General features: G+C 48.7%; 2 protein-coding genes across 4 annotated transcripts; one reads left to right on the top strand and one right to left on the bottom strand.

The window, feature by feature from the left end:
- The first annotated feature begins 22,536 nt into the window (after nucleotides 1-22,536).
- Nucleotides 22,537-40,352, top strand: ZNF488 (zinc finger protein 488). 3 transcript variants are annotated; one of them, XM_010383756.2, is made up of 3 exons: nucleotides 22,537-22,605; nucleotides 27,215-27,333; nucleotides 36,911-40,352. In XM_010383756.2, the coding sequence occupies exons 1-3, from the start codon at nucleotides 22,537-22,539 to the stop codon at nucleotides 38,040-38,042; spliced, it is 1,320 nt and encodes a 439-aa protein (XP_010382058.2). In that variant the 3' UTR covers nucleotides 38,043-40,352. The 3 variants fall into 3 exon arrangements, with proteins under 3 accessions (XP_010382058.2, XP_010382061.2, XP_010382059.2); XM_010383759.2 differs by lacking the exon at nucleotides 27,215-27,333 and adding an exon at nucleotides 22,994-23,095; XM_010383757.2 differs by lacking the exon at nucleotides 27,215-27,333.
- A 6,966-nt stretch (nucleotides 40,353-47,318) lies between these two features.
- On the bottom strand, nucleotides 47,319-56,889 carry RBP3 (retinol binding protein 3). The gene is made up of 4 exons (XM_030941098.1): nucleotides 53,721-56,889; nucleotides 51,713-51,903; nucleotides 49,244-49,386; nucleotides 47,319-47,674 (listed from the first exon to the last, which is right to left on the bottom strand). Exons 1-4 carry the CDS (start codon nucleotides 56,772-56,774, stop codon nucleotides 47,319-47,321), a joined length of 3,744 nt encoding a protein of 1,247 aa, XP_030796958.1. The 5' UTR covers nucleotides 56,775-56,889.
- Between the last annotated feature and the right edge of the window lie 240 nt (nucleotides 56,890-57,129).

The following is a 57,129-nucleotide window of genomic DNA, read 5'->3' as shown; positions in this document are numbered from 1 at the left end:
TTTAATAATGAAAGATTAGAAGAAAGACAAAGAACTAAATAAGAAAATTATACTTGGACATAGACAACCAGAAGTCATGGTACATCCTGGATGACAAGTGACTGACGAGAGGGACAGACCAAGCCCTTGGGCTGCAGGGAGTCAGAGGGGCTGGCCATCAGGGAAGACTTCCAGGACAAGGTGTCCTTCAAGCAGGACTGCCAAGGGCAGGTGGGCTCGGCCCTTCAAGTTGAGGCAGGGCTTGCAGAGTGCCTATGCCCCACCTGGTCCCACCTCTGCACAGGGCGCCCGGAGCAGGGAGTGGACCCTGGAGAGCCTCACTGCTCCAGGCTGGTCCTGAGCCCAGCAGAGGCCTCTGCCAGGTTGGATATGAGGCCCAGGGCTAAACGGGGGAGTCTGGGCTGCTTCCTGGCCTCCTTCCTGGGCTTCCTGGAGCCCTCATGGCTTCTTGGTGGCAGCCTGCTGAGAGGTCTCACTGTGTTGCATTTGGGTTCCAGGCTCCTGCCTTGGTCTTTCCCTGCTGTGACTGTCACCCTCCATGTGGGGTGGCTTTGTACAAGTCGGCCAACAGCTGACAGGTCAGGGCTGTGACTGCCAGGTCACGTGGGCAGAGGCAGCGGGCCAAACTGGTGGGCAGAGGGCACCTGTCATCTCAACTCAGCTGCCTCCAGCTGAAGAGTGACGACTCACATCCTCACCTGGGGTTGACAGGGCTGCTCAGACGCCACAGCCTGTGCATGTCCAGGGGACATCATCAGAGGAGCACAGCTGTCACAACTGCTGCACGGCTGAGCGGCTTTAAACCAGGAGCAGCAGAAAGAGACCCCGAGGGGGAGGGGAGCTCTCTACTCCACCCCCTCCCTCAGCTCTGCGTGATGGAGAGGCGTGGTGGGAGACCAGAGCCCAGGACCAATCATGGAAGTGTCAGCGTAGTTCTTGCTTTGGGGTCCTACCAGCTCCCAGCCTTGTGCCGGGCCCAGCACAGCCTAGTGCCTTGGGACTCACAACAGGCCTGACAGCGTCCTTTCTGTTCATGGGAGGCACCTCTGGAGCTTGCTGGAATTGGACTATTTGCTCCTGGTTGTGTGCCCATGGAGAGCAGAGCTCAGATATGGACCATATGTCTGTCCCCACAGCATATTGCCAGGGTGCTCTGTAGTGAGGAACAGGGAGGCCAGAGTGCAACCGCTGGAGGTCCTGGTGGTCTTGCTAAGGGCCTCGTGCTGTTCCCCTGGAGGGAGTACGCCCAGGGCTCTCTTCCTCTGCAGCAGCTGCAGTTGTACAAATGTCAGCCATGCCCAGCCCCAGCTCATGCAGACAGAGCTCAGGACAGACAGGGGTCATCACAGAGGCCCTCACAGGGCTGTCACCACCCATGCTGGGACCCTGGCTGGCAAGAGGACATTCTCTCCACATCCCAGACAGCACGGATGGGTGCTGGGATTTATCCTTTGGGGCCGAGGAGAACCAAGGGTGTTTGTGTGGACGACTTTTTCAGGCTATGGAGGTTTCCTTGTGCTCCCAGGGTGCTGTGGGATGTTGACATCCCCACTTCTTGTTCCTCATCCCCTATTACCTGGTTCCTCTTTCCCGTTTTGTTTATGTGGTAAATTACACAGATATTTCAGCTCCCACACCCACCGGACATTCCTGAGATGAATCCTGGCTGCTCCTGGTCTATGGGCCAGGTTAGCTGTTGTGCATACCCACACCACATACACACAGATAAAACACCCACACCACAAACACACTATACCGCATACAACCAGCACACATATACCACAGACACAACATAAATATACTGTACCAGAAACATGCATGATCTACACACCATATACATACCATACACACCACATACCATACATGATGTGCAACACACACTCATACAGCACATACACACACACAAACCCCACATGCATCCAAACACAACTTCTACAGCACACACCACACCACACCACGCACACTCACACACCATATACTATGGCCAACACACACACACACACCACAAAACACACCACACATGCCATATACCCACTATAGCCAACACACACACATCACAAAACACACCACACACATCACATACCGCACATGCAGCACACACCCTTCTTACTACAGCGGGGCCTCCTCAGCTCTCACCTCCTGCACACACAACGGAGGGCTCCATACAGACTTCACCTCAAGAAACCTGTGTTCTGATCTGGAAGAGAGAGTAGGGTACAAAGGGGCAGGGAGTGTGAGCCTCAGGGCATGGGAGCCAGGCCCCCACCACCTCTCAAATCCACCCCACTCACTCTGTCCACTAGGTCATGCTGTTCAGAAACTCCATGGCCCACTGCAAACACGCGGTCCGGGCTGTGTGCAATTACTGTTATCAAGTGCTGGGGGTGGTTTGGACCCCCGCCCAGGAGGTGAGGATGCAGCAGGTCACAGGCCCAGGGGCCAGTGTCTTGCCCCCATGCTTTTGGGGCAGCAGAATATCAGGCTCTGAGGGCCACAACCTTCTGTAGCCTGCAGCCGACTATCAGGGAGTGGGGAACTCTTCCACCCTCCCGTTTGATGTGGTGGGATTTATACAACACACTGTCAATCACTTTTGCAGTGGCCATGGGTTGGCCCAAATCACTTGGGGCAAGTTAGATGACTGTCCTCTGGGTGGCCCTGGGAAAGCCACCTGGGACGCCTTTCCCCACTCAGCTCCAGAGTGGTGCCTGGTTACCAGTTGAGAATGACCTGGTCTATCTTATAATCAGCCACACCCGGGGTGTAAATGGTGGCCCCCAGGCTCCAAGCCTTTCAGCCTAAGGCAAAGAGGCATTGAGTATTAGTCATCAAAATAGATGGAGCAAAATGCTGGTAACCGTGAACCCAGCTGGCTTCTTTGAGAGTCTCCTGAAACGCCTTTGAAGGCATTAAGTATTAGTCATCAAAATAGGTGGAGCAAAATGCTGGTAACTGTGAACCTGACTGGCTTCTTTGAGAATCCTGAAATGTATTTAGCACCAGTGCTCCATCCGTCATAGCAATAATCATGCTTGTTGTCTGCAGAAGAAGCAAGGAGTGATCTGCTCAGCAAAGGCACCAGGAGTGACCTCTACAAGCTCCGGGACCCCTACAGTTGGCTGGGCCCGCAGCACAGCTCATTCCAAGGCATGACCAGGTACCCCCACTTCATCCTCCAGGGCAGAGGCTACCAAGACCAAAGCACCTGCCACCCAGAGACCCCTAGAGTGATGGGGGGCCTCGGCCTGGTACCCGTTTTATAGAGGAGGGATGGAGAGGGGTAGGGTCCTTCCCATCACTCCGCCTGAACCCTCACCCAATAGCAGCCTGCACCACCTCTGCCTGAGGGCAGCTCCAGCCAGGACTCCACAAGCTCAGGCCTGTCCCACAGGCAGGGGGAGGAGCAGCAGGGCTGTCCTGTGGGCAGAGCCTGCTGGCAGCCCTGCTGGCATCTCTGGGCCCAGGAGTTCAGGACTCCAGGTCAGTGGCACCTGGGCAGGGAACCCCAAGGCCACCTCAATGCTTTCCCCATGAGCCCCGCCTTTTCCTGACCAGAGCTGCAGCCCTGCAGTGGGGAGGGGAGTCGGGGACTGTGGGCAGTCTTCTGTACCATCTGAGATACTGTCAGGGGATGAAAGTCACTTGGAGGGGAGATGAGGAAGAGAGGAGGAAGACTAAGGTGCGTGCAAGGGGGCAAACCCCTTGGCTCTTCTCTTTTCCTTTTCACACAGCCCAGCTGGAGGTTATGAGCACCTCAAGCACCTCAGGGTTATGAGCACCAGGGGTGCACACGCAGGACCCCACACAGTTCTCAGTACTCCATGGGGCGGGGGCTTACTATGCTCATTACACTGGGGAGGGACCTGGAGTTCAGAGCAGGTTGAGCAACTTGCTGCAAGAAGCAGGGCAGGAATCTGCACACAGAGCTCTCTGAGGCCCACGCCCAGCTCTGTTCCCCCTATGGGGCAAACATGGGGAGAGCAGCAGCGCTTACCTCTGCAGTTGACACATCGAATCTGCTAATTTGCTTGTAAGGAAATGAAGACGTTTTAAGAACGCACAGTGAGGCGACCCCAGTAATACTCTAAGAGCCTGAGGAACCAGAATACATTCTGTGAGCTCTAGTGGTCTGTATCATTTTACCTCCTTCCTGCATGACTGTGTGCCCGTGAGACTCAAGCTCCTCTATTAAGGTAAGATGTTCATGGATTGTTTTTCTGAGAAAAATTTAAAAAGGGGATTGAGGTGGACAGGGATGGAATGTTACAAAATAGCTCCCGAGCTCTATGAAGCCACTGTCTACTGTGAAGACCTCCCTGAATGGAGGAGGGTGCCAGGCACATACAGTGTTGTGCTCATTCATTGCTGTGACTTTGAATAGAGATATTTTTGTTTTCTCTGTCTCTGATCTGGTAAGCATAGTGGGAGGGAGGGTGTGGGGTTAGGAGCTGCTTAGCTGGTACTCTGGGTATGGCCAGGCTTTCCCTGAGCTCATGCCTGTCTCAGGGCACTTAGGCTTTGGAGAGCTCATAAAGTTCCAGCATGACCCTTCCATGAGGGAGCATCCCATAGATGTGCAACTACAAATCAGGCCTTTCCAATGGGACCAACTTTCTTAACCCAAACCCTAACCCTAACCCCTAACCCTAACCCTAACCCCTAACCCTAACCCAAGGGCATGCAACTGAGATTCAGGGACGGGCAATGGGACTGGCATTCCTAATCTTAACTCTAATCCTAATCCTAAACCTAACCCTATGGGCTTCCCTTGTGTTGGACACTGTATCCTTCAATATGCAGGGCTGAGTTTGGAAAAAGTCATCCTGCTAAGCCCCTAGCCCTGCACCCAGCACCCACAGCTCCAGATCCCTGACCCTGACTCAATCTTCCCCACTCTCTTTATCCTACCAAAGTAGCAAATCTGCTTAATAAGAGTGCTACGGCTCCTTGACTTCCTGTGCTCCTGAAAAAAAAAGACCAAAGGCTGAGAGAAGCGGCCCCGAAGGGTGTGCAGGCAGCTGAGCACTGCAGGCTGGCTCGGGGATTTGGCCTGTCAGCCTCTGTTAAAGGAGACAGGACTGGTTGGGCCAGGCAGAGCTGGCTCTGGTGGCAGAGCCAGCTCTGGTGGCAGGACTGGGACAGGCTAATCCAATGTGATGGGCTGAGCCAGCACAGCAAGGTTGGGCCGAGCATGGACCCCAAAGGCTGACTTCACCCTGCGGGCGAAGAGTCACTGCCATGTGTGGGAGCTCTAAGAGCCCTGGCTCAGGAGGGAAGGTGGCCAGGCCCTGCCCAGCCCCTGCCCAGCCCCTGCTGCCCCTCTCGGCCAACACCCAGAGTCCTTCCTCGTGAACTTGCTTTCTTCGCCCTCGTGCCCACCTAGGTTACCCTCTCCCAAACCTACAGCACACGATGCACAAACTCAAGCCTCCCCCAGCTCAGGGAGCAGCTCTTCATCAAAGCTGCAAGTGGGGCCCCAGACTCCCATCCAGTCCTCAGGATCCTTACCTCTCTTCTGCGCTTCACCCTCTCGGTGCCCAGTTCCAGGCATTTGCTTCGGAAGTGTTCTTACCTCCCACCAATCAGGAGCTGTGCAGTGCCTCCTGCTGGGCCTGGACGCCCCTCTAGGCCAACTCCAGCTGCCTGAGCTTTCTCCTCCTGCTTCCCTCCAGCTCCCCAGCCTGGCCTGGGGCTCAGGACCCCACCCATGGGCTCCCCTGTCTGAGACCCACCTGGGGACCAAGCTCTTCTGCACTAAACTCTTCAGCACTCCCCCTGACCCTGACCCTGCCTCCCTCCCATAGAGAGGGCCAGAACAGAGAGGGGCACACAGACAGCAGCGGCCAGCACAGGCAGATGTTTACAGGACACACACACCTGCCCACGGGCCCCTACACTCCGGGAAGGAGGCAGGGCAGAGGAAGGGCAGGGGACAGAGAAGGTCCAGGAGGCCAAGAAAGTCGGGAGCACAGGGAATACAGGCAACAGTGCAACCAGGGGTCAGAGGGTTCAGGGGAACAGGCATTGGGGTCAGGGTGGGTACTGTGAGATGGCCTGACCAGCCTGCCCTGTGTGCTGTCAGGCTCCCAACCAAGGTCTCAGGGACCCCCTCAGCTCCCTGGAGCTCCCTCTGACCCAACCTTTCAGGCCTCCCTTGGGGGCTCAAAGCAGCACTCCCCTGCCTGGGATGAATGTGAGCTGTGGGACGATGCTGCCCTGTGTAGAGTAGTCAATGAAGGACAGCTACATTCTCAGGCTGGGGAGGAAGCATGTGGCCCTGAGAAGCCAGAGGCACCTGCTGAACAGGACCCAAGCACAGCCAGGGCTGTGAGGTGCACTCCCCACCTCCCACCCCAACTCTTCTGTCCTGGGGCGCCTTGCTGGACACAGTGAGGTGAGATAAATGCAGTGAAGGACTCTGAGGCCTGTGGAGATGAGGGATCCACAAAAGAAAGTCAGGATGGCAACTTGCTGCATCCTCACAATCCTAACACTCACCAAAGAAACTCGAACTCACACACATGCACTCACACACACACCCCACATACGCATACAGACACGTGCATGTACACATATGCGCACGCATGCATGCATACCACACACACACACAGTTACACATGCACACACACACACACACACCCTATGCTGAACAAGTGGGGAGATGCACACACAGCCCTCCCAGCTGGCCTCCTTTCTACTAGAAAATTCTTCCCCATTCCCTCCTCCCCCTCCTCTCCCGCATCCCTCCTTCATCTCAGAGAAGTGACTCTTCCTACTGGCAGCCTTGCACATGGCCTCCCTTTCCTCTCCCTGACCCTCCTTCCTGCTGGCTGACCCTCAGTGGCCCTCAGTGACAGTGCTACCATACATCCCCAACGGAGCTCCCCATGACTCCTGCCCTTGTTGCCCATTCATTTTACCCACAGTCATCAGACTTTTCTTCTTTAAGTGCCACCTTGATCATGCCACTCCCCTGCTCAAGAGCCTTCTCTGGCTCTCCGTGGCTCACAGCAGGAAATCTCAGCTCCTTGGTCTGGCATAATGAGCCCCTATGGCTTTGTCCTCAAGCTGACCTGCCTAGTCCTCTCCCAGCCCTCCCTGAGCTAACCTCATTCCCAGCCAAGCAAGACCACTCACTCCACCACAGGTCCCCTGTGGTGGGAAATATTTCAGGTTTTGCAGGGAAAATGTGAAGCTTGTGAATTAAGTGTTTTGTGTTTTCCATCCTGCAAGACCCAGTTCAAAGACCCATGTCCCTGGAAGCCACCCTTGACTTTGTCTTTAGGAGCTCCTGCTTTTTCCTTTAACCTTCCATGTGAGTTCTTTGTCCCTTTCCTTGAGCCCTCAGCACTGTGTAACCCGGGGTTCTGAGACTGAGTCAGTGATTTACCTGCCTAATGTCCCTTCCCAGCGTGTGATGTCCCCAAGGGCAAACTGCAATATTCCTGGGGCTCACAGGCAGGAGCCAGCCAAGGCTGCAGAGACCCAATGGAACCAGTGAGCGCTGGCCTCATTCCTGCTTCAGAATGCCACCTTGTGCTCTGTGTTCCCCATCGAGGGATTCCCACGCCCAGCACATCTGACAGGATGTGCTTTCTGCCTGCCAGAGGAAAAGCTTCCTTCAGTGCAGGGGAGGCTGCAGCCTTACTTTACATATTTCTCTGCCGTCTCTTCTGTATTGCAGAGCCATAAAGGTCAAGGCAGGAATTCAGGCTGCTGGGCCCGAAAACAAAGGAGACATGTGTCAAGGAGTTGAGGCACATCTGTCCGGTGGGCAGGAGTCTGCCCACTCCAGCCTCCTAGCAGTCTCTTAACAAGCTCCTCTGACCACAGCACAGCTTTGGCTGGGGTACACCCCCAGCAACCATAGTGGATCATCTGGATGGTGACTTTCATTAGGGTGACCACCCAGACCTGTCTGTCTGGGACCAACAGGCTTTCAAGGATGAGGTGCATTTTTTGGCTAATAGTTGACTATTACCCTAGTCAGCTGACTAGGAGGATAGTTGACTGATTACCCCAGCTGGGGGCCGTGTAGATAAGAACTGTGGGAGGATGTCCCAGCTGAAAAGCCCTGAGCAATTCTGATATGCTGGCTCTCCTTATTCCCACTTATCCGGGGGTTTATCCATCCCCAACTGTCTGTGGTTGGATGGGGCAGAGCTCTTGGGAATCACCGTCCATCAGAAGCCCCTTGAGAACAACAGACCCAGACCTGGTCTGTCATTCCTCTGTTGGACTCTTGGATTCTTGGGCATCAGACCTGCCTCTTGGGTTGGGGATCCTCTGGCAGCCTGTGTGTGACCTGCTAACCCTATTCATGACACCTCCAGATCCTGCTCACTGCCCCACATTTCCCAGCACCCACAGAAGCAGGTAGTGATGTTCCCTGTGGGAGCCTGGGACTCAGGCAAGGGAGGATGTGCACTTTAGGCCATTTTGCTTCCCAGATTTCTTATGAGTCTGCAAAGCCAAGCCACTCTGGGCATAGAGAGCCTTCTCCAGCAGACATCACTGGAGAGGGAAGAAGCACACCTGGCCACTGCTGTCCCGGCGTCATCATTTCCCCAGCAGCAGGGAGAGCCACATGCCCTTATTGTCCTGACTTTCAGATCTTACTGCTAATATTCTCCCACTTAGTCCCCAGACAGAGAGAAAGGAGCCTGAAGGAGGCTGGAGCCTTGTGAGACTTCCATCTAGGTGGGGTTCAATCACATCTGCCCTAGCCGCCCAAGATGCAAAGGTCTTTGCAATCCCACAGCTCCTTCGGTATGTACAGCTTTGCAGAAATGGGAAATATTTCAAGTTTTGTAGGGAAAATGTGAGGCCTGTGAATTAAGTGTTTTGTCCAAGGTCTTGGAGATGGCATCAGTTAAAACTAAGGCTGGTGCCCTCATCTGAGTCCTTTCTCTGTATCTGCGATGCTTTATGGTCTTTTGTGTATTATGTGCTCAGGGGAGCCTACCAGGAGGCTCTTCACCCCTCCAGCAAAGACCATGTCTATAAATGTTTACCTCCTGAACATCATGCTTATATGTGGTGGTTCTAATGCATCCAAGAGCAGCCTTCTCCCCTCCACTGTTCTACTGCTTCCTCTAGCCTGCATCTAAATCCACATACTGTATTTTCATTTTACTGATGAAAAACTTGAGGCTCTGACCGGTCAAGCAATTTGTCACAATTTCCGTAGCTGTGAGGCGCGTCTGTCTGCTAGGCAGATGTCTGTTCTTCCTCACCTACTCCACTGGGAAGGGGATCAGGGTAGGCACTGACTCCATCATGGAGCATCTAGGCAGGGCCTTTCATAAGCTCTCCAAAGCCTGAGTGCCCTGAGACAGGCATGAACTCAGAGAAAGCCTGGCCATACCCAGAGTACCAGCCAAGCAGTCCCTAGCCCCACACCTTCCCTCCCTCCCACTGTGCTCACCAAATGTGGGATCTGCACACGCAGCTTGCTGAGGCCCACACCCAGAGGCAGATGCACCAACAGAGGCAGGTAGTGACATTCCCTTGTGGGAGCCTGGTCCTCCCTTGCCTGAGGATCTAGCTCCACAGGGAATGTCACTGCTTGCCTCCACTGGGGCAAAAGTAACTACGGTTTCAGACTGAATTTTAAATCATTATAACTAGGCTCAAAGACATCTTTATTATTTAAAATGGAAACCATTACAATCAACACATTTTTGCCAATGAGAAATAAGTTTGTTTATTCCTGCAGTGTAAAAATCCATGCTTTGCGATTGGACAAACTCTTGAAAAGCATTTTCTGCATCCTGCTGGTTGTGAAATCATTTTCCCTGCAAAAAGTTATTGAGATGCTTGAATAAGTGGTAGTCAGAGGTCAGGTGAATATGGCGGATGAGGCAAAATTCTGCAGCCCAATTCCTTCAACTTTTGAAGAGCTGGTTGTGCGATGTGCAGTCCAGCATTGTCATGGAGAATTGGGCCCTTTCTGTTGATCAATGCCGGCTGCAGGCATTGCAGTTTTTGGTGCATCACAACCATGAGCTGAGCATACTTCTTAGATGTAGTGGTTTTGCCAGAATTCAGAAAGCTATAGTGTATCAGATCAGCAGCAGACCACCAAACAATGACCATGACTTTTTTTGGCTGCAAGTTTGGCTTTGGAAGTGCTTTGGAGCTTTTTCTTGGTCCAGCCACTGAGGTAGTCATCGCTGGTTGTCATACAAATTCCACTTTTTGTCACATGTCACAAGCAGATTGAGAAATGATTCATTATTGTGTAGAATGAGAGAAGATGACACTTCAAAACGACCATTTTTAAAATTTTTGCTCAGCTCATGAGGCACCCAGTTATCCAGCTTTTTCACTATTCCAATTTGCGTCAAATGCCGAATGACAGCAGAAGAGTTGACGCTGAATTCTTTGGCAACCTCTCGCGTCATTGTAAGATCAGCTTTGATGACTGCTCTTAGTTGGTTGTTGTCTACTTCCAATGGCCAGCCTCTATGCTCCTCATCTTCAAGGCTCTTGTCTCCTTTGCAAAATTACTTGGACCACCACTACTCTGTACATTCCTTAGCAGTCCCTGGGCCGAATACATTGCTGATGTTGCAAGTTGTCTTGGCTGCTTTATGACCCATTTTGAACTCAAATAAGAAAATCACCCGAATTTGCTTTTTGTCTAACATCAGTTTCACAGTCTAAAATAAATATAAAATAAACAGCAAGTAATAAGTCATTAGCAAAAAACATAATGTGAGAAATGCACATTAAAATGATGTATAACATAACCACATTTATTTAAGAATGTATTCCAACATCAAACAGCAAATTTTAAAATGCAAAAATCAGAATTACTTTTGCACCAACCTAATAGCATGGATCTGAACCCAGGTCTAGCTGCAAAACCATACTTTACTCACTGCACTTAGGGTGTCTAGGTGACACTGTAGTATCTAACAACACTGGAAAACAAAGCACTGGACTCTCAAGACTCATCCACAACACAGACTTTGCCCTTGGCAGCTCCCACACTAACATGCAAGACAATCCCTTTTCCTGACTAATGATAACAGTTTCCAATTTCCTTCTCTTTACACTCTCCTCTCTTTTTCCTTCAGCAAAAAGGATTTTCCAATGAAGGTTTATGGGGAGTGAGAATCTTCATCCCATTCACCTTCTCTGGTAAAATTTCCAGTTTGAGATGATTTTGAAGAAGGGTCTACATTTTAGAACACAGAGGAAGCCAGTGCTCTTGGGTGGTGAAGGGCCACATGAACTGACAGGTCCCTAGAAGGAGGTGACATGGGCTTCTGGCACACAGAACTCTACTTATGGTTAAGTGCCCCAGTCTTTCATGAGAACAGAGAGGCTGGGATCACCAAACATTTGAGAACACCTCTACCATTACAATGTGATACCAAAACATCATAGTGATATAACCACACTGCAGAAATGGAAGTGGGTAGGATTGAATGCTGTAGGAAAACTCAGCTATGAGAAAGGTAAATACTCTTAGCCCATAGGAAGAAGTCAGTAGAGAATACATAAGCTGCCAGCAGCAAGAAACAGCAGTCAGTACAAGCATATTTTTAAAAACAAGGATGTAAAATCAGAAGTAAAATCTAAAATACTTGCAAGTGGCTGCTTCTGGGGAGTGGGATCAGAAGTAGGAAAGAGTAGAATCAAGTAGGAGCCTTGGGTTTTTTTTTTTTTTTTTTTTTCTGAGCCTTCATAGAGTATTTGATATTTACATTTATCTTCAAGCTTTTCCTTAATTAATGTAAAAATGAAATTACAAGCAAGAACTAGCAGCATGGAATGATGTCAGCAAAATGGTGGCTTGAATGCTCCAAGCCCTTGCTCCCCCATAGAAACATTGAAAGAAAAAAATCAGAATCTGTGTTTGCCAACTTTTCAGGGACTCAGGAAACCACTAATCAAAGATTTACTGCAATATACCAGATGCCCAACTGAGAAAAAGCTACCTTCAAAATCACAGGAAAGTTTTGTGGTGTTTTTGTTGGGGAAAGGAAGAGAGATCAGACTGTTACTGTACCCTAGAACTTAAAGTATATATGTATAAAAAAGAATAACAATAAAACAGAAACAGAAACAGAAAAAAAAAAAAGGAAAAGGAAGACATAAGAAACTCTATTTTGATCCGTACTAAGAAAAATTGTTCTGCTTTGAGATGCTGTTAATCTGTAACCTTAGCCCCAACCCTGTGCTCACAGAAACATGTGCTGTATTGAATCAAGATTTAATGGATTTAGGGCTGTGCAGGATGTGCCTTGTTAACAATTTGTTTGCAGGCAGTATGCTTGGTAAAAGTCATCACCATTCTCCATTCTCAATTAACCAGGGATACAATGCACTGCGGAAAGCCTCAGGGACCTCTGCCCAAGAAAGCCTGGGTATTGTCCAGGTTTCCTCCCACCGAGACAGCCCGAGATATGGCCTTGTGGGAAGGGAAAGATCCAGCCCAACACCGTAAAGGGTCTGTGTTGAGGAGGATTAGTGAAAGAGAAAGACCTCTTTACAGTTGAGATAAAAGGAAAGTATCTGTCTCTTGCTCATCCCTGGGAATGGAATGTCTCGGTGTAAAACCCGACCATACAATCTACTTACTGAGATAGGAGAAAACCTCCCTATGGCTGGAGGTGAGACATGCTGGCAGCAATACTGCTCTGCTACTCTTTACTGCACTGAGATATTTGTGTAAAGTTAAACATATATCTGGCCTACATGCACATCTAGGCACAGTACATTTCCTTAAACTTATTTATGACACAGATTCCTTTGCTCACATGTTTTCCTGCTGACCCTCTCCCTACCATTACCCTATAGTCCTGCCACATCCCCCTCACTGAGATAGTAAAGACAGTGATCAATAAATACTGAGGAAACTCAGAGACCAGTGCTGGTGCAGGTCCTCACTTGCTTAGTGCCGGTCCCCTGGACCCACTTTTCTTCCTCTGTACTTTGTTTCTGTGCCTTATTTCTTTTCTCAGTCTCTCATCTCCACTTTGTGAGAAATACCCTCAGGTGTGTAGGGGCACCCCCTTCAGTTTTCACATATCCTTTCCGCAACACTTTCACAGCATATTGGCAGTTTTGGTCTTGAGTAGTGACCCAGTTCCAAGTGGTTGTCTATGAACTAGAGGGAGCAGTGTAGCTCTTACTTACACATTTCTGTGTATATCTGTTCTAACCTGGCTGGAGGACACGGAAAAGCCTAGCTCCTTCTACTCTATCTCATATAGCTCAGTGAGAACACAACTAGAAAACATGGTAGGCACTTCTTGTAAAAGTGATGACAAATCTACAGGGACAAAATATCCCATAGAAGCCTGAGGAAAGAGAGTTTGGGTGAATACACAATAGAGCATCGAAGTCCCCCAGGAGAAGCTAGGTGTGACTCTTTGGGAACTAGGATGTTTAGGATAAGTTGTGTACACAGGGGAATTTAGAAAGTCATGGACATGCCCAGGCAAGATGTGTGCTCAGAGAAATCCACACTTGAAGCTTTCCATAGACTTAGAGCAAATCTAGTTAAGTTGTGAAGGAGTGCCCAGAACAAAACCAATCTGCAAAGACAGGGAAACATGGCTGTTCTTTCTGTTAAATTTTTTAGTGGTTTTCCTTTTGTCTTAGCTCCTGGCATTCAAATAAACCTGTCAAAACATCACCTGAACATGAACTACGGAAGAAAAAATTTCAGTGATCCTACACAACCAGGAATGGTCTTTGTAAAAATAGTTTGAAAAATTTTCAAAATAAACAAACTACTACAGGATTCTACAATTAAAAAGCAAAAAATAAAAACAAAAACAATCCATTAACTTATGGGGAAGTGGGAGGGATATAATTTTTAGAGTTACTACTTTATAATACTCAAACACCCAACTTTCAACAACAACAAAAACAAAATAAGAAACACAAGACTTAAAAAGAAACAGGAAAACATAGCTCATTCAAAGGAACTAAATAAATGGACAAAAACTGCCCCCAAAGAAGCCAATACTTTAGACATACTGGACAAAGACTTAAAACATCTATCTTAGATATGCTCAAAGAGGTGAGGAAAACCAAGAAGAAAGAAAGAAAGAGGCTAGGCATGGTGGCTCACACCTATAATCCTAGCACTTTGGAAGATCAAGATGGGGAAATTGTTAATTGCAGGAGTTTGAGATCTGCCTGGGCGACATAGTGAGACCCCATCTCTAATTAAAAAAAAAAATAACTGGGTTTGGTGGTGCATCCCTCTAGCCCCAGCCACTTGGGAGGCTTAGGAGGGAGGATCGCTTGAGCCTGGGATGTTGAGGCTGCAGTGAACCATGATCATGCTACTGCACTTCAGCCTGGGAGACAGAATGAGACTTTCTCTGAACAAACAAACAAACAAAAAAGAAAGAAAAGATAAATAAAGGAAATCAGGAATTATTGATTTGTTTAAAGAACTGAGATAAAAAAGCTATTAATAAAGAATTCCATGCTCTGCAATACTGTCTTCTAAAAATAAGGAATACATTTGAGACATTAACAAATAAAAGCTGAGGGACTTCGTTACCACTTGTCTTATAAGAAATGCTAAAGGGAATCTTTTAGGTGAAAATTCAAGGGCACTAGACAATAGCTTGAAGCCATATGAACATAGGTTTCTGGTAAGAATAAATACATGAGAAAATATAAAAGTCAGAAATATTATAATCTTGGCTTGTAACTCTATTATTTTTCCATAGAATTTAAAAGGCAAATGCACAAAAATCATTATAAATCAGTTATTGGGCACATAAAGCATTGATAAAGAGGGGCACAAAGCTATACTCAAGTCTGCTGTTTACAATTAAAGTTAAGTTGAAGTTAGTAGCAACTCAAATTAGATAGTTATAACTTTAGGATGTTACATGTAATCACATGTAATAAAAAAGGAAATATCTATAATATGATATAATACAATATACACAAAAGGAAATAAGCAAGGTATCAAAATGTGTCATTGCAAAAAATTACCTAAACACAACTGAAGACAGAAATGGAGAAAATGAGGAATAGAAAATCTAGGAGATATACAGAGAACAAATATAAAATGACAGAAGTAAGTTCTTCCCTAGCAGTAACTCATGCTCTAACTACATGCTGTCCAGAGACTCATTTCAGATCTAAAAGCACAAATATGTTGAAAATTAAAGGATGGAAAAAGACATTACATTCAAATGAAGACCAAAAGAGAGTAAGGATGGTCACACTAATATTAGACAAAATGGCATTTAAGTTAAAAAAAAACTGGTATAAGAGACAAAGAAGGACTTATATTAATAAAAGGTCAATTCACTAAGAAGATAAAACATATATAAACAGATATGTAGCAAAAATCAGAGCTCTGAAATTTATTAAACAAACATTGACAGAATTAAAGGAAGAAATAGAAAGACTTACGTTAATAATTGGAGACTTCTGTACCCTACTTTAATCAGGTATAGAATCAGACAGAATGTAAGAAAATATAGAAGTAAGAAAATATAGAAACATGAAAATAGAGGACTTGAACATCTCTTTTAACTAAGTGTACATAACACACATATACAAAACACTCTGCTCAAAGATAGCAGAACACATGCTTTTCTCAAGTGCACATAGGATATTCTCCCAGATCACATGTACAAGTCTTTAAAAATCTAGAAAGTTTTAAATCATATGGAACATCTTTTCCAATCACAATGGAATAAACTAGAAATCAATACCAGAGGGACAACTAAAAAATTCATCAATATGTAGAAATTAAACAAAATACTCTCAAATAAACAATAGGACAAAGAAGAAATCACAAAGAATATTAGAAAATACAAATGCTTCTTGGCGTACAATGGGGGTATATCCCATTAAACCCACTGCTAAGTAGAAAAGTCATTATTGGAACAATCATAAGTCAGGGACGGTCTGTGCATTGAGATTAATGACTATGAAAACACAACATACTAAAACTTATGAGACGCAAGGAAAGCGGTGCTAAGAGGGCAATTTATAGCTCTAAATGAATAAATTAGGAAAGCTCTTCAATCAATAAACTGACTTTACATCTTATGTAACTAGAAAACCAAAAGAAAATTATATCCAAAGATAGCAAAGGAAAAAAAATATTATCGCAGAGATAAATAAAAAAGAGAACAGAAAAATAGAGAATATCAATGAAATCAAAAGTTTGTGTGTGTTTTTTTGGAAAGGTCAACAAAATTGACAAACTTCTATCTTGGATAACTTAGAATACAAGAAGGATTACTCAAATTACTAAAATCAGAAAATGAGAGTGGGACTATAACCACCAATTTAACAGACGTAAAAAAGATTATAAGCACATATAATAAACATCTGTACACCAACAAATGGAATTAAATAGATAAAATTTTTTTATGAATTTGGGTGTTCTTTTGAATCTGGGTGCTCATAAAGAACATGACTCAATTTTGATAGACTGTGTGTTTCTAGGAATTATCCCATTTCATCTATTTAATTCTATTTGTTGGTGTACAGATGTTCATAGCATGTCGTTATAATCTTTTTTATTACTGTTAAATTGGTAGTCATTTTCCCACTCTCATTTTCAGAAATAAGACTGCACACCTACAACCATCTGATCTTCGACAAAACTGTCAAAAACAAGCAAAGGGGAATAAATTCCCTATTTAATAAATGATACTGGGATAGCTGGCTAACCATATGCAGAAAATTGAAACTGGACCCCTTTCTTACACCTTATACGAATATTAATTCAAGATGGACTAAATACTTAAATGTAAAACCCAAAACTCTAGAAGAAAATCTAGGCGATACCATTTGGACATAGGCACGGGCAAATATTTCATGATGAAAACACCAAAAATAATTGCAACAGAAGAAAAACTTGACAAAAGAAACTATCATCAGAGTAAACAGACAACCTGCAGAATGGGAGAAAATTTTTGCAACCTATCCATCTGACAAAGGTTAAATATCCAGAGTCTACAGGGAACTTAAACAAATTCACAAGAAAAAAATAACCCTATTAAAAAGTGGGCAAAGGACATGAACAGACACTTCTCAGGAGAAGATATTCATGCAACCAACAAACATATGAAAAAAAGCTCAACATCACTGATCATTAGAGAAATGCAAATCAAAACCACAATGAGATACCATCTCATACCAGTCAGAATGGTGATTATTTAAAAGTCAAAAAACAATAGATGCTGGCGAGGTTGCAGAGAAAAAGAAATGTTTTTACACTGTCCATGGGAGTGTAAATTAGTTCAACCATTGTGGAAGACAGTGTGGTGATTCCTCAAAGACCTAGAGGCAGAAATACCATTTGACCCAGCTGGTATTCCATTACCGGCTGTATGCCCAAAGGTATATACATCATTCTACTTTAAAGTGTCTACTTTAAATGTGTCTACTTTAAAGACACATGCATGTGTATGTTCATTGCAGCACTATTCACAATAACAAAGACATGAAATCAACCTAAATGCTTATCAACGATAGACTGGAAAAAGAAAATGTGGTACATATACACTATGGAATAATATATTGCCATAAAAACAAATGAGATCATGTCCTTTGCAGGGACATGGTTGGAGCTGGAAACTATTATCCTTAGCAAACTAATGCAGGAACAGAAAATCAAACACCACATGTTCTCACTTACAAGTGGGAGCTGAATGATAAGAACATATGGACACATGAGGGTGAACAACACACGCTGGGGCCTGTCGGTGGGGTGAGGGAGGGAGAGGATCAGGAAGAACAGCTCATGGATGCTGGGGTTACTACCTAGGTGATGGGATGATCTGTGCAGCAAACTACCACGGCACACATTTACCTATGTAATAAACCTGCACATCCTGCACGTGTACCCCAGAACTTAAAATAAAAGTTGATGAAAAATGAAAAATAAAAAATTTAAAAAAATTGTGAAGAAATAGAAAATCAGAACAGACCTATAATAGTAAGGAGATTGAATTAGTAATTAAAATCTCTCAACAAAAAAAGTCCAGGACCAGATGACTTCACTGGTAAATTCAGCCAAATACGTAGAGAAAAATCCTTTGCAAACTCTTTCAAAAATCTGTAGGTGATGGAACACTTCTAAACAAAATCTATAAAGGCCAGCACTGCACTGATACAAAAGCCAGACACTGTACGAAAACTATACACCCAAATCCCTTATCAATATTAGTGCAAAAATCCTCAACAAAATACTGCAAACTGAATTCCATAGTTTATTAAAAGATTTGTATATCTCCAACAATGAGATTTATTTCCATAATTTTAAAATGATTCAACATTAAAAATAAGTATTATATACTTCATTAGTAGAATGAAGAAAACTACATGATCTCCATTGATAAAGAAAAATATTTGATACAATTCAATACCTGTTTTGATTAAGACACTCAAATTAAGGGTATAGAAAAGTTCTTCAACATGAAAAAGGCCATATATGAAAACACACAGCTAAAATACTCAAGGGTGAAAGATAAAAAATGTTTCCCTAAGATCAAGAGCAATACAAGGATGTCCATTTGCATTGTATTCATTCAACATAGTATGGAAATTCAAGCCAGAGCAATTAGGCAGGAAATAAAAATAAAGGCATCCAAAGTGTAAAGAAGAGACAAAATTGTCCCTGTTTACGAATGATATGATCTTACATGTAAAAACCCTAAAGATTCCACAAAAAATTGTTAGAGTCAGTAAATAAATTTAGTAAAGTAGCAAGATACAAAATTGGCATGCAAAACCTAGTTGCATTTCTATAGACTAAAAATAAAAAATAAAGTGAAATTAAGATAATAATTCTATTTACAATAGCACCACACAAATAAAATACTTAGGAATAAATTCAGTGAAGAAGTCAAAAATAAGTATATTGAGAACTATGAAACATTGTTAAAAGAATTTAAAGATAGAAATAAATTGAAAGACATTTTATGTTTAAAAATCTTTAAAAGAAGATTTTTAAAATCTTAAAAGAAGACTTAATGTTGTTACACTGACAATAATAGCCAAAGACATCTACAGATTCAGTGTAATCTTTACCAAAATCCCAACAGTATTTTTGTTGCAGAAATAGAAAAATCCACATAAAATTCACATGGAATCTCAAGAGATTACAAATACTACCCCTTAGCCCCCCAAAAAATCTTTAAAAGGAGAAAGTAGAGTAATTGTATTTTCTGGTTTCAGTATTTATTACAAAGCTACAGCAATCAAAACAGTGTGGTACTGGTCTAAAGACAGACATATAGACCAATGAACAGTATAGAAAGCATAGAAATAAATCTTTGTGTATATGGTTGATTGATTCTTTAAAAATGTTGCCAAGACTATCTAATCTGGAAAAGCACAGTAGTTTCAACAAATGTTGCTGTGAAAACTGCATGTCCACATGTAAAATAATGAAATTGGGCCCTTACTATATACCATTACAGAGATTAGAGAGATGATTTAGGATATCTGGTGGAAGAAATTTCTAAGCAACAAAGGGTTCAAGAGGAAGGAGAGCATAAAAGTTTAGAAAATTTGCAACCTGAAGATGTGATAGAAATGCAAAACCCATTTTCTGGGGGAAATACAAGCCCACTGCAGAAATTTGCATAAATAATGAGGAGATGAATGTTAATCATCAAGACAACGGGGAAAATGTCTCCAGGTCATCTCAGAGACCTACAGCAGCTCCTCTCATCACAGGCCCAGAGACCTAGGAGATAAAAATGGTTTTGTGGGCCAGGCTCATTGGCCCTCAACTCCACTATGCGGCCTTGGGACACAGTGCTCTGCATCTCAGCTGCTTCAGCTCCTGCCATGGCTAAATGGGGCCAAGGTAGAGCTTGGGCCATTGTTTCAGAGGGTTCAAGCCCCAAGACTTGGAAGTTTGCACATGGTTTTGGGCCTGTGGGTGCAGAGAAGTCAAGAACTGAGATTTGGGGCCAGACGTGGTGGCTCGCACCTGTAATCCCAGCACTTTGGGAAGCCAAGGCTGGCAGATCACCTGAGGCCAGGAGTTCAAGACCAGCCTGGACAACATGGTGAAACTCTCTGAACTAAAAATACAAAAATTAGCCTGGCATGGTGGCAGGCTCCTGTAATCCCAGATACTTGGGAGGCTGAAGCAGAGAATCACTTAAACCCAGGAGGTGGAGGTCACAGTGAGCCAAGATCATGCCACTGCACTCCAGCCTGGGTGACAGAGTGACACTCCATGTCAGGAAAAGAAAAAAAAAAAAAAGAATTGAGGTTTGGGAATCTCTACCTAGATTTCAGAGGATGTGTGGAAACACCTGGATGACCAGGCAGAAGTTACTGTGAGGGCAGTGCCCTGATGGAACCTCTGTTAGGGCAGTGCAAAAGGGAAAAGTGGGGTTGGAGCTCCTACACAGAGTCCCCATTTGGGCACTGCCTAGTGGAGCTGTGAGAAGAGGACAACTGCCCTTCAAATCCAAGAATGGTAGATCCACTGACAACTTGCACCTTGTGCCTGGAAAAGCCACAGGCACTCAAAGGCAGCCCAAGAAAGCAGCTGGGAGGGGGGTTGCACCCTGCAAAGTCAAAGGGCCAGAGCTGCCCAAGGCTGTGGGAGTCCACATCTTGCACCAGCATGACCTGGGTGTGAGACATGGAGTCAAAGGAGGTCATTTTGGAACTTTAAGGTTTAATGACTGCCTTGTTGGGTTTCAAACTTCATGGGGCTTGTAGTCCCTTTGTTTTGGCCAATTTCTCCCATTTAGAATGGGTGTATTTACCCAATGCCTGTACTTGCATTGTATCTAGGAAATAACTAACTTTCTTTTGAGTTTACAAGTTCATAAGTGAAAGGACTTGCCTTGTCTCAGATGAGACTTTGAACTTGGACTTTTGGGTTAATGCTGGAATGAGTTAAGATTTTGGCAGACTGTTGGAAAGGCATGATTGTGTTTTGAAATATGAGGAAATGAGATTTGGGAGGGACCAGGGGTGGCGTAATATGGCCTGCCTCTGTTTCCCCACCCAAATCTCATCTTGAATTGTAGTCCTAATCGTAATACCCATATGTAGAGGGAGGGACTTAGTGGGAGGTGATCGAATCATGAGGGTGGTTGCCCTGTGCTGTTCTCATGATAGTATAAGTGAGTTCTCAGGCAATCGAATGAGTTTGTGAGGAGCTTTTACTCCCTTCACTCTGCACTTCACTCATTCTTCTCCTTCCTGCCACTCTGTGAAGAAGGACCTGTTTTGCTTCCCTTTCCACCACGATTGTAAGTTTCCCAAGGCCTCCCCAGCCACGCTGAACTGTGAGTCAGTTAAACCTCTTTCCTTTATAAATTACCCAGTCTCAGGCAGTTCTTTATAGCAGTGTGAGAATGGATTAATACAGTCTAAAATATATCTTTCTTTATATAACTTAAAAATTACAAGTGATGAAAAGCATTGAGTTGGTTGGTTATCAGTTTTTTCCCCCTCTTTTGGAGTTGTATTTAGTATAATAGAATATCTTAAATTAGTGTTGTTTTATAATCAATGAAATTGGGTGTACTTCTATGCTGTACTAATATGGGTGTTACTAATATGCTGGGGGCATATTAGGGTTCTCTTGCTTCATGCCTTCTGTGACACTTGTTATTGTTATATTTTAACATTTATGCCTAATGATTAAACATCTCCTTGTGGTCTTAATTTGCATTTTCTAATTACTCTAAAGACTTCCTCCGTTCACACGATTTTGGTCGCTAATGCTTCCTCCAAAGTGCCTATTCATGTCTGTGTCTATTCTTTGCTTTGGATGTTCCTCTCTTTTATTAAAAGTATATATCCTGGATACTAATCCTTTATCAATTGCTGCAAGTACCTTCTTTCAGTGTGTGGCTTGCTTTTTCACTCCGTTTGTTGTTTTTTAAATCAAAGTATAAGTTCTTAATTTTAATGCACTTGAACTGTCATTTTCCACCACGGCCCGAGTCGCGGAGCCTGCCTTCCTGGCAGAGCGCTGCGTGGTCACAGCTGGGGTCTGGGGAGCAGAGGCTGCGGGCGCTCCCGGGGTTTGGGGGTGAGAGCTGGGCGACTTCGGCGTGGGGAGGTGCCGCTCGAGGGGCCGCCAGGCTGCGCGGGGAAGGAGGGCCAGGAGGCCGCGGGGGTCCTCGGCGCAGACTGGAGCCGCAGGCACCCCGAGGCCCTGCGGGCCCAGGAGCGAGAGGTCTGGCGCCCAAGACCAGAGGGGGTCGGCGGCAGCAGGCGCCGCCTCCAAAGGACGCCCTCGCTCTCCCGCAGGCGCTGGCTCCAGACTCTGACCAGCCAGCTGGGGGCGTCTCTGCGGAGCTGAGCCGGGGTAGGGCCGGGCAGCCCAGAGGATCAGAAGAGGGTTTTCTCCCAGGGTTGCGGGTTCTTTGGCCAGCGGCGCCCTCCCCCGCCGGGGCAGCCCACCCGCAAGCCCCGCCCCGAAGGCTGGAGCTTCCCTGGGGGTGGGCGAAGCCGAGGCCACGCCCCGAAGGCGGGAGCGGCTTTGGGGAGGGACCTGGCCGCCCTCAGGGCTCCAGCGCCAAGTTCAGAGCCACGCGCATGTGCTCTTGGCCGGGAGGAGGCTGTGCTGCCCCAGCACCTCTTGTTCCACATCTCCAGAGAGCCCAGGTGAGGCGCGCGCTCCTGTCTGCAGGGACAGAGCCGCGAGCGGGCGCGGGTGGCGGGATCCATCTCACTTCACTGCCTTTCCCCAGGACAGGGTTGTTGAGTCCTGCCTTTGACTGTGGAGTCCTTTCCTTCCCAATGTCGCCAGCTTCCTCTAGCTCTCTCCTGTCGTCTCCGAGTCCCATCCCCGTTTCTGTTCCCTTTCTCCTCTCTCACTTTTTCTCCTCTATCTCTTCTTTATTGTCTTCCTGTTTTCATTTCCTTCCGTGTCAGTCTGTCTCCCTCTCCCTCTTTTCCTCTCTTTCTTTATCCTTCTCCCTCACCTTCCCCCTCTCCCCGCTGTTTTTTCAGCGCTCAAGAATTCTGCCTATGATTTTTTTTTTTCTCCTAGGGTGACTTTCAGGCTGCAGTTGTTTTCATCCCTCCCTCTGCCCCTCCCGGGGTTTATCGTGTATTGCTGTTATTCTAGCCCAGGCTTGCGCTGGGCAGTAGGGTAAGAACCATGCATCAGCCCCAGATCCTTTCTCCAACAGATTATATCCAAAGATATGGACGTGTAACCTGTTCACTGCCTTTCCTGGGAAACAAAACAATGCCAAATGATCACATTATAATGAGTTTTTAGAATGAGCTGAAAGAACATACCTGGTTTTAGAGGCAAGGGTTTGATTGAATCCTTTCCTTGACATTTTGCCTTTACTAATAGACACAGACAGCACAGCAGGAAGCTAAGCCTTGCAGAAGCATTTAAGGGGAGTTCCTACCTACACCTGCCTTCTGGGCAGGCTATGCAATGCCAGGTGCAGGGGAGGGAGGGGACAGGATTCAGAGCAGGGTTGTGGGAAGACAGTGGGAGGCTAGAGCTTTGCACCTGAAACATGAGGGCGCCTGGAAATAAGAAATTAACAGTAAATTTCTAAAATATGTAGTTGCCAATGCCACTGATGTACAGAAATGAACTTACTTAATTACTCCTGAGGGAGACATTAGGCATTTTATGGCAGTAATTATGGCATTTGAAATTAATGATTTTATGTACATTAAATAGGAGGGCCAAGGGGAAAATAGTTCCTGTTAGTACCAAAGATTGTCATAGATGCATAAAGGACGAACTCTAGAAAATCAAGCCTCATTCATTTTTGAGGGATAAAATAGAACTATATCGAGGCAATTTTTTGTTTCTTGGTTAAAATGTAATCTTATCAGAGATATGTGATTTAATTTTTAATGATATTTATGACACATAATATTTATGTGTTCAAACACACACAAATACATAATATATATGCACTAAGTTATAAAAGAGCCCTTGTTTGTTTGTAAAGATCTTAATTACCAATAAAGCTTGAAGCTTTTGCTTCTTGGAAATAATTTAACGTGATATTGTAGTTTATTATGACCTTTAATGAAAATTCAACTAATTTACTTTTGATTGATACAGAAATGGAAATTTGGCCATAGATAAATCACACAGCATTAAACAGAAATGAAGTGTGATGAAGGTACATTGCAGTGTGTTCAGTGAAAGAATTTGCATGTGCTAGATATTTTGGACAAATTCATAGGTATGTGCATGGAACTGTGATTTGTGAAGCTCTTTTCTGTTTTAAAAAGTTAAATTGCCTTTTATATCTAATCCCTGATCCCCAATATGTGAGGATTCTGGGGGGAGGGGTAAAAGACTTTGCAAATAATTTAGAATCATCATGTCTGCTTTGCTTGGCAGATTTCTTTTCAGGTATCCAAGAGGTGGCAACTTTTGTTTGAAACATGTAATCACACCAATTATTTTTTTAAAAAAAGATGAATTTCAATATTTTTAAACTGATTGTTCCTCATTAGTGGTCACTGTCTTTGTAAGAACATCATTGTCTTTTTATCCTTAGATGATGCTATTGTTGGAACCTGGGAATGTCGGAAGGAGTAGCTGAGGTAAAATCATGGACTTTTTCCCTGAAGGCTGCCAGTGGAATTGGGACCACCGTCTCAGGCTCCACCTTTATTCTCTAGTTATATTAGGAAAAGAGCTGCTGTTCCTTGTGCTCTTGCTACCTGGCATGTACAGAGCCCTGTTGAGTCCCGTCCGTGAGTGCCTGAAGTGAAGATCACTGTTCTTGTCTTACTTATGAAGAGATGGAGGCCCAGAGTATTTGTCTGAGGCAGGTAGTAGCAGGGCTGATTTAGAACACAAGTTGTGCCCTGGAGCCTGAGTGACCAGGGCTAATTCAGTCCCATTATGTGACTTCCATGTTGCTGCAGCCCTGGCACATGCAACATCTAAAATATCACTCCACACAGCACCAGCCATTGTCTACTGGCATTGTTTGGCAGAACACTGCTCCCTGTTCTGCGTCCTGGCCATACTCAGTCATATCCATAGCAGACTCTCCATCTGTACAGCAGGGCCCCATTGAAGCACTGGATCTGCCCTCTGCTTTCACTGGCCCTGCTTCTGCACAGTCTCAGGCATCTGACTGGGTGATGAGATTGCATCCACCCCTATGAGAGTCCACATGGCCAAGTTACGTTGCACTAGAGCCACTCTCCCTGCTTCAATGGGTACTGGCTGTGTCCGTAGTCTCCTGCACTTAACTTTCTCGGAATGCAGCAGGCATTGCTGCTAGAGGGGTCTAGGCATAGCTGGCCACAGAGCCTGTAGGGGTTGACCAGGAATTGCTCATCTCCCCAGTGCCACCAGTCAGCCTCTGGGAAAGCCTGGATCACCTTCAGTGTTTAATTTCCTCAGTGTACCAGAGCCAGGAGAATTCCTGGAAACAGGTGTATTTCCTTTCTTAAGAAACCCCAGGACCTCACAATCCAAATGCAGAAAAGGCCCATAGATGATTGTCCTCTGGAATCTTCCAGAAGGGTCTGGGAAGCTTCTGCAGAGACTAGGGACACCGAAGGATTAGAAGACAGGAAGCATTTTCTGCTGTTGTGTGTTTTAGCTAAAGAGAAAGGCAGATGCAGCAAAGCACTGCATGGGGGAGTTGGGGGTACATGGTGTCTCTGAATAAGATCTGGTGCCTGACCCGCAGCTCAGAACAGCTTGAGGCTGGCTAGTTGGCTTGGGTTAGGGAGTGACTTCAGACATCTCAGGAAAAAGAGGTTATCCAGCTGTTTGCCAAGAGTTCTTTCTTCTGTAGGTGTAGTGGGAAGGAGAAAAATGCCCAGGCTGTTTGGTCATTCATTAAACACCGTTGTGTGCCGGTCCCTGAGAGCTCAGGAGTAATGGGAAGGCCGCCAAAGGGTGGACTCTATCCCTTTGCACTCAGTGCAATAAGAAGTGATACCCCTAATGTTTACTGAGACAGGTTTCTTAGCACTTTCTCTATATTCATTCTTCTAATCTTTCCAGCAACCCAGTGAAGAAAACACCAAGGTCACCCTCTTTATAGATCAGAAAACAGAGGCCTGGAGAGGACCCACACCTTGCCCAAGGTCACAGGTTGGATAGAGCAGAGCTGGCCTCTGACCCTGGAGCCCGTGCACTTAACATCTATGTGGACGGAAGACTCCAAGGTTACCTGAGACAACCTGGTTAAGGTATAGACAGGTAATGTGGGAGAATGTGACCAGTGGTTCCTAAATGAGTGAATGATCAGTGTGCAGTCAGGGTCCAGAGGATGGGTAATAAACTGAGAACCACAGGCTCTTAACACCGTGGGGTGTGTGACGCTTCATCTCCCAGGATGCAGCACCTGCTGAGTTGGGCAATAGGGGACCCTGGTTGATGGCCCAGCTGGGTTGGGAGCCTTGGGGAGATGTGCTCTCTGTTGGTGAGGAAGGCCAGCAATGGCTAGATCCCCTGTAGACTTGGGGAGCTCAGTTTCAGAAAGTTTCAAAGATCATCACTTGATTTCCGTGATTCACGGGATCTGAGGGCTCTGAAAGTGGTGGGTTAGTCCTGGAATGAAATCTGTTTTTTTTCAAGTAGGAAAGACATGGGTGGCAATGAGAGACATCTGTGTGGCTCAGAAAAATGTCTTGCTGAGGTCAGAGGGACAAGAGCCAAGGAGGACAAGAGGAGCCCTTCCCAGGACACTCACAATGACAGAGTGACAAGGGCCAGTAAAGAGTGTCAGGGGGCGAGAGCCCGGGTGTGAACTGAGCCTACTGAGGAGAGCTGACGACCACAAAGCATCTTTTCATATCATGTTCAGAGCCAGGAGAATAGGGCTTCATAGATCCATCGCCGTCTAGGGCAGCTGGTGTCTGTGAAGGGGAGGAAGGTGCAGCTGCACTGTGCCCACAGTGGTCTGGACAGAGGAGGATCTGCAGGTGCAAAGGGCGCAGGCGGGTCCTTGGAGGAAAGCAGGAGCCAGGCAGCGCTGGGCTGCTGTGTGTGTGCTCAGGGCCCTGACCAGAGAACGCCCTGGCCAGGGCATGGTGTGACCTGGAATGAGATCCTCCATCTGAGGTGCTGTCTGAGAGGTGTTAAAGATAAAGCCTGGAGGCGGATGAGTCTCAAATCTGATGTTGGCCCTGGGAAAGATCCTAGAGTAAGAAAAAGGTTGTGAGTCTGTAGGCAAAGGAGAGACGTGCATGAGGAGCTGGCGGGGGCTCCCTGGGAACAAGTCATGCCAGACTCATGTCATTTTCCACCTTGCAGGTGTTCGGTCTGGCCCTTGTTCTGTCGGGGTTCTGGAGGACATCCTGTGCCCTGGCCTGTCTGACCTTACTCCATGCAGTGCTGATGCATGTGACAACACTGACCCTCGCGGGTCCCGGGTGGGATGAAAGGTCCCCAGGTAGTTCCCAGTTTCATCTCCTCATTTTCTCCATCCTCCTGCTCCTTCTTATTAAGATCTGGATGTTAACATTGATGGATTGTGAAGCTGGGTGGGATATTTAATTCAGCAGTTGGCGGTGTCCAGATCCACAATGGTCTCTAAAAGCTGAGATGCTGCCCTGAGTTTATCAGGATGGCATTTGGCAGATTGGAGATAAGTGCACCTGAACTGAGACATGTAGCTTCCCCCATATGGTTTTTATGAAAATGAAATGAACAAGGTGCCTTATTTCATTTATTAATACTATTGTTTGTCATGTAGAACTTATGTAGCCGATAAATGGTGACTCCTATTCTCATACCCTGAAGCATCCTGATAGCAAATGTTCCATCCTGCTGTAAAGGAGATTGACTTCATCCCATTAGTCATACATGGGAAGGTCTCGGATGGACTGGAGAGACAGCTTAGCCCAAGCCCATTTTACAGATGGAAACCGGGGTCACAGAGAGGAGTGATGTTTCTGCCTCTGCCTCTTTGGGAGACACTGGCTGACATTAATCTCTGACGTCAGGCACCACCTCTGAGGAATCCACTCAAAAAGGGCATCAGGAGTGGTGCAGAGCCTGCTGCAGCATGTGGTTTGCATCCTCTCCATGCGACAAAGGACCTGGACTTTCAGAAGTCACACAAGGTGGTTTGCAGGGCAAGGCAGGGTGGTGATGTTCCACAGGAGCTGGTCAAAAACTTGTGACAAAAGAGCACGCTGAGGTTTTGTGTTCACTTTTCTTGCTTTCTCTCTGATTTATCCTGTGCTTTCACTCTGTGAGAGAGTTGGCCGCTCATCTCCTTGAGAGCTCCTGCAGGAAGTGACTGGACACAGGTACATCCTTTCATGGGTGGGCAGGAAGCAGGGAGAGGAAGAAGCTGATTTGGCCCAGGTTATATTTATGCATAGCAAGCCATGGAGGCCCCATTGAATAAGGCTCTCAACCACTCCTAGATTCTCCCTGAACCCTGGGATAAATATTTTCTAAGGACGAAAATTCTGGAATGCTGAGTGGGGTCTGGCTTTGCCAGTACCACTCACCAGCGAAGGGGGCACTTGGAAGAACTTGCGTTCTGGTTTCCAGAACTTGAGGGTGGGGCTGGTGAGGGTGGGTAGGGATGAAGGCATCCCAGCTGGCTGATGCCACTTCCCCATGGGTGGCACCTTCACATGTGGTCACTGCATGTCTTCCCTTCCACACCATGGGCACTTCCAGGGTGAGACTGAAAGCTGGTCCACCCATGGGTGTCCAGTTTGGCACAGGCAGACAGTTCACAAACCTCTGACAGGGGAGCAGAGGAGAAGCGAGTGGATTCATGTGTGGGGAGAACCAAGAGTGAGCACTTCTGGTGAGTGGAGATGAGGTTACACATGCTGTCTCTAGGGGCAGGGCCAGTGGTGAGGTGACTGCCCCCTAGTGTGCGGGTGGGGGCCAGGCACAGCCAGACCCATCCTGCCTAGCCTGCATGTGCATTGCTCCAAGGTTTGTCCTTCTGTGCACCTATGCCTGCAGAGCCCCTGTCCCCAGGTGCCTGAAGTGGCTTGGCACTCCTGAGGGTCAAGAGAGAAAATGAATATGGCAACTAGCAAGGAAGGAAAACTGCCCTCAACCAGGGTGCAAGCACAGTCGAATTAAGTCAGAGCTGGCAGGCGGAAGTCCTGTGTGCTCTGTGAATGTGGCAGCTGCTGCTAGATGCTGACAGGTGCAGGGGCAGGGCTGAGCCAGCGCCTCTGGGTGGCAGCCGTATGTGGTGTGTGTGTGTGTGTGTGTGTGTGTGTGTGTGTGTGTGTGTGTTCCATGAGAGAGTCCTGGAGGCATAGTGCTCCAAGCTGAGGTGAGTTGTCACATCCATAGCAATCAGGATTCTTTGGATGCAAACCACAGCGACAGACTCTGGCCAACTTTGTCAAGAAGGAATTAATTAGAAGGTTATGGTGGCAGGTAGATCACAGTGTCAGAGGGAGAACTGGAGAAATAAGCTCAAAAAAGACCAGGATTGAGCTATTCAGAGAGTTCCAGTACCAGGCACACATAAGCAGCTTCTCAAACTGAAACTGGGTTTGGTTAGGAAGGATGCTGAGTAGCATAAAACAGAACCAAGCCATCTGACTGCTCTTGTCATAGAGATTGTGTATTCCTCCTTTCCTGTCAGCTGGTTTAAAAACCTGGGGCAAAGGGGGACCCTGCAGTCTACCCCACTCTTCCTGAGATGCCCTGTGGGGGCTGCAGAGATAGATCAGACACAGGCTGTCTCTTCCCCACGGATCCACAGAACAAATGAATGACTGTCTCCTCTAAGAGATATGGTCTGGCTCCCTGTGGCTAGACCATGTGGTCTTACCCAAAAACAGTCCTCACAAACACTCTCGATTTACGTCTAACCCACTCTTGTCACTGCCTGGCATTCGTGTGTGCCGTTCTCTCTGCTCTCTCTTTTCTATGTATCTGTCTGCCCTTTGGAGGCCTCCTGCCTCTTCCAGGAGGGCCTCTCATTATTCTGGTGCCAAGAATTAGAAAGTATATGGGGTACACGCTGTGGTGTGCTGGTAAGTGTTTAACAACTGGTTCTCAGGGTGTAGCTCTAACATGAATTTTGGGTGATATTTTAATTTACAATAAAGTGTAAGACGAAAGTGGAACAATGAACATATGTCAGAACTTCACTTGTTTGTCAGTGATCTAAATAACTTCTTTCGTAAATCACATAATAGTTTCAGAATACTGGAAGAATAGTCCCTCAGCTTTTTGTGAGCTATTCACAATATAACAGCTATCGACAAGACAACAATTTCAGTTTAATCTGCATTATTGACAATTTTTTTCCATTACTTTCTTAAGTCCAGACAATGAACAAAACAAGAAATCAAGCCTTGATTTATAGCATTTCCATAAATGATCCCATTCTGACTGATTTCCTGATTTCTGGCCACTCACGATATCCCTGGATGTGGTGTGAGGAGGAGTGGACAGTGGCAAGCCCCTGCACCGGCAGGCAGAGCGGCGTCCACAGTGTAGGCAACGGGAATGTGTAGTAGTGTAGTAGAATGCCTAGAAAGTGATGGGTTCTGAGTATGTATTACCTGTGTTTTTAATACAATTTCTACGACTGTAAGTTTGTATAATTTAGTTTTGAATAATGTCTGAGTTAAAACAGCTAACTCAAAACATTCCTGATCATCTCACAAGCCAATGTGAGCCGACTCCAGCACACCACTGGCCACATGCCAAGAAAATCAAGTTGCAAGCAGAGAGGAAAACCTTCAGACAGAGTTGCATGGCTGTGTCCTCTCAGTTTCCTCAGGGGGTGAGCTTTATTAAGTGCCACAGTAACAGATACTGTCATTGGTTCAATCAACAACCATTTCTAACCCCATCTCACTTGGTTTTCCTGCACTGCAGAGGTTGGGAAGCTGAATCCATGTTTCCCAGACTGCTTTGCATCCAGGGTACAGGCCTTTGACATAGATCCCCACAAGCAGCCAGGTACATCACCCAGTCCTGGATGTGCAGTCGAGTCCCATGAGCTGAAGTCTTTGGCAGGCAGGTGATGTCTGTCATTCACAGTGGCAGGGACATCTGGTCTGTGGGGTGGCTGTGTGTGGTGGAGTTTGTAGGAGTTTGATCCCTTGTGATAGGTGCTGATACCAGCAGAGTTTCTACTAGACAGTGCCAGAGCATGGTCAGGCTTTTTTTTTTCTGGCTATCCTGACCCTTGGAGAGCACCCAAACTTGGTCTGTGGCTCTCACAGAGATTTAATGAGCTGCATGATACCCTTTAAGAAGTTCCTTTCTGTTTAAACTACCTGGGTAGAGGTTGCTGTCTGCAGCTAGGAAGCCCTGATTGCTGGAACCTAAGGGATGTGAGAAATCACTGTGGAGTGTCAAGGTAACCAGGGATCTGCTCCTGGGACCTATTAATCCACCTCTTTTAGAAGGAGTCCACAGTCCTGTTTGTGTTTGAATATTCATGAATGTTAGAAGAGCAAGTTAGTCTGGGTATGGCTATGGCTGACAGAAGTATCAGGCTGTTGCACAGTTGATTATTAGATCTGCATTTTTTGCCCTTTAGCTTGTCAAAATAATGTCTAAAAAACTAGACTGATCACAAGAGATACATCATAATGCCACATAAAGATATCACTCGCCGCCTTATGGTATTTAGGATCATAGAGGCCACCTGGTCCAGCCTCCTCATTTTGCAGCTGAGCAAGGTCTTTGAAGGACAGGGACCTGTCCAAGGCCCTCTCGAAACACTGAAGCTGAGACTTATACCCGAGCGTCTTAACTTTTGCCCACCCCACGCTGTTTCTCAGTCTTAACCAGCAAGCTTTCCTTGTTATTTTGGTTTGTCTTATGTCTAGGTTTGATTTGGCAGCACGTTTCAACATCTGGTGAAGGCATGGGAATAAAACAGTGTAGGTGGGTGGAACACCTAAAGCAGAATGTTTGGTGTTCTCTTAGGGTATACTGGGCAAGGCCTGCTGGGCCGTCCTTCCTCACCATGCTGCCTGCGTTTATTCAGTTAAGAAAGTGGCACAGTTTGTATCTTTGAGAATGCAAGTATTTTCGTTAGGAGAGTGATGTTCCGTCTATGGAAGACTTTGCCTGTCTCCATCATAGGCTTGGAGAGGGTGTCCCTTGTCCCAGCAGAATGGCTCTGTATAGTCATTGATTCTTTTGTTTACTTCTCCATGCCCTTCATTTTGTTCCTGTCCCTTGACCACAAAGAAATAAATGAACATTCCTGAGGCACTGACATGGGCCGGGCGAGGTGGGGGCCTCCTTCTGGATATTATTATCCTGTTTAAATGCATTATTTTCCCACTCATTTCACGATTGCCCAATATTGAGAGAAGTTACATTACACAACTGAAGCTCCATAATAAATGCATGGAGGTGAGATTCGAACCCACGTCTTTCCCATTCTACTTTTTGTGCCTTTCTGTTTTATTTTGCTTCTTGGTATTCCTGTGTATTATTAATAGTCTGAAGCTTGGTAATAGATGCAATAGTCACTAGAGTAAAGCAAATACAGTATCGTGCTCTCTGGAGGATAACAGGGACATTTTTGTTTAATTGCTATTTTGATTGTTCTTTTAAGAGTGTTCCCGAGGAAGGAAAACAGAGGGAAAGACCAGCAAAGCTCGCTGTGTCTAACTTTTGCCATATGCATGGACCTAATTTCTTATTTGCCAAGCCATACAGGCTTTATTTTTGAGACTCTTGGAGGGTGGCTGAGTACTGCATGCTTGCTGGGGTTGGAAAAATCTGGTGTGATGGGGGTCAGTGGCTCCATGACATGCCAAGGTGGAGTAAGCCACAGAGCTCAGTCTGCCATAGGTGTGGCCTCCTTCCTTCCTCACATCTGTGTCAACACCTGGCAGGAGGTGCCTGATTCCAGTGGGGATGAAGCATCCTCTGCCCATCCCTCCCACCCATCAGGAGCCTTGGACACACATGAGGCAGAACCCCCAGATGGTGGCTGCCAGGGGAGTGTGTCCACCTCTTACTTGGGCCAGGCGTGTGGCAGCTCACTGCGGCAGGCGTCCCGTGGGCGAGGTCGGTGCTCTCCTGATGTCTTTGATATTTTTCTTTATCTGGCCTAGTCTGAAACCAGTACTTTCCCCTGCCTGTGAGCCCTGACTTCATTTGCAAACTTTTCTCATGCACTTTCTGAAATTTTCATGACAGAGAGCCCTGGAGAAATTTGGGGCAGTGATAGAGGTGGAAGAAGGTTTAGAGCTAGGAATCTTTATGCATTTTCTCTGTTTTCTCCTTCTCTTTATTTTTTTTCTCGACCTATGCTTCACACTGGGCTCTGTCTTCTCTATGCTCAGAAAGCAGAGGAGGCTTGAGCTTCCAGCAAAGACCTTGCCACGTATTACTGGAGACAGGCCGGTGCATGGCAGGGGTGGGTGGGGAGGGCCAACAGGAGAATGTCCCTCCCCTGAGCATCACTGGCTCTGTTCTCGGCCAGTTACTCTTTGTCCCCACATGTTAGGTTCTCTTCCTGAATTCAAGCACAGGCAAGGCCAGGGCTGCTATATCAGGACTGCGTCCAGCCCTGAAATTTTCTCTGGGCCTCCACAGGGGACCTTCCTGCTCTGAATTCCACATGCATCCTCCAGGCCACACCGCAGGCCACACTGCACACTCACCCTACTCTCCAGCCATTTCCAACTACTTAGAATTCAGTGTTGAGAGTCACCAGTCTTATGTAGACTGGAGCCTGGCACATAGTAGGTGCTTTGTGCATGTTTACTGAGTGAATGAATAGAGAATGAAATGCACTTTGCCTAAAAGCTGATCTGATCTGATCTGAGTGCCCAGGCACTCTTCTTCCGAAGCTCTCCTTTGGTTCCTGTGGCCCAGGGAATGCTCAGTTCCAGTCTTGGCAGAAGTGAGGTCTCTCTAGACGGCGTGAAACAGACTGTGAAGCCCCTATGAGAAATAGCCCGCCCGCTGGGCAAGCCCCTCCGCTCCCAGGAGACTCCAGCCAGAGCACTCCAGTGTGGGGGCTAGGACTCCTCTTTTCCAAGGGAGAGTAGACAGCAGGGGGAATTCACCTCAGAATTATTTCCTGGAGCAGTTACGAAAGTAGCATCTCTGAAGTCATGGAGGCTTCAGCTCCACTGGGCTGTGAAAATCCCTTACAGAATTCTGACCCCAACCAAGCAGAAAAGGGCACTGCCCCCTTTAAAACAGTTGACTGCAGAACAAAACAAAGTGCTAAAACAAGACTAGTTTGAAAATATTGGAAAGTTAAGAAAAAACTCCCCCAAATTCCAATACTAGCATCATCATAGTATACAGCATATTACATATATAGCATATTATATGGTATAGTGTGTATACATTCTATGTATACTATATGTTATATAGTGTACTACATAGTATAAATTATTTTTCACATACATATTGCTTTGGTATGTTTTCTTTCATGTTTCTGTTTATTTGGTAGATAGGCTTTTTTCCTGTTTTGTTTTACAACATGTTTATATCTGACACTAACGTTGTATTATAAACGTTTTTTCCCATACTGTTGTGTAGTCTTTATAGCCACACTTAAAACATTAATCATTTATTTCTAAAAACAGTCAGATCCATTTTATTTTGGCTTCTGGATCCTACCCCTCCCCGAGCACTCTCCCACTGCAGAACTGTGTTAGGCTCAGTTCCCCAGAGAGCCCTCAGGTTCTCCACACCGCAGGCTCCATGCAAGCTTCTTGTGAACCCTGGGCAGGCCCTTCTGGGTCCTCAGAGCTCAGTTTAGATGCCACCATTGCCTGTTTGCAACACTGGCGCATGTGCAGGTCCCTGTGTTCTGTACAACTGAACTCAGGACTGCCTCATCACCACTGTCACTACCGCACCTCGCACAGGACCTGCATGCTGGATGCTCTCAGTGAATGCTTGCGGAATGAACGGAAGAGGGAATCAATGAACAAATGACCTGGTGGTCGTTTTCTGTGTTTCCTCCTGGGGTTTTTCCTTTGGTGTATGCATTTTGTGTGTGTGCGCATAGAATAGGTAACACCAAATCTATAATCTTTTTGTCCTTTTGCCTCCTCAGCATTTGATCATAAGCATAGTGAGCATCACTGTCCAAGGCTGCACAGTGCTTCGTCTTGCATATGCATCCTGCTTTGTTCACCATGTCTCTGGAGTTACTCATTTACTTGCTTGTTGCTTTCACCACTATAACCACTATAAACCACCACTATAAACCATGATCAGCATTTGATCATAAGCATAGCGAGCATCACTGTCCAAGGCTGCACAGTGCTTCGCATTGCGTATGCGTCCTGCTTTGTTCACCATGTCTCTGGAGTTAGCATTTACTTGCTTGTTGCTTTCACTACTATAAACCATACTTCATTTCCTTCTCCTGTTAGGGAGATCTGACCCCTCAGCCTTCTTCTCCCAGCCATGGTCAGACTGTTAGTCCAGCGCCTGAGGGAAGGTACTTTTGGAGTTCTGGGCCCTTGTGTGACCCCCACCCTTAAGGTGACTCTTGGCATCCACAGGCCAACCCACAGGCCGGTGGGCTATTCCCTAAGGAAAAACTGGGTGGGTTCTCACTGGGGTTAGAACTAGGGTCAAGAGGAGATAAGGAAATGGGGAGAGGCTGGATGCCCATGGTGGGGCTTCATAGTTTGATCTTACTTCAGAGTTGGAAAGCAAAGCACACCCTTCAGCCACAGCTAGTGGTTTCCCCACCTGCACCTGAGCTATGGACTGGGCAGGGCCAAATGCCTGGCAGGGAGCACAGGGTAGGAGCAGGAGGTGGAGAAGCTAGGAGGCAGGCTGCAGTCGGCTCGTCGCCCTTCTCACCATGCGGATGTCTCCTCCCTTGGCCCTGTGGGAATATGGAGGGCTCACATTCTCCTCTCTGTGCAAGAGCAGGTCATAGGCCACACTCTTTGGGAGGACAAAGTTGACTTCTTTCTAACAGTTGCTGTCCTGTCATTCATTCACTCATTCATTCAGCAAAGGCTTCCTGAGCTCCTGTCCTGTTGCATGCATGATTAAGTACTGCAGATGTGAAGGTGAATCGACATATTTGGGTTCTTAGAGTTTGCCTTCTAGCAGACCACAAGCAAGTAAATACAATGTTGCACGTGGTGCATGCAGGCCTTTGGTGCCCAGGACAGTGGTGGCATGGAGGAGGGAGTGTTGTCTGTGTCTGAGAGCACTGGGAAGCCTCAAGGGGAGGCTGTGCCTGAGGTGCATTTTGGAATGAGTTCACAGGTATGATGGGAATGAAACTGTCCACATGTACTTGGGAGTTGGGGGAAGAGTGGGGACACATGACTCTCACAAGAAGCATGGCTCTGAGAAAATCGGAGACCGTGCAGAAGCTGACAGGGAATGTGATGTGGACAAAGGGGCTGCCAGGCCAGGAGGCAGGTCTGGTAACCCGAGGAGCGATGGGTTGACATTAGGGTCAGGACAGAGAGGGCTGCGTGAGGAGCAAAGACCATGAAGTCCATGATCCTCCAACACAGCGGCCCTAATGCTGCGGCCTCCCTGTGCCCTCAACACTCAGCCAGGGCCAGAGGGAGCTTGAGCATGGAGCAGGGGCTGAGGGCACGTGGCTTCCTCGTGATGGAGTCTACTTGTTGACAGATGACCCAGAAACTTCTGAAGGACCCCCAAGGCCCTAACGCAGTCCCCAGAGCAGGTTCTTTCCATTCACCTCCAGACCGTCCATTTCATGCCTGGTTAATCCCCAGGAATCACTTCTGACAGGGGAATCCTACATTTCTCTCTACTGAGCTGTAGGGGCTGCTGCCCATGGGCATTTTCAGCAGAGACCCCTGTCCTCACTCTGCCTCAGGGAGGTGGGCCTGGAGGACGGTGCCATCCATGCTCCTTGTCTCCTCAGAGGTGGTGTGGTTAGCACACCCATCCCACAGACCGCGGGGGAGGCCTGAGTGTCAGGGTCCTGTCTGATGCCAGCTCATGATGCACTGTGCCTGAGTGATGGATGCCCACCTCACTGCCTGTCACTTCCTCTCTCTGCAGGGCCCTGTGGCCGAGTGTGTCCAGCCCAGTGTCACAGGGAGCTTCCACATCTCATGGCTCCTTGCTGGGCCAAACCCTCCAGAACCCCAAACCCACAAAGACGGATGGTTGCCAGAGTGGCCACCATGCTTATCCTGTGGCCCCAGCCCTGGTGATCACCATGGCAGCTGGGAAGGGAGTCCCGTTGAGCCCATCGGCTGAAAACAGATGGCGACTAAGCGAACCTGAGCTGGGCTGGGGCTGCAAGCCAGTGCTGCTGGAGAAGACAAACCGCCTGGGCCCTGAGGCTGCTGTGGGCAGGGCGGGCCGGGATGTGGGCAGTGTGGAGCTGGCACTGTTGGCAGCCCCAGGCAAGCCCCGACCTGGCAAGCCACTGCCCCCGAAGGCACGTGGGGAGCAGAGGCAGAGCGCCTTCACAGAGCTGCCGAGGATGAAGGACCGGCAGGCAGATGCTCAGGCCCAGGAGGGGGAGCACGATGACCCCACAGGCCAGCCTGGCACCCTGCAGCTGACCCAGGACGTCCCCAGAGGCCCAGCCAGCAGCAAAGTCTTCTCTGTGTGGCCCAGCAGAGCACGAGGTGAGCAGAGAAGCGCCTTTAGCAAACCAACCAAGCGACCAGCAGAGAGGCCTGGGCCAACCTCAGTCTTCCCTGCAGGGGAATGTGCAGACACCCTGGGGGAACTGTCTGGACTCCTCAACACCGCAGACCTCACTTGTTGGGGTCGACTTTCAACTCCCAAGCTTTTGGTTGGTGATTTCTGGAACTTGCAAGCATTGCCACAGAATGCTCCACTCTGCAGCACTTTCCTGGGTGCCCCCACACTGTGGCTGGAGCATACCCAGGCCCAGGTGCCCCCACCCGCGTCATCCTCCACCACTTCCTGGGCCCTCCTGCCACCCACCCTCACCTCCCTGGGCTTGTCCACCCAGAACTGGTGTGCAAAGTGCAACCTGTCCTTCCGCCTGACGTCCGACCTGGTCTTCCACATGCGATCCCACCACAAAAAGGAGCATGCAGGGCCTGATACACATTCTCAGAAGCAGAGAGAAGAGGCCCTCGCCTGCCCTGTGTGCCAGGAGCACTTCCGGGAGCGCCACCACCTCTCCCGGCACATGACTTCTCACAGCTAGCAGGTGGCTGCAGAGTGACCTGCTGGGTGCGGCAGCCAGCCTTTGGCAGAAGGGGGCTCCCTGGGCCTGCCTTGAGGGGGATGTCATGGTCCTTTGCAGAGCTGCCACCTTTGACATTCATAGATAAACAGCTCAGGCATAATTTGAAAAAGCCACACCTGCATGATGTGTTTTGAGGAAATGAAGTCCTGAAATAAAGTGATGGGCTTTGCAAATCCAGGGTAAAGGCCCTAACAGACACAGAGAGCGGGGACGACTCCTGGCACACATCATGGGCTTTGGAGGCACACAAGCCTGGATTCGAATCTGGGCTCTTTCACATACCAGCTGTGACCCCGGACAAAGAGCTTTAACCTGCTGAGTCCCCATTTTCTCGTCTGTGAAATGGAAATGATAACACTGTGTGTTAGGCTGGCATTCAGGTCACATGAAAGGTGTGCGGAAAGTGGCCAGCATTCTGCCTGCAGACCCTGAGCACTGAGTCAACGAGGTTTGTGATGATGCCTGTACTAGTCAGCTATTGTTATTAACAAGATCTCCATGGCATACAAGCTAAAGCATCTGTCTCAGTCGTGAGTCTGTGGGTTGGCTCAGGTTAAGCTGAGCTTGGCTGGGCTTGGCAGCAAGTCTCAGATTTGATCAAGTCATGTTCGTTTTCTTCTTCAGCTGGTGGGCTACTCAGAGCGAGCATGCTTCTTTCGTGGTTATGCCAAGAACACAAGAGGGTGAGTCTAACAAGCACACCTGAAGCCTCTGCTTGGGTCACATTGCCAACGTCCTCTCAGCCCATACAAGTGGCAGAACCAGGCCCCATACTGAGGAGTGGAAAAGCCTAGGCTGCCCTTGATGAAGCTGTGACACGGGAGTGAGCATCCATCCCCTCCACAGGAGGGTGAAGAATTGGGATTGTAATTCCAGCCAACACCTGGTCCATAGTTCTTTACGTTGCGAGTATATGAGTAGAGGGAAATAGAACCCCCTCCCCACCACCTACACACATGCCCTTTTACCTTCCAAGAATAGGGCATGTGCAAAAACTAGGCTTCCAGATTGTGAAGCTGGGGAGCATTCTAGGTACCATTTATTATCTACTGCATTTAAGTCAGTAGCTATTGTAGGTACCCACATCGGTCCTTGTTCCTAAGGATGTGAGGAGCCCAGGCTGTGCTCTTTGACATTGCACAGGTCAGTCTGCGTGAAAGCCCTTTGTGGGGAGGCCAGTGTCGTTTTTGCACTGGTTTCCACCTCACTGTCAGATATTGTTCTTTTGATGTGCAGTTTCCAGCCCTCCAATGAGCCCCCAGCACAGAGCTCAGGCTTGTGGCTGGGAATAAGCCAGGGTGAGCAGGGGGGGATCTCAGCCAGCCTCCCAGACTGCACCTCTTCTCTTGCTCTCCTCTGTCCACCCTTCCAAGCAGCAGCACTCCCACCTGGCTGCTCTGATGTCCTCGCTGCCTCCATTCCTGCCTCTCACCATGCACCCATCCATTGTCCACACACACACAACCAGATCATCTTCTGAACGTGTAACTCAGATGATGTCTCCAACCCTGTGGCTGCCCTTCACACTTACAGGCCTAAGGACCCAGCAGGCCCCAGCAGGACCTGCCAGCTGCTTCACAAACAAGTCCTTGCCTGTTGTTAATTGCAAACACTCATTTCACGTCCCCGTGTGCCACGCAATAGCATAAGCACTGGAAGAATACAGATGTTATAGTAAGTCCTATAATAGCCCTGGGAGGCAAGAGCTGTTTCCTTTCCATTTCTACAGAGTCAATTGCAGGTGATGCTATAACACTTCCAGTGTTTCTGACACTCCCCTGAAGCTGTGCCTGCTACCTTCATGGGCTGAGCTTGCCCTTATGAGGCCCATAGGTGGCAGTGGGCAGAGACCACCCCGCTATACCACCTCGCTGCTGTTCTGCTGTCTGCTCCCATGTTCTGACTGCAGCTCTCATGCCGTTTCTCGCGCCTGGGCTTCATTCAGCATTTTCTCTCTAGCTCTTCGTGGTGCCGCTCCTGCTGTGGTTCCACAGGGCTTCTTCTCACAGGTCAGCTCCTTAGAGAAGTTTCCCAGATTCCCTGTAAACAGCCCTGCAGCCTCTGTCGCTCCCAGCCGCATCACCCTGGTGCTTCCTTCACAGCATGTCTCACCATCTGCAACCATCTTTCTGTTTGTTGTCTTGCTGATTTGCTGCGGCCACACTGTCAGCTCCTTGGGAGTAGAGATTGATTTGTTTACTGTGCATCCCTGGTGCCCAGAGCAGGGCATGGCATACTGTTGGTGCATAATAAATATTGTGGAAATAATTTCTGTGTGCGAAGCTGGGTCTGAATATGTGTGCAATCTTCCTTTGGCTGTGGAGGGTCGCAGGAGGCTGCCATGCAGCTGGAAGCCTCCATGTGTACTGAGCTTCCTTCACCTACACTGTCTCCCTGACCTGGCAAGGAATTGAGTGAGTGGGTCCATTTCCATTCATTTATTCAGCAACCCTGGGCACTTAGAGCTGAGCCTCAAAGACAAGTATGTGCTGGTGATTTGGTGATGCAGGCAGGGGAGCAGTGGCTGAGGAGAAAGATCAGTCCAGAGTCTGCAATTGTGCCAGGGTGTGAGGAGGAGATGGAGGGGCAGGGTAGGAGGGCCTCACAGGAGAGCAGTTTGGACTGAGGGGACTGAGGGCTTGGCTCAGAGAGGCACTTTGGGGGTGCTCTCCAGCTGCAGTGGGGAGTGTGGCCTGGAGGAGGGAGCCTGGACCTCCTGAGCTCATTGTCTTCCACATCTAGAAGAGGGAAGGGTGCTCCCTACAGATGCCAATAAAGCATCATCATTCCCATAGGGACACTGGGAGGTCCCTTGCTCACTAAGACAAGGAAAGCTCAGCCTTGCTGGCCCCTTTAGGTGCTGTGTGGGGGTAACATTTACACACAGAGAGGCTAAGCACAGAAGGCAGCTGAAGCTACGGGAGCCTCCCTGTGTGCTGTCTTGGGTGAGACAGGAAAGGGCAACTCAAGGTCTCGGCATGAGGCCCCACACTATGCACTTGACACACAGCAGCTGGGAGGCAGATTGTTATTAATAATTCCCACCTACTGCAGATGACATTAAACTCCAAGAGGTCAAGGACGTTCCTAAGACCATGGGCTCAGGAGCATCAGTGCAAGAATAAGACTCCAGGACCCCAGATTGAGCTTTTCATGTCCTTTTCAGCCTGCCACCTGTCTGCACAGGCTAGTGTGGTCATGTGGCATTGTGGATGGTTCAGGAACTGGGACAGCAGCAGGTGTAGGCTCCCTGTCTCAAATTTCAACTCATACCTGCTACTTGTAAACACACACACTTTCCTATCACCCATTTCTCCAGCACTTTCACTATCTTGCATGCTAAGTCTTTCACTGATTTATCTTGCTTACCGTGTCCTCTATCACTAGAATGTAAGCTCTGTGAGGGATATTTGGTGGGTTTTTTTTACCTACAGCATTGCTGGCATCTAGATAAATGTAGGCACATAGTAGGTGTTCAAAAGACATTTGTCGAATAAATGAATGAGTGAGATGCCTGGTTCTGGCCGGGTACTTGCCACATCTCGAATCAGCTTCTCAGGAGGGTTTCAGGATCTATCAAACGCTGTGCACAATTGTCCTTCTCTGGCTTAATTGATTGGTTTGTAATTTCTGTGAAATCTCTTTGAAAGGCAGAAATACGCCAAGACATGCAGACACTTAGAACTGAAGGGACTTTAGATTTCTAGACCACCCCCTCCCTGTACAACATTGGACTTTGAGGTCCACAGACATGAGCTGATGTGCTCAGCATTGCAGGGCAAGTGGTGGTGAGGTCAAGGTTAGAACCACTGAGAGGTCTGGACCTTGCCCCATCCACAATCTATGAGGAACCTCGGCTACACCAAGCGACAGTTTACATTGCACGTGAATAGAACGGCCTCACATGCAATTATTACTAACCTCGACCAGTTACACCATTCCCAAGCAGGATAGGCATTTAGGAAAACTCGAAGCTATAGAAAACAGCACACTATCTTCCCCCAACTCTGATTTTTAACTTGGAGTTAATTTTGGTAAAAATGGATGTAGATCCAAATTGCTCACAGCCATTTAAATGGACAATTTCAAAAGTGATTTGTGGAAGTGATGGGTTTACAGCTTGTTAATATTGTGGTCCCTAATTATCACCAGGCTGGGTTCCCAGAGTCTGGGAGTCAAATTCTCTCTTAGCCCTTCTTCATTTCTGCCCTTCTGTATCTACTGGAGAGTAGACATGTTAAATCATGGTTTTGCCCAAGCTCTCTCTAGCACTTCTATGGTCTGAATGTTTGTGTCTCCCAAAATTTATTTAAAGTCCTAACCCCCAAGTAATGGTATTAGGAGGTGGGGCTTTTGGGAGGTTGGAATTAGTGCCCTTACAAAAGAGGCTGGGTGCAGTGGCTCACACCTGTAATCCCAGCACTTTGGGAGGCCGAGGCGGGCAGATTATGAGGCCAGGAGTTCGAGACCAGGCTGGCCAATATGGTGAAACCCCGTCTCTACTAAAAATACCCCCCACCCCCACACACATACACACACACACAATTAGCTGGGTGTGGTGGCGGGCACCTGTAATCCTAGCTACTTGGGAGCCTGAGGCAGAAGAATTGCTTGAACCCGGGAAGTGGAGGTTGCAGTGAGCCAAGATTGCACCCCTGCACTCTAGCCTGAGTGACAGAGGAAGACGCCATCTTGGGGAAAAAAAAAAAAAAAAGAAAGAAATCCCAGTGGCTGAGCACACTGGCTCATGCCTGTAATCCTAGCACTTTGGGGGCTGAGATGGGAAGATTGCTCAAGAACAGGAGTTTGAGACCAGCCTGGGCAACATAGTGAGACACCCCTCTCTACAAAAAATACAGGAATTAGCTGAATAAGGTGGTGTGTGTGCCTATAGTCCCAGCTACTTGTAGGAGGCTGAGATGGGTGGGGTGGGTGAGGGAGTTACTTGAACTCAGAAGTTTAAGGCTGTAGTGAGCTATGATTGTGCCACTGCATTCCAGCCTGGGCAACATAGTGAGACCCTGTTTCTAAAAAATAAAAATAAACTGCAGAGACCTAGTTCCCTGCTTCCACCTTGTGAGAATGCAGCTTAAAGTTGCCATCTCCCAACTAGGAAGATGGTACCAAACGCCAAAGCGGCTGGCACCTTGATCTGGGACTTCTGAGCCTCTAGAACTGTGAGCGGTAAATTTCTGTTGTTAATAAGTCACCTGGTTTATGGTGTTTTGTTATAGCAGCCCGAATGGACTAGGCAGTCACCTTCTATATGCCAGTTAAGAGTTGGCATGAGATGTTGCCACAATATATCACATCAGCAGGTATTAATTTTACAATCCTGGGTAAGAATTACTGCATTCCTTAAATTCTCTATGTCTAATTGAATCAGCTCAGCACCCCATCCTGTGGTCCTGGTGAGATACTCACCCTGTCACTGTTGAATTCCTAACCTGCCTCTCAAGCTCACAAAAGCTCCTCAATGCCCCACCTCAAGATCGTACCCTGTCACTTGGTGCCCCAGGGTGTCCCCTTGCTGTTCTGGCCAGCTTTGCCTCTATCCTCCACTCTCCTAGGATCTAGGGCCTTGGTGGCTTTCTGGCAAAGCTGTTGGTAGGCATGTGACCCAAAGACACTGAGTCGATGAGCAGAAAGTCTTGGCTGACCTCGCGGAACAGAGGAGGTTTTATCTACAGTAGCTGGAAACATGGCAAATTCTATCCTAATAAATTATCTCCCAGTGGCAGCCATTCAATTCAGATTTATAAAAGCCCTCAAAATATGCTAATGAGACTAAACTAAGACATTCTGAATTCAGATTCAGTTTGGTTCTCAATTTTAACAAAGGTCAACTTTTCTTTCTGTTGTTACCTGGGAGAGAAGTAAAACCACTACAAAGTTGGGCTCCTAGAATTCAACTTCTTGCCAATTCCTGCATCTCTAGGCCAGGGATCCTAAGCTCAAAAGTCTATTGAAGTAGGCTAATGAGTGGATGGAACTGCCTGTAGGTGGCAATGGTGGGGAGCTCAGTGCCTGGGTGAAGACTGCACAGCCAGGCTGGATGCAGGCCTCGAGAAAGGCCAGAGTTCAGGTCTTTGTATGAAATTCGTTGTCAACCGACTCGAGTTTTGCAAACACTGATGGATAACCAAAGTGACATGGATTCATGGAAGCATGTCAGTGGTGGTGATGGTTCAGGGTTGCCACCAGCCAGTGACCCCTTAACTCTGTTATGCTCCCAGCTTTGGAATAGGCTGGTGCTGGGCCTAGCACTTCTAACCTCAGCCGTACCACCCTGTTCCTGTGAGCACGGAGACAGAGCCCTTATCAGGGGTGAAAGTCGGCCACAGTGGCCCCCAGACCAGCCTTGCACTCCTCATACCCCTGGAAAGTGATGGCGCCATCTGGAGGCAGCAGGCCTTCCTACAGGCCTCTTCCCTTGAAAGAGGGAATCACACACCCTTATCATTTGCCTAATTTTGTTGTGTTTTTAGAAGTCATGTGGTAGGTCTACAGATGGCATAGCAAGATCAGAACCTCATAGAATAAACCTTTTATTTGAAAAATAAGCCGTTCTCCAGCATGTGTTGGGTTGTGACACTTCCTAGGAGAGAAGTTTCAGAAACCGTTTTGTTTGTTTTGTTCTGTTTTTGGAGACGGAGCCTTGCTCTGTTGCCCAGGCCAGAGTGCTCGATCTTGAATCACTGCAACCTCAGCCTCCCAGGTTCAAGTGATTCTCTCACCTCAGCTTTCTGAGTAGCTGGAATTACAGGCACCCGCCATCACGCCCAGCTAATTTTTGTATTTTTGTAGAGACGGGATTTCACCATGTTGGCCAGGCTGGTCTTGAACTCCTGACCTCAGGTAATCTGCCCACCTCGGCCTCCCAAAGTACTGGGATTACAGGCCTGAGCCACTGCGCCCGGCCCAGAAACTGGTTATGAAAGGGGTTAGGGGAGGCAGTGCCTGCAGGGAGAATGGGAGGGGTTCTCTAACGTTTTCTTTCCATTCATCTTGCCATCTCGTGGCACCTCTCCATCACATCTGCAAGAAGGACAGATAAATATGACCTTCCAGAAGTGTCTGCATCACCTAACAATGCCCTTCCAGTGAAGATGAACTCCTAGCTGCAGGTCAGGCCACAGAGATGGGGCAGGAAGCTGTGTCAGGGATTTAGGCACAAAGCTGGGACCCCAAGACAAGGCAAAGAAGATGGCAGGCTGGGTGCAGAGCAGAGTGACATTAACTCAGGTATTAACTTACTTTGGGTCCTGATCATTGGTGGACACTGGGTGAGAGGTGTGGAGGGCAGAAAGGAGGGAGTCTGAGTGTCTGGAAGGAGGTGTGGCTATGTGCAAGATGTGAGCTGGAAGTAAGTAGGATTTGGCAGGGTGCAGGCCATGAGCTCAGACCAGGGCATAGAGAGTTGAAGGGACCCAGGGGTCATCTGAACAGAGACTTCTAGGCAGTTTTTGGCCATCTGGGTGTCCCACCAGAAAAGAGACCTGATGGGATTTTGTTTTCCTTTTCCCTTTTCTCCAGTCTTGTGCCTGTAAGCAGGTAACAATGCAAGAAGGCTTGCATTTAGGAAGGCTGAGCCTGTACTTTGCTATGCAGAGGACTTTCGTTCCTGTCTATCTCAAACCCCCTTTCCAGATCAGGCCCAGGGCCTCTTCATGATGTGGTGGAAACAGAAGGATCTTTGGAACTGTACAGAGATGGGTTCAGATCTCACCTACCCTTTAACCAGCTGCACCAGACTGTGCTGTTCATTACAGAAAAGTCTTTGGTGGATGGAAGCAGACAGGGATTTCATGAAAGACCCCGGATGGTGCCTAGTCCTAGATGGGTGGGCTGGGGGACCTGGCTGAGCAGTGGGTAGGGACAATGGGTCACTCCACCAGGACTACAGCCAAAGTCACACCAGGAAGTCTGGGAAGCACCTCTTGAGGGTGCTGCTGCTGTCCCTGCTAAGCATAGGGCATGGTTGTGCTGTCCTTATACACTAGGTTTCTGGCAGATGGCCACTGCCCAGGCTCCCTGGCCACTTGCTCCAGATTAAACATCTTGCACAGGAGCTTCTGGTTGACCAAGGCAGGACCACATGCCCATGCCCTGTTGCCAGAAGGGCTGGAAAAGTGGGCTTCCAGGGTGTTCAGCTAACATTGGCTGGGCACTAGATTGACTCACTTCGTTCTCACAACTCCAAGTGTATTATTATTTTTCCCATTGAACAGATGAAGAAACTGAGGCCCAGAGAAGTGAAACATATTGCCCAGAACCACTCAGATGGTGAAGTGGCCGGGCTGGTTTCCCACCCAGGCGGGGTTGACATCACCCTTTCCTACCAGTTCCTATGGGCAGTGATTCTCTGATCACCCAAAGGTGCTACAAATGCTGGGTGGCCCAAAGGAGGACACAGGTCCACTGTGCTGGCTGTGTGACCTTGGGTGAGCTGCGGAGTTTGTCTGTGTCTCAGCTGGCTCCTGGGTAGAAGATGAGAGTGGCCAGCTATGCAGCCGGCGTGAGGCTTAGAAGAGACACAGCCAGCATGTGTACATCACCAGCAGAAGGGCTGCACCAGCCCTTTCCCTATTTAAGATCCACAGGACCTTTGCCACCTGCTGACCCCATAGCATCTTGCACCACATCTTAAACAAAATCAGCTGTCCATAGAGGCCAGCAGGGCAGATCCGGAAGATCCAAATAATGTGAATGGAAAACCCATAAAAAAAAAGAGATTTAACAACCACTGGTGGATCACTAAATTGTGGTTAATGGCTCAATTATATAATTTATTTTATCTTCTTTATTTTTTATATTTTGGAATAATGACAGCTGCATCTGAAAATAATGATATATGCACATTAATGAGTATTTAAGAAAAAGAGCAAAGTATGAAGAAGAAAGGTAAAAATACCACCCCAAGTTCTACTACCTAGAAGGAACCTTTTTTAAAATTTAGGTTGTTATTGGAAAGCCATATATATATATATATATATAAAAACACACACACACATATATATGTATGTACACACATATATATGTATATACATATATATATGTATATACGTGTGTGTGTGTGTGTGTGTATACACACCTCCAGGTCTAGCCTAACCAGAGCTCAGCAGGCCCCTTTGCTGCCCCTGGGAACCTCAGGCCAGGCCACCTGCAGGAGTGCCCTTGGTGTGTATCCCAGAGGTTCTGTTTGTCCTGGGGCTCTGCCTATGGGGCCCTTCCCTACGGGTGGTCCTGCAGGCCTGGGCTCCGCTTCACCCTCAGTTGGTTGTGCTGGAGCATCTCCTTGGCTCTGGTGAGAGCCTCTTCTGCAGGGACAACCATATGGGGTGTCACCCCCACCCCTTCCCAGGAGCTGCCATCCGAGGCCCCCACAGAACGGGCCGTGGGGATAGTGAGGTAGAGGTTGGTGTCATCCACATGGTAGGTCTGTGGTGGCTGGCAACCCCCGCTGGTCACCTCCCCAATGACCAGGGCCCGGCCCAGCCTCTTCATGATGTAGGTGAACTCCTCCGCAGTGCCGGCCGTCACACTGCTGGTCAGAATGACCATGCTCTTCTTGGAGCCATAGCGTTCACCTGGAAGACATAAGGCCCTTCAGGATGGGGGTCATGTCAGGACCCTGGAGCACCTGTCTTCTCTATCCTGCCTGGGTCTGCAGTGATGGAGGAGGCCCTGGGGTTTTGGTCTGTGTCCTTGTGTCCACTTGTGAGCCACTTGACTTCTCTGAGCCTTGATTTCTGCATCCGTAAAATGGGGACAAGAATGCAAGCCCAATCACGAGGATTTCAGTGCTTGACAGCTCCCAATGAGGCCTTTTTATGCCAAGTGATAGGAAAGACTTGACTCTCCTGAGAAAGGGACGTCCTCTCTCTTCATGAATAATGAAAACACTTAAACTGACCTGACTTCCTTTTCACTTTGGACTCAGAAAAACCCAATTTGTGATGTCGTAAGAACAACCCTCTAGGACAGCACTGTCCGACAGGAATGCAACGTGACCCAGAATGCTGCCCATAGATGTCATTTTAGGTTCCCTAGTAGCCATGTTGAGCAAGCAAAAAGAAATCCCCGGTGTTAATTTTAATCATGTTTTGTTTAAGCCAATGTATCCAAAATACATTCATTTCAAAATGTAATCAAATAAAATTATTAATGAGGTATTTTTTTTGTAATGTCTTCAAAATCTGGTATGCACATTACACCTAGAGCACATCTCAACTTGGGAGAGCCACATTTCAAATGCTCGGTGGCCGCAGGTGGCTTGTGGCTCCCATATTGGACCTCACTGTTCTGGGACCTCACTATCTGTAGAATTGAGTCTATCTTTAACTTCCAGTCTTGAGCATCTATTTGAATTTAGAATTCACCTGGTTCTGATTTGTATTTACACTTGCTAATATTATTGAATGTATGTCCTAGAAGCTACAGCAAAATGCCTGTGTATTACAGAAGCATGGACATGAAAATGATGGGGTGTTTCTCTGGTCACAGGCACACCCCCATTGATCTCTCCAGTCCTTTCTCATTGGATAGGAGCACAAGTTCCTTGGTCTTACACACTGGGTAGGGAAGATAGATGGAGGCCATCCACCTTGGAATGGGGCTTTGAGAGTCATGGTTCTGTAAAGCTCAGGGCCTGCCTTTGCTCCTGTAGCCACTGCTCTGTGTCCAGGGCAGTGAACAGAAGCCCGATGAACATCATGACTTTTCCAGGCAAGTGTGTGGCACTGCAGCTGAGAGCTCAAGTATGGTGAGCACTGGAAATGCCCATTGGGGTTGGTAAGGGGCGGGGAGAATCCTTCAAATTCTGCATTTGTCCTGCAGGCTGGTGATTATGGTGCTAAGCCTGAGGGAAATTTTGGTATTAGACAAACTAATATTCACATTTTGGGTTCCACTTATTAGCTGCATGACCCTAGAAAAGATACTTGACCTAGTCAATCCCCACTTTTTTTTCCCTCTAGAAAATGGGCGTAGTGATACATGCTTTTCAGGGATTCGAGATCATGCACATCTAGTGCCTGGACTAGGACAGGGCCTTACAGTCTGGTTACTATGACTTTTACCTACACCCAAGCTGTCTTTCCCTGGTTTCCCAGAAGCTTCTAGAATGACAGTAGAAAGGGGAAAGCTTCTCCACGTACCTACAACCTGGGCGTGTGTCCAGAGTTCACTGACAGAGTCATCAGGCCGGCTGTAGATCTTGTCCAGCAGAACTGGAGGGCCTTCATCAAAGAAGTAGGAGCACAAGATGGGAATGGAGGATGTGGGGCCACCGATGTTGAACCTGAGGGACGGGAAGCGGAACCTGTTCAGGGGCTGAGCTCACAATGAGGCCCTCTGTGCCCCTCGGGGAGGCCAGGATCTTTGTCCCATGGAGGGTTCTAATTCTTGGCAGCCTCAATGTACTGCCTCTTCCTCCTTTAGAATTCCATGGGTTGGCATTTTCCAGAGTATTTCCAAGAGTACTAGTCTCTTGAGAACAAGAAACTTTGTGGTCAAATATGTTATCCTTTCCTTCTGCTATATAATTAGCACATATTAATGCATTAAAGGACCAGTCAGGTGCAGTGGCTCACACCTATAATCCCAGCACTTTGGGAGGCTGAGGTGGGCGGATCACAAGGTCAAGAGATCGAGACCATCCTGGCTAACACAGTGAAATCCCATCTCTACTGAAAATACAAAAAATTAGCCGGGCGTGGTGGCAGGCACCTCTAGTCCCAGCTACTTGGGAGGCTGAGGCAGGAGAATGGTGTGAACCCGGGAGGCGGAGCTTCCAGTAAACTGATATCGCGCCACTGCACTCCAGCCTGGGTGACAGAGTGAGACTCCATCTCAAAAAAAAAAAAAAAAAATATATATATATATATATATATATATATTTATATATGTGTGTGTGTATATATATATTCACACACACATATGTATATATACACACATATATATGTATACACACATATATATTATAAATGTATATAAGTGTATATATATGTATAAAAGGCCCTGACAAGTCCTGCAGTCAGAAACTTGTTGATCAGTTTCCCCCATTTATTGACCATGGACTGCTTCCCTGCACCCATATCTGCCTATGAGTGGAACACATTTTGGGAAACATTGTTTTTCCCAGTTGCATTCTGTGACAATCTTATGACACCTACTGGCTGTCTTAGTTCAGGTGTCTTAACAGGGCACTTAGTGTGTTGAAATATTCAGGCTTGTGGAGCTACATTGGAAGAAAGGGAGCCTGCATTTCTCCCAGGCCATTTAGATTTGTCCCACTGTGTGACCTCATTGGGCCTCTGTCTCCCCACTGGGGCTAGTGATGTGTTAAGCAGCCTCGTCCAGTTGATGGCCTGGGATGACCTGGCTGGGTTCGGGGCCTGTGATGTCAGTGTCTGAACCTCCAAACAAACCTCAGGGGTGGAAGGGTCTTTAAGCAAAGTGCACTTGCAGACTGGGGCCATCTCCTCTTTAAAAAGTGTAAATGGCATATTCAGAAGAAAGGGACTTAACATGAGCCTCATTCGGGTGCTCAACAGAACTTCTAAAGAAAAAAGTGATCAGAGAGACCACAGGAGCCTCAAGCTCGGGCTGTGAACACACACAGAACTGGAGCCGGGGCTAATGTTTTAGCCCTAATGTTCTTTCTTCTCCCAGGGAGGAGAGGCAGTGGGTGCAGGACTGAGAGCCACCTAGTGACCATAAGAACCATGTGAGTGAGCGCTGAGGGCTAGAGATCTGGAGCTGGGTGAATGCCCTGCTCTGCCACCCCCTGCCACTTCTTTTAGACAACAGGGGAGCATGGAAGGGTCCTGTCTGAGGAAGGCAGCCCGCCCGTGGAGGGTGCAGGGGCATGTCCACCAATGGACCCCAGAGTCACGGGATGCCAGGTCTGGCCACTGCCTGAGGGTGCTCATCCACCTCCTACCCCTGGTCCATGATGTAAATTCACGACATATGAGGCACATTTTTACAGAAACAGAGGGGAGGTGGCTAGCTGAAGACATCCTTCTGACGATCATTTGGTGATGCAAAGAATTCTTTTGATAACAGTAGTGATTAATTTCTAAATTCTCCCTGTGCGATTTCCAAATTCTGCCTGTATGACGATTCATGTGACCAGGGTTGTCATGAGTTGATTTTGTATGACGTGAGGCGCCTTCCCAGGTGGGAGGCCTGGCTGTCTCACACGCCACTGGCCATCAGAATCACCTGGGATGTCTGTCAAATAGAGATTATCGGGCCCGTCCGCCGGAGCTTCTGAGTCATTAAGGGAGGAGTGGGGCCCAGGAATCAGTGTTTTTAACATCTCCTTCCTCTCCTCCCCACTGAATCCTATGACCAGGCAAATTTGGGGTAATTCTCAATCTGGAATGCACACTGGAATCATTGGAGAAGTTTACAAAAACGATCAGTGCTGGGCCCCGCCTTCAATGAAACAAGAACCCCTGGGCTAACTGGCTGGAGCCCTGATAGGAAGGAGGCCTGGCCCCCTCAGGTCCTCTGCTGTGTTGCAGGGTTCCTTTTCTTCCCTGCTGTGGCCCATAGCTTTGACTGTCCCCCGGCAGTCCTGCGTCCTGGCTGGGAAGCACCGACCCCTGGCCACTGACCTCATGTCGATGATCATGGCATCCGTGTGCATGATCTTCTTCCAGATGTGCTCCACCAGCAGCTTGGAGACCTGGGTGAGCAGCTCACCGTCCCCAAACATGTCAAACCTCAAGTAGCCAATGTTGTCCTCAAGCACATTAGTGTGGAAGGAAAACTTGATCAGCTCTTCAAAGACTTCAGGGGAAGGGATCTGTAAGAGTTGGAGGTCCTACTCAGTGTCAGGAGGAGCAGCCGGTTTTAGAGTCCAGGAAAGCAGGCACCACGGATCGCCTTTATGTCATGGGAAATATTAAGGGCATGGGACAGGAACTGACATTTCTGAAGGAGTTAGTAGATACCAGGGACTTTCCCAGTGGCATGTCTGAGATGTGACATGCCATTGAGACATGTGTGATCCATGGGCAGCCTCCTTGCAGAGGATGCTCCTGTCTGCCACCCACATGCCCTGGTGTCCTGAGCTAGAAGGCCCAGGAATGGTCTCCCCTCTGACCTCTCCAACCTCACCAGATACTTCCTGACGTCTCCAAGCTTACCTTCCCCTCCACTGGGGCAGGATTGGAAGATGTTAGTTACCTTTACCAGGCACCTGGCCCTGTACTAAGCACTTTGTAGAGCTTATCATCATCCTCACAGCCACCTGTGCAGGAGATAACACGATCCCCATCTTTTTCAAGGAAAAACTGAAGCACAGAGAGATTAAGTAACTAGTCTCAGGTCACACAGTCAGTAAGTGGTGGAGCCAGAATCTGAATCTACATCTGACCCTAAATCGTGAACCTTGGCTATACTGGAAAGGAAGGAGCAGTTGATTTGGAAACCGGGGATCCTGAAAGCCGAGCACAGGCTACTCCCACGTGGATGCACCTTCTCCTCCCTCTCTAAGGCTGCTGGAGGGAGGCAGGACTTGGTGAGCTTGACTGGGACCAGGAGCTTTCGTTGACAGAGACACCGCCCTTCAGGCCCTGCCCTGCCCTCAGTCACAGCTCTCTGGCCCCAGGCCACTCCCCTCTGCTCTTCTCTGGGCCTCAGTTGTGAAAAATGGGGATGACAATTCTGTAGCAGATGCTTTTGGCACTCTCAGCCCCCTCTGCTTTCAGCTGCCCCCGGCCCCACTGACAGGCTCTCCTATAGCACAGCCCTGTCTTTCCACCCTCAGCTCAGGCCTTCTCCAAGAAGGGGGAGCCTGCCCCACCCTGAGTCATGTCCTCAGGGCAACTCTTGGCCAATGCAGGATAGGAGCCACTGGGCCCCGCCTGCAGAGGGCTGTGCCTGGGAGCATCCCCACACTCATCAGTGTCCTCGCTCCAGCAGAACAGCTTTGAGGCATCTGCTTGTCAGCTTCCCGTCTCACTCTCCCTGCTCCCTCCTTCACGCCTGCTTCAGCAATGGCCTCCCAGACAAACTGCCTGCACTCAAGCCCTGGCCTCAGACCCTCCTCACAAGGGATTCCATGACAAATGCTGCCCTGCACAAACGTGATGATGCAGCAAAACCACAGGTAAAACAGCGTGGAGGTGTGAGTGCTGCTTAGGTGGAACTCTCGGCCAGCGGTGGGGCACTTGGTGAAGCCCACGGCCACCTCTGCCAGGTGTTGGCCTCTTCCCCAACACTGACAATGAGAAGCCTGCCATCACTCACCTTCCACCCAGCCAAGGCTGAAACGCCTTCTATCCCAGGGGCTTCCAAACTGGCTTCCTGTGAGTATTGGTTGGCTTTCAAACTGGCTTCCTGTGAGGTGGGTGCAAAAGTAATTGCAGGCTTTGCCATTGAAAGAACTTTTGCACCAACCTAATATGCATGTTCAACAGAGGTGTTCAGCAACCCCAGGGTCACAGAGAGTGGATGGAACAGGTTGAGAAAGAGGAAAGGACTTGACTGGTCAAAACTTAAACATGAGAACAAATCTAAAAGCCATTGTCACGCACTGTGCACAGAGCCCGGCCTGTGCGGACAATGGGCCAACTCACTCCCGGGACTGGGCTCAACCAGGTCTCCCTTGGGTCTCACCTGCATGGGCACAATTCCGGGAATGCGGTCCTTGGCATTCTCAGGGATATGGGCTGCCTTCAGGTGTGGGTCTCCGGAGAGCATCTGCAGGTCGGCCCCCAGGATCTCGGCCAGGGCCACTTCTGAGGTCACCCTGGAGTAGCGGCTCTGCAGACCGCTCAGTTTGACAGCCATCTTGGCCCCCAGCTCGGCGGAGGCATAGTTATCAGCCACCAGCTTCCCAGCCGTCTGCAGCACCGTGGGCACCTTGGCACGCAGAGCCACTATGTCCTGGGCTGTGGAAAGGGCTTCGCTCATGGGCACAGTGATGTCAGGCTCCACACCAGCCAGGTCCCAGGCCTTGCCTGTGGTGGCACTCAGGGCCATCTGGGTGGGCATGGATGCATATAAGGGGCTGCTGCCCACCTGGTAGATGCCCACAGAGAGTGCCCCTCCAGCCGTGGGCTCCCCAATGACCGTGGCCCGCTGCAGGTCCTGCATGGTGTGTGCAAAGGCCTCAGCTGCAGAGCCACTGGTGTGGCTCATCAGGATGTAGAGGTCCTTGTGTGAGCCATAGCGCTGGCCTGCGACCTGAGGCAGGGTCCACACCTCCATGACTTTCGAGGTGGCCCTGTCAAAGACAGAATACAGGTGCTGGCGGGGTTCTGCCTCAAAGAAGTAGGAACAGAGCAGCGGGATGGCCGAGGAGTAGCTGCCAGGGTTGTAGCGCAGGTCGATCACCAGCGCAGCCGTGTCCACCAACTGTTGCCATACCAGCCGCACAAGCTGTGGCCCGACGGCCTTCACTGTCTCCAGTTCAGCCATGGCGTCAAAACGCAGGTAGCCCAGCTGGCCAGGCAGCACCTCTGTCTTAAACAGGGCCTCAATAAGGTAGGTGAGCTCCTCTGGAGAGGGGACAGCAGGGGGTGGTGGGGGTGCTTCCTCTACCACCAGCTCACCAGGGCTGTGGAACACTAGCAGGCGGTGGTCCCCAGACACCTCCTGCAGGTCTGCTGTGAGCTGAGAGGCCAGAGACTCCAAGTCCACAGCTGTGCGGTAGGCGCCCTGGGCCAGCTTGGCCCGCAGCAGGGCACTCGTCTGGCCCACCACTTCCGGTCGAGCATAGTGGGCCTCCAGCAGGTGCCCTGTGCCCTCCACCAAGGCCCCCAGGCTCTGATGGAACTCCAGCACTTCCTGGGCTTTGTCCAGGGCCTCCTCTGCCAGCACGATGGCATCAGGCACCACTCCACCACCCAGCCAGGCCTCGCCGTGATTGTCGATGAAGGTGAGGACTGGCACAGTGAGCGCGAGGCTGCCTTCCGGCGTGTCTAGCAGCGGCACGGTGCGGGTGTGCAGCAGGTTGCCTGCTGTGATCTCACCTACCAGCGTGGCCCAGCCCAGCGACTGCATGAGGAAGGCGAACTCCTCGGCTGCCGTGGCGGTGCGGTGGCTGGTGAGCAGATACACCCCACGTTGGGTGCTGTAGCGTGGGCCCGGGAGCTCCATGTGGCTGAAGTGCTCCTGTGTGATGTTGGTGCGGCGGTCATAGGTGGTGAAGAGGTGCACGGGGCCGGCCTCGGGGCCCTGGAAATAGGACAGGAGCAGGGGCACAGCGGAGGATGGCCCTCCGGGGTTGTGGCGCAGGTCCATGATGAGGTGCTCCGTGTCCTGTAACGGCTCCCACACCTGGCGCAGGACATATGGGGCCAAAACACCCAGCACAGAGGCGTCAGCAAAACTATCGAAACGCAGGTAGCCCACGTTGCCCGGCAGCACCGATACCTGGAACACAGACTCCACCAGTGCTTGCCGGATAGCCTCGTCCTCAGGCAACTCTGGGGCTGCCCCTGGTGGGTCTTCAGCTGCAGCATCGGGTATGGGCCCAGACGGGGTTTCTCTGGGCCTGATGGCTCGCACCAGGAGCCTGGGATCCTCGGATGCAGCCTGCAGGCCGGCATTGAGCTTGGTGACCAGATCGTCTTCGGAGACCACTGTGGAGAAGTCCATGCTGGCCAGGTGCTGCAGCAGGGTAGGCACACGGTCCACCAGCGTGTAGTAGTCCTTCAGTGCCTCCTGGAGGCAGTGGACTACCCCTGGAAGGGCGCTTCGAAGAGTGAGGATGTCCAGGGCTTTCTCCAGGGCCTGCTCGGCCGGCGTCCCCACACAGGGCAGCACTCCGCTGCCCTCCCATGTCTGGCTGCCTCCACCCAGGGGCCCCAGGGACCTTGACACGGGCACGGTGAAGAAGAAGTCAGACTCGCCTATCCTCAGCTTCCGGAGGTCCAGGGCCCCTCCTCCAGTCCGCTCGCCCACCACGATGGCCCTGCGCATCTGCTTGAGGATGTGCGCTATGTCCTCGGCCACACCTCTGGTCTGGCTGCTGGTGAGGACCACCACATCCTTGTCGGCACCGTACCTTTCTCCCAGGACCTGAGGCAAGGTCCAGATCTCCGTGGTGGTGTTGGAGGGGCGGTTGTAGATAGTGTCCACGTGCAGGATGGTGTTCCCTGGGTGCAGGTAGGAGATGATGTAGGGAATGCCAGAGATCTGGCCTCCCGTGCAGTGCCGGAGATCCAGCACTAAGGCGGAGGTGCCCATGAGCTTCCCCCACACGTGGGCCACCAGGAACTCCCCCATCATGCTCAGCACCTCCTGGCCTGGGACGCTGTCCACCCGCAGGTAGCCCACATTACCCTCCAGAACCTCATGGCGGAGGCCCCTTTGCAGCCATGCAAGCAGTTCATCTTCTGAGAGACTGGTGAGTGCTGGGACTTGTGGGGGAGGCTCGGGGGTGCTGGGCTCATAGGAGATGACCAGGCGAGGGTCGTTCAGGGAACTCTGCACCCCAGCTGTCAGCACACTGGCCAGCGTCTGCGGGTCTGAGATGCTCAGAATCTCATGGCTCTTGATGGCCTGCTGGATGGCTTCCTGCATGCCCAGCAGGTTCTCTGGGAAGCAGTAGTTATCCAAGAGGACCTTGGCCATGTCCAGCACCAGGCTTGGCTGGAACAGGTGTGTTGGGCCAGCCAGGCCACAGAGCAGCATAGACATGAGCAGAACCCATTCTCTCATCATGGGACCCAGGGGGAGGCCTGGCTCTTGCACGAAAGCCCCCTGGACTGTGTGCAAGGCCGTGGCCCTGCTCTGTGCAGCTGCCTTCTGCCCTTGTCCTCCTCAGCTGGTGGACAGAAGGTCTGGGGCTAAACTCCTGAGTTGGAGCAAGGCTTCCAGCTCCAGTAAGCCTTTAATCCTGTCTAATTCAATCACATCAACCCTGGGCATCGGGGAGGAGTGGCCAGGGTGGTTTGACCCAGAAGGTACATTGCATCTTATCTTGCTGTGCTGCGTCTGCATATCACAACACTAATCACTGCCATTATTTTAGTTCCTGCCACATGCCAGACACTGTGCTCCATCCTTTACAAGCTGA

This window comes from Rhinopithecus roxellana, chromosome 11, assembly GCF_007565055.1.
Source record: "Rhinopithecus roxellana isolate Shanxi Qingling chromosome 11, ASM756505v1, whole genome shotgun sequence".
Lineage (NCBI taxonomy): Eukaryota > Metazoa > Chordata > Mammalia > Primates > Cercopithecidae > Rhinopithecus > Rhinopithecus roxellana.
This window is presented reverse-complemented; position numbering and strand designations above follow the sequence as displayed.

Bases quoted from the DNA above. Each gene is read 5' to 3' on its own strand.
- ZNF488 (XM_010383756.2), top strand. From the start codon at position 22,537: ATGTGCTCTTGGCCGGGAGGAGGCTGTGCTGCCCCAGCACCTCTTGTT. The intron at 22,606-27,214 runs GTGAGGCGCGCG...TCCACCTTGCAG, and splicing joins CACATCTCCAGAGAGCCCAG to GTGTTCGGTCTGGCCCTTGT. The intron at 27,334-36,910 runs GTGGGATGAAAG...CTCTCTCTGCAG, and splicing joins CTGACCCTCGCGGGTCCCGG to GGCCCTGTGGCCGAGTGTGT.
- RBP3 (XM_030941098.1), bottom strand. From the start codon at position 56,774: ATGATGAGAGAATGGGTTCTGCTCATGTCTATGCTGCTCTGTGGCCTG. The intron at 51,904-53,720 runs GTGAGACCCAAG...CAACTCTTACAG, and splicing joins CCGGAATTGTGCCCATGCAG to ATCCCTTCCCCTGAAGTCTT. The intron at 49,387-51,712 runs GTCAGTGGCCAG...CCCGTCCCTCAG, and splicing joins GCCATGATCATCGACATGAG to GTTCAACATCGGTGGCCCCA.